This window comes from Heloderma suspectum, chromosome 8 (genome assembly GCF_057233095.1).
Source record: "Heloderma suspectum isolate Gila_16-S chromosome 8, 16-S_ref, whole genome shotgun sequence".
NCBI lineage: Eukaryota > Metazoa > Chordata > Lepidosauria > Squamata > Helodermatidae > Heloderma > Heloderma suspectum.
Genome location: NC_139465.1, coordinates 38016956 through 38088775, shown reverse-complemented (window position 1 = coordinate 38088775; position 71820 = coordinate 38016956). Strand labels below are relative to the sequence as shown.

Below are 71820 nucleotides of genomic sequence, written 5' to 3'. Positions count from 1 at the left end.
ATGGGAGAAGTGCCAGATGACTGGAGGAGGGCTAATGTTGTCCCTATCTTCAAAAAGGGTAAAAAGGAGGAACCTGGGAACTACAGACCAGTCAGTCTGACATCAATCCCTGGGAAAATTCTGGAGCAAATGATAAAGCAATCCATCAGTAAGCACCTTGAAAACAATGCAGTGATTACTCGAAGCCAACATGGATTTGTCAAGAACAAGTCCTGCCAGATGAATCTGATCTCATTTTTTGATCAAGTAACCTCCCTTGTGGACCGTGGGAATGCTGTAGACATCATATACCTCGACTTCAGCAAAGCTTTCAACAAAGTGCCCCATGATCTCCTGATGAGCAAACTAGCTCAAAGTGGGCTAGATGAAACAACGATCCGATGGATCCACAGTTGGCTACAGAATCGGACTCAAAGAGTGCTTATCAATGGGACCTTCTCAAACTGGGGAGAGGTAACGAGTGGGGTACCGCAGGGCTCAGTCCTGGGCCCAGTGCTCTTCAACATTTGTATTAATGACTTGGAGGAGGAGGTGCAGGGAATGCTGATCAAATTTGCAGATGACACCAAATTGGGCGGGATAGCTAATACTTTGGAAGACAGAAACAAAATTCAAAGTGATCTGGATAGACTGGAGCACTGGGCAGAAAACAACAGAATGACATTTCATAGGGATAAATGCCAAGTTCTGCACCTGGGAAAAAGGAACCAAATGCACAGTGACAAGATGGGGGATACATGGCTCAACAACACTACAAGCGAGAAGGATCTTGGAACTGTTGTCGATCACAAGCTGAATATGAGCCAACAATGTGATGTGGCTGCAAAAAAGGCCAATGCTATTTTGGGCTGCATTAATAGAAGCATAACTTCCAAATCCCAGGAAGTACTAGTCCCCCTCTACTCAGCACTGGTTAGGCCTCATCTGCAGTACTGTGTCCGGTTCTGGGCACCACACTTTAAGAAGGATGCAGACAAAGTGGAGAGGGTTCAGAGGAGGGCAACAAAGATGATCAGGAGACTGGAAACAAAGCCAGAGCAATACAGCAATGGAACCAGTTACCTAGGGAGGTGGTGGGCTCTCCCACACTGGTGGCGTTCAAGACGAGGCTGGACAGCCATCTGTCAGGGATGCTCTGACTTGGATTCCTGCATTGAGCAGGGGCTTGGACTCGATGGCCTTGTAGGCCCCTTCCAACCCTACTATTCTATGATTCTATGATTCTAGGCCCCTTCCAAGCCTACTATTCTATGATTCAAAAACACCATAAAAATAAATTCAACAGAAATTATAGACTGTTCTGAGAATGAGGCAGAACAATGGAAGCCCCTTTCATGGGGGAAGAAAACTTTCTGGAAACTGGAGGACAAGATTTTGACAAAGCACTAACTCTACATCATCCCTGGAGCTTGACACAGCTGTGCCCCCACACAAACCCCTGCATTGTGGTGGATGCAAAATGGGGGCCATCCTGCCGACATCATAATCCCACAAAGAAACTGGAAGCAGAGAGCCCCAGTAAGGATGCAGGATTTCAGCCTCGTGTGATGAACCTCTGTATCTTCCTTTTGTTAGGAAAATTGCTGGCTGATTGCTCTCAATAGCTGAATCTTCCTTAGAGCTTCTTATACCTTTCTCCCCTCCCAGCTAAGAAAAATATAATCTACGTCTATATGGGCAGTATTATTTATTTATTTATTGCATTTATATACCGCCTTTTTTCCTCTTGCAAGGAACCCAAGGAACAACAGTATCCAACAGTGCCACTCTGCTTACGCTAGGGATGTACGAAAGTCACTTACCTTTCGCAGATTATGTTGATGGTGGGGGGGAGGCATTCCGTCCCTCCCCCTGGAATCCTCGACGGGGGGGAGGCGCTCCGTTCCTCCCCCCCGGAATCCTCCACAGCCGGCTGTGCTCCACGGCAGCTCCGCGGAGCAGCCGGCCATGCCCAGCCAGGCCAGAGCCGTCCGCAGCCGGATTTCTGGCCGCGGAGGGCTCTGGGGAAAAAAACAAACAAACCATGTACGGAAATGGCAGCGGCTACAGCCGCCGCCATTTGCGTTCCTTATTTTTGCTGTCTTAATCTACGTAAATATTTACGTAGACTAAGACAGCGAAAATAAGGGGAACGCAAATAGTGTAGCGGACACTATTTGCGTTCCCCTTATTTTCGCCGTCTTAGTCTAAGTAAATATTTACGTAGACTAAGATGGCCCAAAATAAGGAATGCAAATGGTGGCGGCCGTAGCCGCCGCCATTTGCGTACACTTTTTTTTTTTTTTTTTACTCAGTCGTTTTAGGCTACGTAAAAACTTATGTAGCCTATCACGTCTGGGTAAAAAAACAACAACTGCAAATGGCGGCGGCGGCAGCCGGTCAGAAGACCAGCCGCTGCAGCTGCCGCCACCGAAGCCACTGCCGGAGCCACCGCCGGAGCCACTGCTGCCCGGAAGATCTGCCCCAGGTAAGTCTCGTCCTGGGGGGGATCCGCAGGGGGGCGGGGGGGTGGCAGGCCATTCTGCCACAGATTTCGGGGGGCCGAATGCACTGGCATTCAGCCTCACTGAGATCCGTGGCAGAATTCTCTGCCATCCCTAGCTTATGCTATTGCCATACCACTAGCATAAGTGACCTCTAGTGGTATGCCAATACTGTAAGCTGGCACAGTGTGTTTTCTTGGGAAACCTGTCATTCCATCTTACGTTATTGGCATACCACTAGAAGTCGTTTACGCTAGCTCTGTGCCAATAGCGTAAGAGGAGCAGCGGTGTTGGATGTTGCCGAATATGTGTCCGTGTAAAAAGGAATGAAGGGAGCAGGCTGCAGCTAGGGTCAAGGAAAGATAGGAAGAGAGCAGGTGCAAGGAGCAGGGCCTGCTCAGTAGCAGCACACATCCCTTGCAACTCCCTCCTTGGAGAAATTCATCAAGCACCATGAACTTCAGAAAGACAATGGAGACTTTGTGACTTCTGGTCGGAGCCATGTCGCCCTGGGAGCGTTCTGCGGAGGCTCCGCGGGACACTATCTCAAACAGTTTTTAAAAGGTTGAAAAACTTTTTCATCTTCCCTTGGAATTAAAAGGGGGAAGCAAGAGCAGCATCTGGATGAAATCTTGGAAGAGCAGCTTATTTTGCGAAGCAGCAGAAGGGCTGGACTCCAAGGTTAGTCTGCCAGAGCTTAGCCACTGCTCAAAGTTGTTTTGAAACTCCGATCTAATTAGGAGAACACAGGGCTGATGAGTTCCAAATGTAGTTATTAGTGTTTATGGACTAAGGAATACCTTAATATTGTTGTATTTTTTTAATCCTTTATAATTCTTCTCTTTTTAATTATTATTATTAATATTATCAATATTATAATAGTAGGATTAGTATATTTCTGGCTGGTTGATTTTAAGATTTATTATTACATAGTAGTTAAAAGGCATTATATGGCCAATGGAAATGAATTGTAAGCTGGCTTCCTTGTTATAAACCTGAAGATATAATATTGAAATTGATTTCTTATGCTGTATTGATTAGTAAGATTGGTAATATTGTGGGTATAATTTCTAAGTAGAGTGATATTTGAAGCTTATGTGTAATGTAGTTTATATTTTGCTTTTTTTTTGCTTTTGTTTTTTTTTCTGTTTCTTTCCCCTTTGTCCTTCTCTCTCCTTTTTATATTTTCTCTTTCCCTTCTCTCTTTTTTCTATTTTATTATTGATGGGTCCTCTTAAGAATACTGTAATGTTGGAAACTAGAAGATGGTTATGTTGTTGGCATTCCTTATTTCATTTATAAAGATAAAAGTAGAATAAAAAGTATTATATAAAAAAAAGGCAATGGAGACTTTATATGTTCTGGAAGGCATTTGGGGGAGGTGGCTGAATTTCTTTTACCAGAGAAATGGTCTACTGATTTTATGCTTTCATATTCTATTCTATTCTATTCTATTCTATTCTATTCTATTACATTACATTACATTACATTACATTACATTACTAGCTGCTCTTCTGATTTATGCTTCTTTAGTTTTGCATGGAGTGGTTGTTATTTATTATTGTTGTTAGACTGTGTGGAGGGGATTGGACAAGAGAGGGTTGATAGAGCCAGAGATACTACTGGAAACTCCCTTAATAGTCCTGACAAAGTTGCCAGGTACATCTTTTGTTAGGGGGATTGCTGGCTGATTGCTCTCAGTGGCCGATCTTTCTTAGGTCTTCTGAATATGGGTGTATGAACCCCACTCACCAGTCTGCCTGGGGGTCCGTGGGGAGGGGAAGCGATCCGTTCCTCCCCCCCGGAATCTTCCCTGGCCAGCTCCGCTCTGCAGCGAGTCCACAGAGCTGCCGGCCGGGTCCGTCCGCAGCTGGACTTCCACCCGCTGCCAGTCTGCAGACACAAATGGCGTCTGATGTAGTGGATGCCATTTGCGTCCCTGCTCTTTTCGTGATAGGCTACGTAAAGATTTATGTAGCCTATCATGAAAAGAGCAGGGACATAAATGAGTCCATAGCCATCTGCTTCCAGTCTGTGTACGCAAATGGCGTCGGGCGTAGCGGACGTTATTTGCATCCCTGCTCTTTGCTGTGATAGGCTACGTAAAGATTTATGTAGCCTATCACGAAAAGAGCAGGGACGCAAATGGGTCCACTACTATCTGCTACGCCAGACGCCATTTGCATCCACAGACTGGCAGCAGATGGCTGTGGACTCAGTGGACGGACCCGGACCCGGCCAGCAGCAGGTAGGGTCCGTCCGGGCGAACTTCGTGGGGTGGTGGATGGGGGTTGGTTCGTTCCGCCACGGACTCCAGGGGGCCGGATTCTAAAGAATCTGGCCTCATTGGAGTCCGTGGCGGAATTCTCCGCCATCCCTACTTCTGAATGACATGGGTTAATAGGGGCCAGAAGGACTGCTTAAAAGTTGGTCAAATGTTTTCATTGCTTTGTAGTTTTCTTGTAAGCCGCCTTGAGTGTAAGCTTTATTAAAAGGCAGTGTGTCAGTTGTAATCAATAATACATCCTTTCCCCAATTACTAAGCAGTGGGGAATGGTAACTGAGTAGTCAAAAGAAAGATTATAAGAGATCCAGTGTGGTTTAGTGGTTAGAGTGTTGGGACTTAGGAGAGCTGGGTTCAAGTCCTCACTCAGCCATGATGCTCACTGGGGAACTTTGGACCAGTCACGGACTCTCAGCCTAACCTACCTCACCAGGTTGTTGTGAGGATAAAATGGAAAGGAGGAGGACCAAATAAGCCACCTTGGGTACCTTGCAAGAGGAAAAAAGGTGGGATATAAATATAACAAATAAATATGCCTTCACTGTCCACTCTTGCTTGTGTACATTGCTGGCACTGTGCAGTGCAGGAAAGCTGGATTGATTTAACTTTCATGGAATGAATTAACTTTCATTAAAGTTCTGCAACAGCAGCTGATTCTGAGCTATTTATTTATGTATGTATTTATTTTCAAAAAGACAATCCAAGCAGATGGGTGTCTGCCTATATCAGCTTTGAGTAGCAGTCTGTCACACACACATTTTTGGTCAGCATAGCTAACAGCAGCATAGCTTCTTCTTTTTCTTGCAGTGAGATTGATGCGCTCCTCGGTCCACAGAATCTGTTTGCTCTGCTATCAAATAACAGATCAGAAAACTACCATGCACTGAGGCCGAAGGGCAACCTCATTAGCATTTTTTTTTCTGCACTGTTTTCTTTTGGGGAAAGGTAAAGGTTTTATTAACAAAGGGTACTATCTTGCACCTTTGACATTTATTACTACTGATAAGTTGCTTTCCCAATTTTCCAGAGCAGTGTACAAAACTTAAAAACAAAATATTAACAAAATTCAAAGTCAATAAAAGAGAATATTAGAAGTTGAACTCTGAACATTTATTTTCAAATTCATGGGTTAAAAAGCCAGCCAAAAAAGATTAAAATCAACAGACAAAAAAACCTTCCTCAGCCAAACACAAATGGAAATAAAAAGGTGTTAAGGGCCCTAGAAATATAGAAAAAGTGACAGTAGCCATGGTAGCTAAAAGAAAATTCCCAGAATCCATATCACCATGATACTTTGAGTAAGGTGATATCGATTTTGGTAAATGTACTTTTAGAAATACGTATGTTCTTTGGATTAAAGATACACGCCTCAAATATGTTTCTGGTGGTTCAAAATGACCCTTGCAAGCCTATGAAATGGCAAGCACTGTGTCAAGAAAGACAACCTGTTTTCCACCATAAGATTAGGCCAGGTGGTCATGTCTGATGGAACCACCTGGGATTGTGTGTTATCTAGAGCAGGGGTCCCCAACCCCCGGGCTGCGGACCGGTACCGGTCTGTGGCCTGTTAGGAACCGGGCCATACAGCAGGAGGTGAGCGGTGGGCGAGCATCCCCGTTCTTCAAGTAATAGGCTATGTAAATCTTTACGTAGCCTATTACTGCAAAGAACAGGGACGCAAATGGCGTAGCGGGCGGCAGCTGTCTCCTCCCGTCCGCAGGAGGGTTTTGCTCCTAGCAAGGGTGGGCAATACAAAGGGAGGCGAGCTTGCAGCAGCGCTTCTGAGAGAACACTTTTAATTAGGAGTGGGGCTCTTTTTTTTTTTTCTTGCCTGCTTTCTTTATACTTGGCCAAGGAGTAGAGCAGGAAACTCCCTTGGCCCAAACCCCACCCCTGCGCTGGGTAGAGCGGAGATGCGCTCCTGGGGATTCTACGCCCTTCCCAGCTGCCTCGCCACGAACGGGGGGGGGGGGCGAGCAAGGTTCACACAGGCAGGGCGAGGGTGGAAGGCACGGCCTTGGCGTAATTGCCTCAGCCTTTCAGGTAAGCCCTGGCTGCTTTCAGCAATGTCCGCCTGGCTCCCCTCCTGCGCCCAAGCAGTTTAGTTTGGAGTTGTTTGTTAAATCACTCCTATATTCCAATGGAGGTCCCTACCTACGTAGCCTAGTTTAAATTTTCCAGACCAAAGTTAAATTGATTAGTTTATCTTGTTCTCTGCGCCTCCAACTGTACCTCTTTTTTATTGGATACACACTTATTGTTAAGTGTGCACTGTATCTAATACAACTGGATTATCCATAATAATAACAATACCTCAGCAGTAACAATTCTAACCTGGATTATCAATGATATTTATAAATCAGCAGTAGCACTAATTCTAAAATGGATTATCAATAATATTTATAACTCATTAGTAACAATAGTTCTAAACTGGATTATCAGTGTTGTTGATAAATAATGAAGAATTTAAAATGTAAATAAGTAAAAGTAGTAGCGGGCACCATTTGCGTCCCTGTTCTTTGCATTAATAGGCTACGTAAAGATTTACGTAGCCTATTACTTGAAGAACAGGGACGCAAATGGCGTCGGCTATGCCGGACGCCATTTGCATCCGCAGTCCGGGCGCAGCGGGTGGACAGCAGCAGATGGACCAGGACCAGCCACCGCCAGGTAGGTTCCGTCTGGGGGGGATTCTGGGGGGTGGCAGGGGTAGTAATAATAATAGAAATAAAGTACAGAATAAATGTAATGCACTTACATTTAACCATCCCCCCCGGTCCATGGAAAAATTGTCTTCCGCAAAACCAGTCCCTGGTGCCAAAAAGGTTGGGGACTGCTGATCTAGAGGCTCCTTGGCCCTTTGCTCAAGGCCAGGCGCAGTCTCTGCGAATTGGGGAGTGACAACAGCTGGGGTTGGTGGGGAGTTCCAGCCTCTTGGAGGCAAGGGTGGCCCACCCAAGGGCTGAGCTGGTGGCTGGCTCAAGGAAATCTTACCCAGGTTGCCAGGGCTGGGCTTTAAAAGAGGGCTGCCCCCAGAATGCACCCTAGAGTCCATTCTCATCATATGCACAGTATGGAGTTTTGGTGATCAAGAAGAGATCCTGGCCTTCCTCTCTGTGACAACCTTTCAAGTACTTGAAGAGCGCTATCCTGTCTCCCCTCAGTTTTCTCTTCTCAAGGCTAAACATACCCAGTTCTTTCAGTCTCTCGTCATAGGGCTTTGTTTCCAGTCCCCTGATCATCTTCGTTGCCCTCCTCTGAACCCTCTACAGTTTGTCTGCATCCTTCTTAAAGTGCGGTGCCCAGAACTGGACATAGTACTCCAGATGAGGCCTAACCTATGCCAAGTAGAGGGGAACTAGTACTTCATGTGATTTGGAAGCTATACTTCTGTTAATGCATCTTGCTTTTCCTTAGATTATCATCCTTACTTCTAAATTTGCCTTTACACATATAAATTAGCATATGCAAATTTTATGCAATCCAGTGCCCACTTTTCTGGTGATGTGTTTCCGCTCTTGGGGGTGGGGATCTATTAGTGAAGCCTTGGTCTGATCCAGCACAGATCTTCTTATCTTCTTATGGTCTTAGATGCATAAATGATCTTAACTGGTAAAAGGCAGCTTCCGATTTACGACTGCGTCAAGGTGGCAGCTGGGGAGGCACAGAGAGGGCCTGTGTACAAATGTTAAATTGGACCATTGTGCAAACAGTAATCCCCCTCTATGCTACCTTCAAATGTTTTGTTGCTGACGAATTCAAGAGCTGAATCATAAAAACGTTGGCCGTCCCCCTGCCCTTGCCTCCAAATTCCCTGTTGTGGAACAAAGCTATTGTTTCTTTGCCAGACTGTGCCACAGCAGACCACTGACAGCCGAAACATAATCCTATTTTGGTCACCTTGTTCTGCCTTAATGACATCTGCAGAGCTGTGTCTCCATGGTGACTCTCCGTGGTGGAGTGGAAGGAGGGGGATCTTTGTTTACCGTGCCACCATTTCATATAGGCTGGCCGTGTGTCCTGCTTTACAGACAACAGCCCTCTATTTGAAGGGATGTCCAGTCCTTTTTAAAGATACAGAACCATCAGAAGGAAGAGCCGTGAAGTTGCCCATTAACACTTAACTCCTGGCACGCAGCTCACCTGGTCACGGTCTTTCCCCGCTATAGTGAGATGCCTCTTGGTTTCCCTTAAATTATCATCATTATTCCTAAATTTTCATCTACGCATGTAAATTAGCATATGCACATTCTTTGCAGTCCAGTGCCCTCTTTTCTGGTAATGTGTTTTGTCTTTTGGGGGTGAGGGATATATAAGTGGCTGTCCTAAATATAGAGGCTGAGACCCTCTGCGTTCTACCTTCTCCACAGGGCCAGATCTACACCTTGTGTCATATCATTATTTTTTATTTATTTATTTATTATTAAATTTATTAATCGCCCATCTGGCTGGTCACCCAGCCATTCTTAACTGGTAAAATTATATGATTTTACCCCATAATCATATGATTATGATCCCATCATGGTAACGCTATCTCCATCTTGCGCATTTATATCTCATAGGACACACAACGACATTTGTTTTGGTATTTTGGATAATGTGGAATAAAAAGCAGGAAATAACACTATAACGGCGGTATTATTATTATTATTTATTTCATTTCTATACCGCCCAATAGCCGAAGCTCTCTGGGCGGTTCACAAAAATTAAAACCAAACAACACACAATAAAACAATTTAAAATATATAGAACATTAAAACCACAATATAACAATACAACCACAATAAAACCTAGCAGCAGTACAGGAGTTTAAAATACAGATTTAAAACAGCAAAGATAAAAATTTAGAAAGCTAAAATGCCTGGGAAAATAAAAAGGTCTTCACCTGGCGCCGAAAGGAGTACAATGTAGGTGCCAGGCGAACCTCACTAGGGAGCTCATTGCAGAGCCGGGGTGCCACAACAGAAAAAGCCCTCCTCCTAGTAGCCACCCGCCTCACTTCCTTTGGCAGGGGCTCACGGAGGAGGGCCGCTGACGATGATCTTAAGGTCCGGGCAGGCACATATGGGAGGAGGCGATCCTTCAGGTAACCTGGCCCCAAGCCGTTAAGGGCTTTGAATGTTAACACCAGCACTTTGAATCGGGCCCGGAAATGGACTGGCAGCCAGTGCAGCTGGAAAAGTACTGGCGTAATATGAGCTCGCAGGCCAGTCCCTGTTAACAATCTTGCTGCCCTATTTTGGACCAGCTGAAGTTTCCGGACCGTTTTCAAAGGCAGCCCCACGTATAACGCATTGCAGTAATCTAGACGAGAGGTTATCAGAGCATGGATAACTGTAGCAAGGCTATCTCTGTCTAGATAAGGGCGTAGTTGGTATACCAGCCTAAGCTGATAAAAAGTGCTCTGTGCCACTGAGTTCACCTGTGCCTCAAGTGACAGTTCTGGATCTAAGAGCACCCCCAAACTACGAACCTGATCCTTTAGGGGGAGTGCAGCCCCCTCCAGAACAGGTTGAATATCACCTAGCCGGGCAGACGAACCACCCACTAACAGTACCTCCGTCTTGTCTGGATTGAGTTTCAGTTTATTAGCCCTCATCCAGTCCATTACCGTGCCCAGGCACTGGTTCAGAACAGCCACTGCCTCACCTGGTTTTGATGAGAAAGAGAGGTAGAGCTGGGTGTCATCCGCATATTGATGGCACCTCAGCCCACACCTCCGGATAACCTCCCCCAGCGGTTTCATGTAGATGTTAAACAGCATGGGGGATAAAATAGAGCCCTGTGGAACCCTATGGCACAATTGCCATGGCACAGAGCAATAATCCCCCAGCACCACCTTCTGGAATCTGCCATCCAAGTAGGAGCGGAACCACTGTAGTGCAGTGCCTCCAACTCCCAACCCAGACAACCTATCCAGAAGGATACCATGGTCGATGGTATCGAAAGCCGCTGAGAGGTCCAGGAGAATCAACAGGGTCGCACTCCCCCTGTCCCTCTCCCGGCAGAGGTCATCCCACAGGGCGACCAAGGCAGTTTCCGTTCCAAAACCAGGCCTGAAGCCCGATTGAAATGGATCTAGATAATCCGTTTCATTCAACAGTGCCTGGAGCTGTCCTACAACCACCCGCTCAAGCACCTTGCACAGGAAGGGGATGTTGGCCACTGGCCTATAGTTGTTAACATCCTCTGGGTCCAGGTTAGGCTTTTTCAGGAGTGGTCTAATTACTGCCTCTTTTAAAGCAGCATATATATACAACATGTCATGTGCCTCAGCAGTTATCAGTGCACTTCAGTACCACTATAAAGCAGTATAAAGCTTCCACCTGATGAAAGTGAGAGCATCTCTGCACCATCCTAAAATCCTGCATTTAAAACGGGGCGTTCTGCTTCCGTTTTAAATGCAGGATCATGACGGACTCCTGTTACATGCACGTCCTCCCCCACTTTCCCCCTCCTTTCCCCCCTTATTTGAGCCTTCCATATGTTTCATTGATCTAGTTCTTCTTCTTGTGGCTTTTCCTTTTTCACAGAGGGAACTCAAGCAGAACACAGGTGGGGTATTTTGATAGCTCATTATCTCCGACCTTTTAAAAAATGGAATAAAGGTCATTTAGGGCGCAGTCCTATTCAGATAGGCAGCCGCTTCCGAACTCGGAGGTGACCACCTATCCAAAGCAGGGCAGGAGAAGCACAGTGGGGATGGTTCCCTCTGCGCTTCTCCTGCCCTGCATTTTCGGCTAGACAGCCAACTGCAGCTTTCTAGCCGCGGGAGGGCTGAGCAGGGGAAGAGGCTACTGTACGACACATTGGATGTGTCGTACAGGCATTTCTGCCCTCCCCGCCCCGGAACGCCCCTTGGAATGCTCCTTTTCAGCCATTCCATGCTCCTCTTGCGAGCGCGGAGGATGGGAGTGTTCCGCGATGCCTCCGAGGCAGCATGGAAGTGTGGGGAGGTCGGTTCCCAGAAAACCAGATATCCTATGGCTGTCTAGCCACTGTCTAGCAGTCATAGGACTGCTCCCTTAATGTGGAAGATGCCCTGGAGGTTGACGACATCATCTAAAGGACCCTCAAACTTCCGTGAGTAACCAATCTCAACAGCAGGATAAAAGTGCCATGCGGAGAAGCCCTGAGTGGGTCCGTTGTCCTCGCTGACACACACAGCTTCAAGCCCTGTTACTGTCTGGGCTCATTATGCCTAATTGGTTCCCTCTACCCAGTACAGGAGAAGGAACAAGGAAATATGTTTTACTAATGGTAGTGCAAAAAGGCAAAACAACAGGTGGGATTTTATAGTTAAAAACAAACAAATAAAAATTTATGTAATACAAGAAGAATTATTTATTACTGTAACCAATCTATGTTTGGTCCTAACCTACCTACTTACTCTACCCCTTCTAATTCCTATTCCGCAACCCCCACTCCCCAAATGTAGCTTCCTCAGTCCCTAAGGCTCTACCTTACCTGAGTCACACTTAATAATGCAAACGCACACCTTACTATAACAGGCATATGTACAGGGCCTTCTTCCACTCCCTGCCTGACCTTTTGACAGGCATTTTGCTAACAATTATAAGAATTTGTTTCCCGTTCTGTGTTTTCTTTCCATTGCGTTTTCTCCCATTCGCATGGGAGTTGTTCAGGGAGTTAGGGGATAAGGAAAGAGTGGAAAGGCAAGGAAAGAGAGGGAGGGGAGAGAGAGCAGCAGTGGTATAGTAGAGCCAGGGCTCACAGGAATGCTCACAAGAATGCAGGACTAGCACTTTTTTATTAGTGGGGATGCTGATGTCCCCTGCCCCCAAGCTCAGTATTTCCTCTTCCCTCTGAGCTTAACTATAACCCTCACAGTAGCTGGGTGGGAAAGAATTTTCCCAGCTACAATATATTGTTCCTTGTTGTAATGCGAGGTATTTTGGGGTGTCTTGGTCTTGCATGGTAATTGCAAGACCCACTAGCTTCACCAAAGACCTGTGCACCAAAGACCTAGGAGATGAAAACTCCTGGAAGGAGTTGGCTTTCGAGAGTGCCTGCACTCCAAAATTTACCACTACATCACTGGAGAGCGGTGAGGGAAGGGCTATCAGGGATTATATATTTTGATGGAGAAGCATGTTAATAAACAATAAACAAAAATCATGAGTTAATCAAGATGAATCAAGATTAAAATGTATTCGGGTAAATTCTCCGCAAAAGAATTGACTTGCTAGCAGAAAGCAAGCATTGTTTACCACTAGAGATGGCTGCGTCATGAACAGACTCAAAAAAGACTCAATATTACCAATCTTACTAATCAATACAGCATAAGAAATCAATTTCAATATTATATCTTCAGGTTTATAACAAGGAAGCCAGCTTACAATTCATTTCCATTGGCCATATAATGCCTTTTAACTACTATATAATAATAAAGCTTAAAATCAACCAGCCAGAAATATACTAATCCTAGTATCATAATATTGATAATATTAATAATAATAATTAAAAAGAGAAGAATTATAAAGGATAAAAAACACAACAATCACTAATGTATTTTGTACTATCTATATTTTAGATAGTATCATTTCCAAATATATAAATGAGTGTGCACATTTCTATACACCCTCACACAGTAGATTTAGGTACAGCATATCATACCAGTTTTTTTTAAAAGAGAGAGAAAGAGAAAAAAGATGGATATATATAAACAGTTATCTCTGGCCTAGCCTGGATCTTACAGACTAAACATAGCCAATTGACAAAACATGTTTATAAATTCCAGTTCATGGGGCTGGAACAGAAGTCTTGCGTGTCTTTCCGATTAGCTATGCCTCCGCCATTTTGTGATTTAGAAACTTCTTCATCTGACCTTCAGAAGAAATGCAAAATGTAGCAGGATATTTTAAATGATATTGTAAGTTCATTTGTCTTGCCAGGTTTCTCGCCTTGGTAAATTTCCTTCTTTTATCAGCAACTTCTTTGGTGTAAGAAAAATCCGGAAATAACATAACTCTACCACTTTGATGGCTGAAAGCAAGGAGGAGCTGAGAAACCTCATGATGAAGGTGAAAGAAGAAAATGCAAAAGCTGGGTTGCAGTTAAACCTCAAAAAAACCAAGATTATGGCAACCAGCTTGATCGATAACTGGCAAATAGAGGGAGAAAACGTGGAGGCAGTGACAGACTTTGTCTTTCTAGGCGCAAAGATTACTGCAGACGCTGACTGCAGCCAGGAAATCAGAAGACGTTTACTTCTTGGGAGGACAGCAATGACAAATCTTGATAAAATAGTTAAGAGCAGAGACATCACACTGACAACAAAGGTCCGCATAGTTCAAGCAATGGTATTCCCCGTAGTAACCTATGGCTGCGAGAGCTGGACTATGAGGAAGGCTGAGCGAAGGAAGATCCATGCTTTTGAACTGTGGTGCTGGAGGAAAATTCTGAGAGCGCCTTGGACTGCAAGAAGATCAAACCAGCCCATACTCCAGGAAATAAAGCCAGACTGCTCACTTGAGGGAATGATATTAAAGGCAAAACTGAAGTACTTTGGCCACATCATGAGAAGACAGGATACCCTGGAGAAGCTGCTGATGCTAGGGAAAGTGAAAGGCAAAAGGAAGAGGGGCCGACCAAGGGCAAGATGGATGGATGATATTCTGGAGGTGACGGACTCGACCTTGGGGGAGCTGGGGGTGGCGACGGCCAACAGGAAGCTCTGGCGTGGGCTGGTCCATGAAGTCATGAAGAGTCGGAAGCGACTGACCGAATAAACAACAACAATCTTGTTTTGGTCCCCAAAAAAGATTCCCCCTGCCCCATCTTGCCAAACGCAGGATATAATTTTTTGTGGAGATTCTTGCAAATTGAACTATAATCGTACAATCAGTCCCTTTGGCATTTGGCACACGGAATGTATGCTTAATGTCAAGTAAATAATCAGATGGCACAGAGAGTATCTCATGCAGAAACTTATCTACAAAAGTAAACAAATTTATATCAGTAGGTAGATCTTTGATACCAATAATATGCACATTTGCCCTGCTCATGAAAGCCTCAAGTTGGGAGATTCTGGCAGACAAATTGTTGTAAAAAGCTTGTGATGCAATCTCCTGCGCTGCCACCCGATCTTGCAGCTCGTTAACCTTCACCTCCATCTTTTGCCAAGAAGTGTTAATTAAGTCCACCGCCCCTTGCAGGGTGGGGATGGAATTTTGAGTTGTATCCAGCCTCTTAGCCTGTTCAGCAAATTGTGAAGACAAAGTTTTTATCAGAGCAAGTAACTCCTCTATATTTCCATCGCTTCTCGAAGCCTTTAACACGGGAGGTGTGTGTGTGTGTGTGTGGGGGTAATGTATGTGTGTGTGTGTGGGGGGGGTCTTCTCACATAATGAGAAGACAGGATACCCTGGAGAAGATGCTGATGCTAGGGAAAGTGGAAGGCAAAAGGAAGAGGGGCCGACCAAGGGCAAGGTGAATGGATGATATTCTGGAGGTGATGGACTCGACCTTGGGGGAGCTGCAGGTGGCGACAGCTGACAGGAAGCTCTGGCGTGGGCTGGTCTATGAAGTCACGAAGAGTCGGAAGCAACTGACCGAATAAACAATAACAACAGGCAATGTGATTTATTGGGGTCTATAAACACTGCAAGCTGAGCCACAAGCTCTGGAAAGCTGATCTGTATAACCTGATCTGTTGCAATAAAGGGTTTCGTTGTATCTTGTGTTCTGTGTCAGGTTGCCAGCATGTGTCAGAAAGTCGGCCTGACATCTGATTGACACCTAATTCACACGTAGAGCGAATCTACGTATCCTTGATATTAAAGATGTGGCTACTGATATAGGTTTGGTTGAATTTATGGATAAACTTTTGCATGAGCTATTTGCTTTACCATCTGATTTGTTACTTGATATTGAGCATGCATATCGTGTTCCTGGTTCAATACGTGGCACTAAAGGGACTTTGGGGAGTGTTATTGTTCAATTTTCACTAGTCTCTACAAAAAATTATTTTATGCGTCTGGCAAGAGAATCAGGTGAGCTTCAGTGGGGACCAGCAAATGACAAAATTATGCTCTTTCCTGATTATACTAAAGAAGTTGCTGACAGAAGAAGGCAATTCACCAAGGCGAGAAGTTTGACAAAGCAAATTAACCTGCAATATCATATTAAATATCCGGCTACATTTTGCATTCTTTTTGAAGGCCAGATGAAAAGATTTTTGGATCCTGATGCTGCAGAATCATTTTTAATTGGTATTAAAATTAAAACAAGGGAACCAACTGTCTCAGCCTCCGGAGTTGGAACTTAGCCATTCTTACTGTTCTTTTGAAGTGCTGTTTGGGCTATAGCTGATAAGATGTCTAGGCAGTTTGCCAGAGTAAATGTTTGCATATTTCTGTTTTTTTCCTCCTTTTTTTGTGTTATATTGTAAAATGCCTATTTGTGTGTGTATGTGTGTGTACACATATAAATATATTTTTAGATATGATTTGCTTTTGTTTTTTTGTTTTTTATCTTTTTCTTAAACTTTTTCTTCTCTTTTTATTATTATTACTATTATTATTATTATGGGATTATTATTGTTAATATTTCTTGTTGGCTAACCCTTTAATGTTTATTAATACGCGTTAACTGAATGGTATGGATTGCTTGCTCCCTTTCCTTTGCTATAAGACTGAGGTTATGATACTGAAAGATAAGGTTTACCATTTGTGGTATAGTGGATTGAAGATTTAATAATAGTTGCAATGTTTGGAAGAATGCTGTATAGGTATAATCTGCCACTGGATTTATATTTGGATATTTGGTTTGTTCTTATTGAAGTTTAATATAATCCCTTTCCCCACTTCTTTTGCTATCCTCCCTTTTGTGTGTGTTTTTCTTCAGAATACTGTAATGTTGGAAACTGAAGATTCTGATTATGTTGTTGGTAGTGTTTATTTCATTTATAAAAATAAAATAAAAATAGATTAAAAAAACACAGCCATTAAGACAACAGGTGGCTCGCAGATTACCTGGTCACAGTCTTCCCCGCTGGTGCTAGAGTGAGATATATTGTATTTCTATTTAAATTATAGCTGCTATTTCTAAACTTGCATCTATACGTTCTGAATTAGCATGCGGGGAGTGGGGGTTTTGGTCCTCTCTTGGTGATGTGTTTCCTCTGTTTTGGCAATGCATAAGTGGTCACCTTAGTTGAAAGTAGGTTGAGAGAGGCTTTACTTCTAACCAATGACGCACACTTGAGATACGTCGCTTGGGAGTGGAATCCCTGATGTACATTCATGATATATTTCCTGCAGCCTTTTGTCTTCCTGCTCAACGATAATCAGATTGCCAGAAACAAATTAGTTTATTGCTGGTGTAAAATCCTACAGTAAATTTCCCTGGGCAAGCCACCATTGGAAACACTTTGTTTTACTGTAATAATCAGCCTTTCCTAACCTTGGCTCTCCAAATGGGATTGGACTACAATTCCCATCAAAACCAGCCAATGTGGTCAATGATCAGGGATGATGGGAATTATAGTCCAACAACATCTGGGGACCGACCGTTTGGAAAGGCTGAACTAGATGGGCGTGTAGTGTTGTAAGATGCTGGGGGTATTGAGAAACTCACAGGGGAGCCCTGGCATTTGATTCTGTGTTTCAACCTTCCCCAATCTGGTGCCCTCCAGATGGTCAAGCCCCAGCCAGCATGGCCAGCAGTCAGGAATGATGGGAGTTGTAGTCTAAAACATCTGGAAAATAGTAAGTTGGGGAAAGCTGCCCTGTGCCATAGAGGCAGGTTGCAAACAGAGAGAAATGATGGCTGGATCTCTCCTGCACTGCAGCGCCACCATTTCAGATGACCAGAGTGTGTACTGCAGCATTGAGCTCAGCAAGATCAGGATGCCTGAGGAACGAAGAGGGTCTCATCCGGGCTTCTATAACTGTTAAGTGGTTCCTAGTTCCTTAATCTAAGAGCCCATCTACAGGTTTCTTTTAATAAAAAGGTAAAGGTGTCCCCAACCATTCGTGTCCGACTCTAGGGTGCGGTGCTCATCCCCGTTTCTAAGCCGAAGAGCCAGCGCTGTCCGAAGACACTTCCGTGGTCATGTGGCCGGCATGACTGAACACCGAGGTGCACGGAACGCTGTTCCCTTTCCCGCTGAAGCGGTACCTATTTATCTACTTGCAATTTCTTGCTTTCGAACTGCTAGGTTGGCAGGAGCTGGGACCGAAGACGGGAGCTCACTCCGTCACGCAGCACTCGGGTCTCGAACTGCTGACCTGCCGACCTTCCGGTCTGCAGTTCAGCGTCTTAACCACTAAGCCACCGCGGCCCTTTTCTTTTAATATGTAGCATTAAATACCTATGTCTATTCTTTTTTCATACTCAGAAGTAAGTGTAGGGGAACTGATCCAGATTGGGCCCTTGGGGGGGGGTTTACCCCTTCATGGTCCCAATCCAGACTGTGTGGCTCATCTGCAAAGTGCATAGGTAAAAAAGTTCCCATTGAATGGGGTTATTATCCTTTGCAAATTGCAGACACAGTTGGGAGAGGCGGTCTAGATGAAGACCACAATGAGGCGGCAAAGGAGAAAGCAGCTAGAGGCCCACCCAAGTGTGTGTGTATGCGTGTGCGTGTGTAACCCCAGAGACAGAGAGACAGAAATGAAAATTATTTATCTATCAGACTGCTGTCACTGAGGTTTGGGTGAATACAGCGCCAGACTTGTACACGAAGCTCTTATCATCACCTTTAAATTGCTGATAACCAGTGTTTTATGTGTGAATCCAGTTTGTCATGGCATGTTTCCTAAGCCGCATTTTGTGACACACCCTGCAAACAACACACCTTTGGGGCAAATTCTACACTTCTGGGTAAGTAATGATATGGGGCTAGGAAATCAACCAAAAGAGAAATCAACCAAAAGAGCAGCAAGGTGGTTAGATAACAGAAGCAAACTTGGGGAAGAAAAGAGATGGGAGTTTTATGCTTTCCCAGGAGGAGGAACCTTGTGTCTGGTGGCTCCATTGCAGGTGTGAAAAGCACCAGTGAAAGCACCACTTCCATCTCTCCTGCAGTCCTTAACTCGCCACCCCCAGCGGCCTCCTGAGTGCTGGGAAGCGGAGTAAGGATCATGTTGGAAAGGTTGTAGTGTCTACTGCCCACACTTGCGAGTGGTTTTCTCCCCAACAGCAATAAACCGATCGTATTTGAAGAAAGTTACTATAACCTGTCTCTTAATTTGGTTAGGGTTCCAGTTCACATGCTGTGGGAACATGACAGGTATGTAATGGAAAGCAAATAACCCAATGTTCTGAAAACTGTGTATACTAATAGCAAATTCATCCTCTGAGTGCTAATCCTTATGTAGTCAAAACAGTACCACCTATGCACAAGAACGAAGGTATCAGTAGACTTGGGGAAACCCCAAAGTTTGCAGAAGTTCAAAATATCTTTACAGGAGGGGAGAAACTTAAAGGGGGAGGAATCAAAACAGCCCAGGGAGAACTGAGAATGCTCAGTGGCTACAAAATTGAGGGTGGACAGAAAACTTGGGGTTTGGGGAGGTGAATGAAATGTGAGCTATCCAAGCATACATAGCAGTGACTCTTCCTGTTGCTTCCTCCTTTGCTGCCTATGAGCTCCATCACTGAAATAATGGCCTGGGCACCATTTCTTCTGGTCCAGCTTTAGAAAGCTGCCTTCTACCAAGTCAGACCCTTGGTCCATCTCATCATCATCATCATGGCGATCACTCGTGACCAAGTAAGATTGTCTTCCAAGGGTAGAGTCTTAGCAGTGGGTCTGCAGGTGGCTGTGAAGGCCAATTCTGGCTCCACACAGCCTCCCACAGTGAGGACATAAGTTTCCAGGTGGAAGGCGATCACAGTGAAGGTTTGCTTGATGTGCCTTCCGCTGAGCTCATTTCTCCCTTTCTCCCTTTCTCCCTGTACTCGTGCTTCTTCAAAGTCCATAGCGCCTTTAATATAGGCTGACCTCCAGTCCAGTTGGAACGCTCATGGGTTAGAGCTTCCCAGTTCTCAATGCTTATTATGTTACATTTTTTTAGATTAGCTTTGAGAACATCTTTAAATCTCTTTTGCTGTCCACCAATATTCCGTTTTCCATTCATAGGTTGGGAATAAAGTAGCTGCTTTGGGAGACGATGATCAGGCATTCAAACAACATGGCTGGTCCAGCGAAGTTGATGTTGGAGAATCATTGTTTCAACGCTGGTGATCTTTGCTTCTTCCAGTATGCTGACATTAGTCCATCTGTCTTCCCAAGTAATTTGCAGAATTTTTCGGAGGCAGCGTTGATGGAATCTTTCGAGAAGCTGAAAGTGGCGTTTATAGATGGTCCATGTTTCACAGGTGTACAGCAAGGTTGGTAGTACAATGGCTTTGTAAACAAGCATTTTAGTCTCCCTGCAAATGTCCTGATCCTCGAACACTCTACGCTTCATTCGGGAGAATGCTACACTCGCAGAGCTCAGGCAACGCTGAATTTCAGCGTCGGTGTCAGCTTTTGTGGAGAGATGGCTGCCAAGATAAGAAAAGTGATCAACATTTTCCAGCATCACACCGTTAAGCTGGATTGATGGCGTTATAGAGGGCTTGGTTTGTGCTTGTTGGTAAAGCACTTTGGGTTTTTTGATGTTAAGCGAGAGGCCGAGCTTTTCATATGCTTCTGCGAAGATGTTTAGGATAGTTTGAAGAACTTCCTCTGAATGTGTGCAGATTACGTTATCATCAGCATATTGAAGTTCTATGACAGAGGTTGTAATTACCTGAATTTTTGCTTTCAGCCTACTGAGATTAAAAAGTTTTCCTTGGTCTATCTAGCCCAGTATTGTCAACACTGACGGGCAGCAGCTCTCCAGAGTTTCAGACAGGAGTTTTTCCCAGCCCTATCTGGATATGCCAGGGTTTGAACCTGGGACCTTTCACATGCCAAGCAGCTGCTCTACCACTTGGCCATGGCCCTTCCCTGAAGAGATGTGAACATAGGACATTGCCTTTACACTGCGTCTGACCACTGGGCCACCTCACTCAGCCTTGTCTACACTGACTAGCATCAACTCTCCAGGGCTTCAGAGGGACATTCCTAGCCTGGAGTTGCCAGGGATCAGAGCTGGTCCAATACATTTTGCTGCCTGAAGTGGAATGGCAAATAGCTCCCCGCTCCCCCAAACAAGTGCGAAGAGAAAAGTCCCTGGAAAAGACCCTGATGCTGGGAAAGACTGAAGGCAAAAGGAGAAGGGGACGGCAGAGGATGAGATGGCTAGATAGCATCACGGATGCAATGAATATGGACTTGAGCACGCTCCGGGAGAGAGCGCAGGACGGGAAGGCCTGGCGTGCTATGGTCCATGGGGTCACGAAGAGTCGGACACGACTGAACGACTGAACAACAACAACAACCCCCAAACAAGGTGCATAGTCCCCATGGGTGGCCAAGTTAATTTGGCAGCTGAGGCAGAAAATCCCACAAGCACCCCTTCCCCTCTCTGGCAGTTAAAATAAATAAATAAATAAATAAATAACAATTAGCCACACTTTCATCCTCCCACCCTCCAAATCTGTTGCCTGAGGCAGTTGCCTCACAGTGCCTAATGGTAGGGCTGGCCCTGCCGGGGCATTGAACCTGGGACCTTCTGCATGGAAGGAATGAGCTCTACCACTGAGCTACGCCACTTCAGTCACTTTCAGTTAGGCATTGTCTATGCAATGCCTGGAGAAGTCAGCTGCCCTTCACCAGGGCCAGCTCCAAATCTGAGGCACGTGTCTTGGTGGAGTGCCTTTTGGTGGACCTCCTCCTATGTTCATGGGCTTATTTGACAGCTTTATCTGGCAGCAGCCATTCAGTGAGTGCCGGGCAGCTTGGAGCTGCCATTTTCATTTCCCAGAATGTCCATGATTTAGCATCACTCTGGGACATTGTGGGAAATTTAAATGGCAGCTCCAAGCTTCCCAGCACTTCTTGAGCACCTTAAAAGGGCAGGGGGCAGGGCAGGCAATGCTGAGTCCAGGTTTGTGAGGGCCCTTGGGCAAGACACCCTCAACGGGCCTCCTCCCTTAGTGAGTCTACCTACTCATCACCTCTGTCGCTAATTGCTGTTGCTCCTCATCCTCTTTCTTATCATTGCAACCACTTGCTTGCTTGACAGGTAGGGAAACAGTGAGCAAGGAGGCCGTGGCATCTACTGCTCCTCCTTCTCACCGCCAGAGCAAGATGCAGGTGAACAAGGAGGTTGCAGTGGTGAAGAGGAGGAGTAAGTCCAGGGGGCTCTTGGCAATGGGCCCCCGTTGGGGTTTGGGCCCTTGGCAGGTGCCCAATTGTGCCTATTCTTGGCGCCGCCCCTGAAGGCAGATGTCAGCGGTTGGCCCTGACACATGCCCTAGGATGTCAGCTGACGCCAGCGCGGCCCTTCAAACTGCCTGGGTTCCCCAAACGTTTTGGCCCCATGGGCACATTTGGGAACGTGAAAAACTGTTGCGGGCACCACCACAAAATGCTTAATCACCACTTTGGCATCTACCGTTTACATCTATGGATCTTAGGCTGCGCTATTCAGAAAAAAACTTGGGTTTCGTGTCTCTTGGACACTGCAACGACTCTTTAATAAGGGACTGTCTAATTCAGCTAATTGCTGTCAGTGCAATACAGCTAATACTTCTTTTAAGCATATGCTTTGGCAATGCCCAGTAGTTGCTTCTTTTGAGGAGGAGGTTATTATACAGTTAAATTTTGTAATGGAAAAGTCTTCAATACTCACTGGTGTACGCAGTCTTTGAAATTATTTACCTGCTTCATGGAAATTAACAAATGGTCAGCATAAATGGATTCTCTGCGCTCTTTTGACAGCTGAAAGGCTGATATTGCAACACTGGAAGGATAAATGCTCCCCTCCTATAATGCAATGGATTGAGGACCTTACAACACTTTCAGCATTTGGATGGGTGGTATATAGACATCACCTTCAAATGGATACTTATTTGGATTATTTGCTCCACTTTTGTTTTGTCTATGTATAATTGCAAGAATGTTGTATGCATTTCATACAAATCCATGTACATTTTTTTTTTAAAAAAAAGACAGAGACAACAACAAAAATTAAACAGTTTTGTGGGTGCCATGTCGGAGACCCCTAGCCTAGGTCACTGAGCTGTTTGTGCAAAGGATTTTTATGTTGCTCAAGAGTTCCGCAGGGAAACATCATGTTGAATGCAATGGTACACACAGGCTGATGGGGCTGCCCAAGTGATGGCTCCCTTCTGAGCCATTCATAATACTAGATGTAGCAACAAGATAATAGGACTTTTGGAGGTGCAATAGCACCATTTAGTCTCCTCCAACCCTGCATTCATTTTTCTTCAAAACTCAATTTGCAGCAAGAGCACAAGGAAACACTTTGAACAAGGCCACCTTCTGCAAGGATGTGGGCCTCAAGGTTTTGCTTTAATGCAAACTGTGTAAGCAGGGCCGTCCCAAGATGTTTTCCTGCCTGAGGCAAAGGACAAAGTGGTGCCCCCTTCCAGTCCCATTCCATGTACAGAAGCAGAGCAGATGGGCAGATGAATCTTACCTCAACACTGTCAGCCTCTACTGCACTTGAGGGCAGGAGACTTCCTTAGGGGGCACAGGTCAGGCTGCGTGGTGTGCACATATAGTTCCACCCTCCAAAAGCTTTCTGCCACTCTGTCCCCCCACCCCCCAGATCTGCCGCCTGAGGCAGCTGCTTCACTCTGCCTAATGGCAGGGCCGGCATTGAGTGTAAGTGTTGGGCTAAGTATTCTGATGGGGAGCTCCACAGTTGTCTTGCCACAGCAGGTGATGGAGGTGGCCTGGTTTGCTGGACTGGCCATGCTTGGCATGAAGGGCCCATCATCTTGCCCCTGCCCCCTTCCCATACTGCTGCCCCACATTGGCACCGTGCATGCAAATAAGTAATGTGCTTAAGCTTAACATGCCAGTGTGTGCCAATGAACAGAGAGTGATGGACCTGATCCTAAGGTCAAAGCCTTCCTCAGTCACGAAGCTCTCTGAGTGTCTTTGGCCTAGCCTTGACCTGGATGGACCTTCCCCAACCTGGTGCTCTCCTGACATGTTGGACTGCAATTTCCATCATTCTCCACCAATGATGGGAGTTACAGTTGAACACACCTGGAGGGCACCAGATTGAGAAAGACTATCTAACTTACCTGCAGTGGAGGCTGGTGGCTTCCATTTCGGTGGAGATGTGATTCCATTCTGGGTTCTATTCAGAACCAGCCAGTACTCTAATGTAGCTATCCAAGGCGCTGTACCCTATCGCCAAAATAGGTTCAGCACTTTGGACAGCTCCTTTAGAGTTCTGCCTGGTTCTTCTGGCTAAAACCCAGAATGGATTCACAGCCCCACTAGAACTGACGCCACCAGCCTTCACTACTTCCCCGAGAGATTTTTTTGCAAGGATCCCTTCGCTCCTTGGAGAAATAGTGGGAGACAAGTAGGATAAGTGCCTCCAGTTTGAATAAGGACTCTTGATTTCCCCCCATGTTACTATTTCTCAAAGATTTGCTTTGAAGGGTTTCATTAATCATTTGCAAACAGTAACATGAACATTCCGAATTCTAGAGGGCCCTTGCATTAAAAGCCAGAGGAGTTATTGTTCTGGCTCCTTGCCCAGTTTTGGAAAGTGTTTCTTAACATAACAAATGATTAATTTATAGAATTCCCAGCCACAGAAAGATGTGGCGATAGCTGTATGCTTAGATTACTTTGGGCGACATGATGTTAAATGTGTCTTTGCCTTTAGTGTGCAGTGGTTTTTAAAAATGCGAATAGCATCAGCTGTGCGGCGGGGTGGGCGGGCTGATATCCAGATACAGCAGGTAAGAAGGAGAAATGTAACCCTTTCTTCCCCTGCTACAGCCTTGATGAAAATCTGTCTTCTGAAGCTGTTCATACAAATGCTCCCCATGCAAAGACTAGCTTCAAAAGAAGGAGTGGAGCCCTGGGAATTCCTATGGAGTGGTGGGGGAAGGTATCTGTCTATGATGGTGAATTTAAATTGGAGTTTTGCAACCCAGCAGAAATTGTTTTGAAATGCCAATAGAGCTACTTGTCTAAAGCCCCATCCATTCCTTTCATTCCCCTCTTCTTAACAAACATACTTATGCTTATTACAGTTTGAGGTACAAAAGCCATGAACAATAAGGGAAATTCAAATGCGTATTACTCAATGGAGCTGGAAGAGGGCACTCTCTCCCCATATTTAGCACAGCTGATGCTATTTGCATATTTAGCATTAATCACAAAACCAGCATCTCAAACAATGAATGTCTATGTCTGACATCTCCAGGACATCATCAAGGTCCTTTTAGATAGAAGCGGTGGTAAAGACAAATGTAGTACAATTGTGGACTTTCAGCAAGTTCTTCCAATCCAGGGCAAACTTGGCTTCCTCATGATTTCACAGTTTGCATGACGGGTGTAAATGCTGATGAATCAAACACTGATTCAGGCTTGCATTTGCCCCCATGTTTCAGTGGGACTATCAGGGTGGAAACTGAGCCCAGAGAGCCTCAGAGCAGTTCGGATTCTGAGGAGGAACAGCAATCCGTGGGAGAGGAGCCAGCTCATCCCTCACAGGCACAGCAGCTGGCAGAGATTCCTCCTGCTGGCATTCCTGAGATAGATAGTTACCCTGGCAGTGAGGGAGTGCAGGAGGGGGGCTTCTTAGATACTCGACGCAGACGCAAAGAGCGACGAGTGATGGAGGGCGTGGAAAGGAGGCGTAGTGCTCGTTTGGCGCACAAGCAACAGCCGCCTCCCTTGGACCCAAGGGAAAGAGGGAGGATCTCTCCCTAGCCCATAAGTTCTGGGTCTTCAAGTGACTCTCTTTCAAATGGGGATCAAGTGCCTAATTGAAGCTTAGGCCAGTCTGCTGTTCCTTGCTTTAGTCGCTGGTGATTAGCATCTGAGTCATTAAGTTGTAAAAGGATTAAAGCTTTGAAAAGAAATCCTTTCGTCTGTGTCTTGAGTTGGCTATTTGAATCTACTGAGAGAGGCCGCCAAGGCGCTCCTGACATGGACTGCCTGTCTTGGTTTTTTTTTAAGCACCACATGAATGAGCACCCCTAGGACTGCGGGGAAATGCACTCTGGTCTCTGCCATCAGCCAGAGAGCTAAGGGCTACAGACAGGGAGGTTGCACCTCCTGTGTCAAGACCCCTGGCCCTGGGATGTTTCAGTGTGAAGCAGAGGACTCTGAAGAGGATAAGGCTCAGGCTGTTTCTTCAGGGGATGTACAGAAAGTACTTTGTTCAGGGGCCCCCAGGCAGAGGACTCAACCCTACCCCCATCCTCTGACTTGGAGGATGAGTCCTCAGCAGAACCTTCATCTCCCCAGCTTTACACAAGTCTAAGACTGCAGAATCAGGCAAGGGCCATTTACGAATCTAGTCTGCTGCTCTAGGAGGTGCAGAGCTGACCATACTATAGGTCTTATCAGCCTACATAAGGCTTCCTTTGGCTTTAGCTTCCTGCTGAAACCACGTCCTCCTGTTGTCCTAATAGGAGAGAGCTTCAGCTAGCAGGACTCACTCAGAGCTATCCTTGGTCCTATATTCATCTGCCCTCTGCATAAGAGAACGTCTGCCTTGACTTTGCCTGCCATGCCTTGACTTATCTACCTTGACTGGACTTTACCTATTTGATCTCATTTTGCCTGCCTTGACTGGACTTTACCCACTTGACAGGTAACTGCAACTTGACCTGCCTGTTTGACTGGTTTTCACCTACCATTAGATGCTACTAGCTTTCCCCTGTCTCCTCAAGTAACTGCAGAATGGGACACCCTGTCTCCTCAGGAGGAACATTATGGCAAGGGGGAGACCAGCCTGGCCTCATCCATCAGCCAAAGAAAGTGCAGCTGCAGGACGCTTGCTTCCCCCTCCCTGCCAGAAAAAACACTCAGCTCCAAATGCCAGCCGCTCTGGGAAAACAGAGTTGAAGGCAGGCTCTGGTATAAAATAAATAAAACTCCTATGGAGATTTTGCAGCTCGACTGACTGCCTGGTTGGTACCTACTTGTTTCTTGACATCCAAGGAACTCTGGGAACTGCCATTCTATATGAGAGGCTATGGATCTCGGTCTTAACAGAGAATGTTCACCCTTCTCACCGAAGGGCAACCCTGAGGATTCTCTGGCAGAAGCTATACCAGTTAAACTGGTATGGAGCAGTTGTACGGTCTCAGGGCTCCACTGCCATGTTTTGTTTTGGCATCAAAGCTCTTGCAAAATTAAGGAACTATGCTTTCCCTGCTCAGTATATTCCTTGCAAGTCCAGCCTTTTGTAAGTGCCCTGCATTCCTGCTCACTACTGTCAGCACCAGTGCTGCATATCTTTCTGTATCGTGTATGACGGCTACCTCTGTTGTTGGTGACGGGCAAAGGGCAGCAAAGGTTAGTACCAGCTTGCTTCCAGACACCCAAGGAACTCTGGGAACTGTTGCTCTGTAAGAGAGGCTATGGATCCCGGTCTTAACTTGAATGCTCAGCCTCCTCACAGAATGCTGGAACCAGGATCGAAGGTGCCACCAGCCTCTGCTAGGGATGGGTGGGAAATTGGTTTGCTTTGCATTTCAGTGAAAGCAAATAATTGTGTATCCCATGCTGCCCCAAATCCTAGGCCTCACCTGACCCTCTCATCCCAAAATCCTACCCATATATCCCAACCTTGTACCTGATCACCTCAAAAGATCCCCATATGCCAGTAGATTTATTTTATTCTCTTTGCTCAGCATAGTTTCCCTGAGGACACAGCAGTAAATGAAACCTTCATCTGTTTGTTTCAACAGTAATGCAACCTTCTTTTGTTTGGTTGTCATCAATTTGCTTTGAATTGACTTGAAGAAGTCAATTCAAAATGGCGGCTCCTGGAGGAGGCTTCAATTCGAAGCGGCAGGCATGTTTGACATCTTCTGGGGAAATTTCCATTTCATTTGCTGTCATGGAAATACTCTCATCCCGCACCTAAAAGAAGTAAAATTCAGATATAACTAGAAGGTAAGACCTACTGGTATGCTGAGATAAGCATGTTTGTGCTAGATGTCATTTTCCGCAGTTCAGAGCTCCTGTGAAACATTCATGTAGCGTATCCTATAGTGGGCATCTACATCTCCCTGTTTTAAAAAGCGGCTATTTTGATGGAAATCCTGCACAAAAGGACATCAGGACCATTTTCCTGGTTCTGTCCTACCAAGAAAAACTTTTGCATATTATCTCCCACTTTTGAAAGTTTAAGAATATAGAAGCAGCGGCAACAATAGAAGTGTTTGCTTGCATTATCCCTTATCATCTATCTATCTATCTATCTATCTATCTATCTAGATTAAGGGTGCCCAACTTTTTCAGCCCTGAGGGTCACATCAGTTGTCTGCGAGGGTGGCAGGGGTCACATATGTGTGTATGCATGCGCGCGCATACATGCATACGCATTCACACATGCACATCAACACACAACTCATATACAACATACAACACATGTAACACACACACACACACACACTGAAATCCAACTCCTGCTGCCCAACGGCGTTTCAGAGGCTGAGCACCTGCTTTGATAAAACCAACACTCCTTCCAGAAACCGTAAACCACCCAGCCATCCAGGGATCCTGGCTCGAAGCCTTCTCCCTCCTCTAATCCACTCTTTTGCTGAAAGATCCTGACATCTGTTACCTGGAACCTTTTCAGAAAAAAAGCCCAGAAAAAAAGAGAGATGAAATGTTCTAGGAACTGGCTCTATGGTTCCTGGCATAGAAGCCCTGTTCCTTGAGTGTCCTTGAAAGCAGGCAGAAGCCTTTGAGCACCGCTTCCTAGGACACTCCAAGGACACTCTAGGAACAAAGCTTCTATGGTAGGAACCAAAAAGCTCATCCCTAGAGCAGTTTTCCTTTTTTTTTCTCTCCTGTTTCTTTCTGGGGGCTGCCCGACAGGGCTTGAAGGGCCAGTTGTGGCTCATGGCCACACATTTTGCATCCCTGATCTATTTTATTTATTTATTTATTTATTTATACATTTATATCCCGCCTTTTTCCTCTTTCAAGGAACCCAAGGCAGCTTACATTATTCTCCTCCTCTCCATTTTATCCTCACAACAACAACCCTTTGAGGTAGGTTGGGCTGAGAGTCTGTGACTGGCCCAAAGTCACCCAGTGAGCTTCCATGGCTGAATGGGGACTAGAACCCAGATCTCCCAGCTCCCAGTCCGACACTCTCACCACTATACCACACTGGCTCTATATAATGTCAAGAGTAAGCTAATGACTTTTTGATGTTTTTAATATTTTTGTATGAAGGAATAGAGAAATAGAAAAAAGAAGAAACCAGGAGAGTACTATTGCACTCATGTCCTGCTCATGGCTTCCCATGAGCATCTGGTTGGCCGCTGTGAGGACAGAATGCTGGACTAGATCAGTCCTTGGTCTTATCCAGCCTGGCTCTTCTTACGTTATTATTCCCCTCTAGCTTATCCCTGTTTCAGGAGATAATATAAGACTGGTTTGTGGTGGGTTTTATAAAAAAAATGAATTAGTGGAATGGATTTTCCCTTCCCATAAGATAAGTTGACTTAATCCATTGTGATTGTATGCAAAACTTTCCTTAATCTTTCAACTATTTTTCCCAGTAGTTTACTACGCAAAACTATCACAGAAAGCAATGCATTCTGAACCAATTCCCTTTGTCTCCTGGTCACACAACACTTTAGATATCCCAACATGATTAAAAATGGTATATCATACCCTATGATTTATTTAATAGTATTCAAAATAAGCTGCCATTACCGTTTTACAACTTCCATCAAATTTGCAAAATGGTAGCCCAGGCTATATTTACATAACATTTCTTTTTTCTAGATTTGTGGCTTGAGAAGTGTCAGCAGTCAGATCTCTGCTGGAGAGGGTCTCTCTCTCCAAGCAGTTGCTTTGCTTCCTCCCTCAACACCTTGAGATATCTTGTGATTGAAGAGGTTCCTTTCACCCTGCTTTCCCTTTATCAAGACAAATTTTATGTAATGTTGAGGGCATGCTTGTGCTACTTTTTGCCATAGCATAGCTTAGAGTTTTCCCTATCTCCTGCACGGCAGCAATTAATAGCGCTGCAGTTTTCTCTCTTGAACTCAGTCAACATACAAAGACTGGGCAAATCAGTTTCTCGGGGCTTCTCCACATGGAGCGTTTATCTTGCTATTGGGATTGGTTACTCACAGAAGTTTGCAGGTCATTTACATGATGTCGTCAACCTCCGGGGTGTCTCCCGTGCTAAATTACCTTTTAATCCCATTTTTTAAAAGATTGAAGATAATGAGCTATCAAATTACAGCGCCTTGAATTCCCTCCTGAAAAGAGGAAATCTAGCAATAAGAAGAGCTACACCACACCACCATCTAGTGGCTGTATAATGAAACACATAGAACAATGCAGATAAGGGGGGAAAGGGGGGAAGGAAAGCACATGTCAAGGGTGCCCGTCATGATCCTGCATTTAAAATGGAAGCACAAAGCCCCAGTAAAGTTGCGGAACTTTAGCCCGGTGTAGAAATGCTCTTAGACTTCTCTCTCACCTTGCAAGTGGGATGTAAGCTGACCATCCAAATGGCCAAAATGATCTGATACACCAATTGTACATGAACCAGCATTGTTAGCAACCAAACCATACTAAAGTTGAAGAGCAGCTCTGCAAAAGAGAACCAGCACGGCTACATTTTTTAAAAAAACACCTTACCTTTTCAACTTCCCGGAAAACACGAAGGAAGTTCTCTCTCAGAATGCCCTTCAGTTCTGCCTCACTCCAGCCTCTATTCAGCAACTCCTCAATCAAGGCCGGATATTTGGAAACATCCTCCAGTCCTTTGGGATGTCTGTTAGCAAAGAAAACAAAGAATGACTTAACAGAAAACACACACCCTCCTTTATCCAGGAATTGCTCCTCACAGCAAGCCAAGGGCTGAATTCACTGAATTCATACTGTTCTTGGAGATTTACAACATATTTCTAGAAGCCAACTGGGGTGGTCATGCTGACCTCTGATAGCTTCTTATACTCTACACTGTTCGGTATGTCCTGTTGTTATTATTTTTCAGAGAAAATTAAAAAGGGGGCACCAAAAGTGAGCTTAGCAGTATCTCCAACAATACAGGCCTGACAAAACATCATCATCATCACCCAAAGAAAACCAAGGCAATTAATAAAATAAAACCACAATGCCAAAAAACAATAAAACCAATTAGAACCTAGCAGAGAACAATAAAACAACCAGAAGAGCAGAAAAAAAGCAGCAGTAAGGCCCAGAAGCCAGCTTATCAAATCCTGAAAACAAAAAGCCAGGCAGGCCTCCCTACGAAAGGCATAATTTTACGACACTGGTGCCACCACTGAGGAGTCCACCCAGAGTAGAGTCTTCATTTTTGTGAATCCCTTTCTGTGGAGCTCTGTGCCTCTGGAGGTCAGGCAGGCACCAACATTGTGTCACTTCTGGCTCCTGCTGAAGACATCTTTATTTGAAGAAGCCTTCCTTGATTGACCAACCATGGTTTTTATTGATATTGGGGTTTTTTTAATCTTCTAATGTGTTGTTTTGTTTGTATATGTTTTAATATGGTGTTTTTATTCTTTTTATCTGTTATTGTTCACCTACTGAAATCTGGAGTGGTATATAAATGTTGCAAATAATTAAAAACAAACAAACAAACAAATAAATAAAATCTTCCGTCCATCCAACCAGGCGGTGGCATTTTGAACCAACAGAAGTTTCCAAATGCTTTTCAAATCCTTAAAAGCTGCATAAGGCTCACATGTTTCTTGGTTATGGATATTCAGCGCTGGGGAGAGGCTCACTTGCTGCTTTCTGCCTGTTATGCAGCCATTAAAAGGCATGCATGTTTTGCGAGAGGGGGGGCAGGGGAGACGTTGGCAACCGTGATTGAGGACGACACACATTACGTGCCGTAAAGGGCAACTGAAATGATCAAGGATCTGGAGCACCTCCCCTGTGGGCGAAGATTGCAACAGCTGAGATTGTTTAGCTTGGAGAAAAGGTGCGTAAAGGCAGACATGACAGAGGTGTACAAAATTATGCATGGTGTGGAGAATGTGGATAGGGAGACATATTTCTCCCTCTCTCATAATACTAGAACCCAATGGGGTCATCCCATGAAGCTGATTGGTGGGAGATTCAAGACAGATAAAAGGAAAGACTTCTTCACCCAGCGCATAGTTAAACTGTGGAATTCACTACCTCAAGACGTAGTGATGGCCACCAATTTGGATGGCTTTAAAAGGGGGTTGGACAAATTACTGGAGGAGAAGGCTATCAGTGGCTTCTAGTCCTAATGGCTATATGCTACCTCCAGTTTCAGAGGCATTATACCCATGCCAGTTGCTGAGGAACATGGGTAGAAGGGTGCTGTGCACTCCTGCTTGTAGGTTTCCCATGGGCAGTTGATTAGACACTGTGGGGACAGAATAATGGACTAGATGGACCTTTGGTATGAGCCAGTATGGTTCTTCTTATGTCCTTGTGGATTTAAATGGGCATGTTTTGCTGCCAAGTACACAGAACTAGCAATCAGTCTTCCTGATTTATTTATTTGTCAAGAAGAGCAACAGTTTATACAAGGAAGGGAGGACCTAATACTTTACCTGTCACATTTTGGTTTTGTTTTTTTCTGAGAAAAACATAGCCCCATGCACAACTGACGTGAGGCATGTATGTTTTGCGCTGAGGTACTTGTTGCCAAACTCCCAAGAGGAATGGCATCCAAAGATGGTATAGAAAGATGCCTTTGATGTAATGCGCAGATCACATGCATCAGTTGTGTAAATCTGATGGGCAACCAATTCCAGGACTTGCACAAGCCCAGTCTAGCATTAAACCCTTGTGCGGGTAGCCAAAGTAGTGGGGTCTCAGAGCTTGTGTGACGCATCATGCTATATTTGCCCCAGTCAGTCAATATGAAACAATGCATGCTCAATCACAGTGGGGACTGGTGGCTTGTATGTCAGTGGGGCGGTGAATCTGCTCCGGGTTTCAGTCAGAACCAGTCAGAACTCTAAAAGAGCTCTCCAAGGGGGCTCCAATGTCAGTGGGGTGGTGAGTCCGCTCCAGGTTTCAGTCAGAATCAGAACCCTAAAGGAGCTCTCCAAGGGGGCTCTAATGTCAGTGGGGTGGTGAATCCACTCTGGGTTTCAGTCAGAACCAGTCAGCACTCTAAAGGAGCTCTCCAACCCCTTTAGAGTTCTGACTGGTTCTGACTGAAATGGAGAGCAGATTCATCTGACATCAGAGCCACCAGCCTCCACTGCTCAGTCATCTCCAACTACACAGATATGGAAATGCTCCTTTCACAGGGTAAGCTTTCTTGGAACTTCCATGGCAATTGCACAACTTTCCCAAGATAATTTAAATCATTATTAAATCATAAAGATAAGACCAGTTTAGTCATAGATTCACAGACACTTGGTGTTGGAAGATCATCTGGTCCAACCCACTGTTCAATGGAGGATCTACAATGCAGGGGGCAGCTACAGCATCCCTGACAGATGGCCCCCCAGCCCCTGCTGTAATACCTCCAGTGGAGGAGAGCCCACCACCTCCTCGGGCAATTAGGGAAGTCGGAGGAATCTGCAACAGTTTCAAATGAGTTTGGATTTCTATGAATCCAACCTACGGGTTCCTCAGTGGACCAGTTTTTTCCAACTTGCAAACTGCTTTTTTACTTTTAGAGGGAAGGGAGATTTACACAAAGTCGCACTTCTGCTGATGCACATTAGCGCAGCTGCGTATTGGCACAAACGCGCACTTGCACAAGTGAGACAAAATTCTTGTACATCCCGAAAACAAATCTGATTCTGTCAATGAGTGGACGATGGCATGAAAGAAATCCATACATCCCTAGTTCCAACAATGAACAAATCTTACCATTAGGGATTTTCTCCTAATGTTTAGCTGAAACCTGCTTCCCTGCAATTTCCACCCGTTGGTTCTAGTCCTGCCCTCTGGAGCAACAAGTCTGGTCCATCTTCTGCATGGCAGCCCCTCAGATATTTGAAGACTGTAGTCATATCTCCCCTTCACCTTCTTCAGGCAAAACATACCCAGCTCTTTCAATCATTCTCATGGGACTTGGATCAACACAGCTGCCTTTGGGGGATAGTTATACCGCGGCCTCAAACTCTTCTCCAGCTTGCTTCAATATCTGATCCAGAGAAGAGCCCACACCTTATCCTTCAAGTACCCTCCACTTTTACTTATCTTTAATTCAGGATGGCACGTGGCAGGGACAGAGGGTGGAGGAGGGAGGGCTTCAGCAGCAGTGTTCCTTGCGGGGCGGGATGTCCTTTGGAATGACACAGTGCTCAAGGGACGCTGTTATGGAAGCCTTGATGCACTCTGCAGCACATCAGTGCAATGTAGAAAGCCGGGGAAGGAGAGAGAAAACCCTCCTTTCTCCCCTGTGCTGCTGCCACCACACCAGCCGGAATAAAAGAGAAGTAAAAGGGGAGGATGGGAAGGTTGCTTTGTGGATTGCAGGGAGGGGAGGGACCTTCGTTTCCCAGAACACCCCCTCCTCTTGGATGGGATTGGAAAATGAGCTGATTTCTCTCTAACTTTCTTTGGAGAGAAATCAGCTCATTTTGAAATGAATCCTAGGGGAGACTGCTCAATCTTGCCCACCACAAATCATTTTTTACTAACTTGTTCACTCCATCATAGTCTCCTCCAATTCCTATATATTCTGCACCTATAGTTGTCTTGATGTGGTCAAAATGATCTAAGGAAAGAGACAAGAGAGAGCATGAGTAAGGAACATGACTTGGAGAGATGGGCAGATATGCGATAGGCTAGCGTGATATGGAGTGAGTATGGGGAAGAATCTCTCAGGGTGTTTACACTCCCGTTGATTCTTCCTGCCTTGCTGATTCCCTTCTGCAAGTGGTGGGTCCCACAACTCCATTGCGCAAGCGGGACCCATTGCTTACCTAAGGATATTGAGCACATCCTAGGGGGTCCCAAAACAAGTGGAAATGTTGGTTTCTGAAAGGAGGCAGGTTGGCAGAGCTCCCTTACCCGAGCTCTGCCGACCTGCCTCCTTCTAGGAATGAGCGTTTCTGCTCATTCCAGGTGGGAGCTGCTTGTGCAATGCAATCGGTGGGGTGGAAGAGAACCGGGGGGGGGGGAGTATAAGTGACCTGTTGGATTCTGCCCATTGATTTGATCTGGAAAGAACAGAGCTCAAAACTCTACTTTCAGGATGCTCTCTGGGTTGCCTTGGGCTGGTTGCTCCGCTTTGCCCTAATCTATCGCAAATGGGTTTTGAGAGGATAATCGTGCATGTCATCTTGACAGTGGAGGCTGGTGGCTCCGATGTCAACGGGACAGGGAATCTGCTCTGGGTTTCAGTCAGAACCAGTCAGAACTCTAAAGCAGTGGTCTCCAAGCTTTTTTGATCATGCACCCCATCAGTGAAAAAAAATTGAGCACTCACCCCCAACGTATGTACATTTATTTATAAATTATATACATGTACTGCTGTACTAATATATTATGTACATTACAAAACATACACAAAAAATAAAAATTAAACAGGATGAGATAAAGATGAAATAAACAATATTTTTAAAATATTTTTTCATTTATTAGTGCTACAAAAAACCCTTTTTGCTCTCACTTAAAAAAAATTATTACTATAATCTGTAAATCCACTTAACTCTGCACGTGTCATTGCTATACACTGACGATCAAGTGAGGGCACCACTGTGAACTTGCAAAGAGGGGAAAGGCGTGATGGGCCGGGCTCCTGCCTGCACCCTGTGCAGAGTGCCTGCTTCCTGGGCTGGATGATCAAGCAAAGGGCTGGATGCGCCTGATCTCGGAAGTGAAGCAGGGCCAGCCCTGGTTAGCACTTGGATGGGAGACTGCCTGGGAATCAGGCTTCCTGCATTGAGCAGGGGTTGGACCCAATGGTCTTGTAGGCCCCTTCCCACCCTGTGATTCTATGTCTATGTCTTCTCGGCCTCGAAAGGAGAGTGGGAAGGGTTAAACTCCTTCCTGCTCTCCTTCCGCTTCCTCTCAGCTTCGAAAGGAGAGTGGGAAAGGCTAATCTGCCACTGCCGCTGCCGCCACCCTCCTTGCACACAACGACAGCTCGTAGGAGCAGCGGCAGGCAGCTCGCGCACCCCTGTGGGCCGTCTTGCGCACTCCCTGGGGTGTGCGCACTCCACTGTGGAGACCACCGCTCTAAAGGAGCTCTCCTGTTGAGGGCTGCTTCGCCCCTTGGAGGGCTCCTTTAGAGTTCTGATGGAAACCCGCAGCCGAGGCACCAGCCCCCACTGCATCTCGAGCAGGTCGGAAGAAGAGCAGAAGGCAAACGGGTGGGTTCTTCAGCAAATTCCCCCAATGGCAGGCACCCAGTGCTACAGGCCAGTCACTCTCTGTGATTGGGTAGCAAGCAATGCTCAAAGGGGCCAGAGCAACTCAGCGCAATGGGATGGAGAACCTTATACATAGCATGCGGTGGTGGGCCTGCGGGTCAGGGGTCAGGATTCCAGAAGGACGTTTATGCCACGGCCACAAAAGTGGTCTTGTCTGGGCTTCAATGACTTGTCCCAGTCCTGTACTCTCAGGTCCAGTATGTACCTTTCCAGCAACATTGTGGCTGCCCCTCCCATGCGGTTGCTTCCATCCCATGCCTGGAAACATCTGAAGGAGATGATCATGCGAACGGTGCCACAACGTTATTTCCTGTGCCGGGCAATGCTGGTGTGAGCAGTAACCACAAGGTTGGCCTCATCCACACAACCACCTTCCTTCAAATGTTATTCAGGCGCTGTCCTCTGTGCTAGAGAGTCCTCTGAGAGTGAGCCACGTCGAGCAGTGGGTGGCCTGATTCAGACTCCAAAGGTCTAAGCTGCTCCTCCTGGGTGCGGAGGAAGACAACTTGTCATAGAGATTTTTGAGGAGTGCCACCTCTACCAGCCACTCCAGGTCTAGTGTATGAGTCCTCCTGGGCAAATATTCCTGGCTTAGGGTCAAATCTGAGGAGTCTCATTAAAAGCAACTCGTGTTATAACAAATGCTGGACCACAGAAATTGTCCAAGTGCTTATCCTGCTCTCCAGCTCTAGAAGAATTTACAGAATAGCCACAAACCTGCTACAGTCGAAATATCAACAATATCCTTGCCACAGGCCAGAACATTGGGATAGAAGGTCACCATTATGAGTCCTTTGTTTAGTCTCTGCAAGAAGGAGGACAAAATCAAGAACTCTTTGTGCCAAAGAGAAACTCCAAAGGTCTAATTACAAATGTCCCTTGACAGCAAGGTGTGGAAGTATCCCATTTATTCAAATTTTACAGAGCCGACTTTGGGTGTCTCTACATGAGTGATTTATTGCACGCTTGTGACTGGTCACTCAAGGAAGTTTGCAGGTCCTTTACATGATGACATCAACCTCCAGGACATCTCCCGCACACTTCCCCCTTTATCCCGCTGTAAGAAAGATTGGAGATAAGCTAGTAATAAAAGTTAATGGTGCCATATCAGCAGTGTGTAATGCAGGTGTAGCACTATGAATTTGCTGAGGAACGATTTTCTTCAGTTCAGACCATGTGTCTGCCATGTAAATGCTTGAGCACATTTCTCAATCGGAGGGAGAAGAGGGTAAAATACATCCCTGCAACTAAGGGAGACAGATCTGATCCCTCACCCCACCAAGCTCAGAATCAAGATTCTCTGTTGATTTGGAGCACCCCCATTACATTCAGTGGGGCTTACTCCCAAGTAAGTGTGCCGAGGGTTGCAGACTTACAGCACAACATTACATCTACTCAGAAGTAAGTTGTAGCTTTCCTGGGGGCTGCAAAGAAACAGTACAGCACAAGTTAAGTGATGCTAATAAGACTCCCCCGCCCCCGCTCCTTTGCACACATGCCAGGGAGGGAGGGAGGGGCTCCCTCGATTCAAACCACATGTCTGCCTGTAAAGGAGCCCATCCTAATCCTGCTAAGAAACCAAAAGCAGAAAGCCTTGGTATGGATGTAGGGGTTTTGCTTAATGTAAAAACACCCTTTGTTCTTTTTACAGCAATATACTAACACAGCGACTCCTTTGGAAACTATCAGCTGTGAAATACCATTGTGTGGCACCTGTCAAAATATTAGAAACCATGATATATAATTATCAAATACTCCAGTAGCAAATATTGGGGGGCAGGGGTGATGACTCATCAGATACAACATAAAATATTCAGCAAACATTTGAATTTTTGAAGTTTATCCAGCACCAGAATTCACAGAGGATGCTGTTTGGGATCAAATTAGTTTCACCCCTATTCTACAGCAACATTGGCTCAGATTTTGAGTCACTGTTCTTGTTTGGACCTGGAACTCTTCAATTGCTCATTTGAGGAGTCATTTCCCTTACTGATTTTGTAGTTGAGAGGAACATCGTATCTACTAGTCCTCTGCTATGATCATCCCCTTTGCATGAATCTTTCACAGGGGCAAGTGATAAACATTACCCACCAGACGCTGCAAAATATGATCAGGAACGTTCCTTGGGTTGCTGCAAACTGAAAAGGCTGATGAATGGCTGAAAATGACCGGTGCTGTGGAGATGCCGAGAGCAGCCAATGCAGTTGTGACAGAGGTGTGAGATAAGTCTATTATCATACCCAGTCGATTCATCTCCCTCACCACTTCCTAACACAACACAGACAGAGGACAATATCAGTTTTGTTACACTGGCCAAAAATAAAGCACAACATGTGTTCCACTAAGGCAATGACACATCCTATTTTTCTACTTTGAAAGTGAATGTGTGGAAAAAGCCAGAAAACTGGCATGCATCTCTAGAAATGTCAGAAACAGGAGCAAAAGTTACAGAATTGTGTCTATCTTCCAGGCGTCTCTAGAGGAAAACAAGCATAGACTTATTTAAATAACCACAAAAGGTTCTTGATCTGTGACCTGAGCCAACATTGCAACTGTATTACAGACTTAAAAAGGTAAAGGTAAAGGTGTCCCCAACCAGTTGTGTCCGACTCTAGGGTGTGGTGCTCATCTCCATTTCTAAGCCGAAGAGCCAGTGCTGTCCAAAGACGCTTCCGTGGTCATGTGGCCGGCATGACTGAACACCGAGGTGCACGGAACGCTGTTACCTTTCCCGCCGAAGCAGTACCTATTTAACTACTTGCAATTTCTTGCTTTCGTTCGAACTGCTAGGTTGGCAGAAGCTGGGACTGAAGACGGGAGCTCACTCCGTCACACAGCACTCGGGTCTCAAACTGCTGTCCTGCCGACCTTCCGGTCTGCAGTTCAGCGTCTGAACCACTAAGCCACCACAGCCCCATATTACAGACTTACCTACCAACAAGTTGAATGCTGGAAGAGTTGTCTAGCTTACCTCTCCCCTAATGCACCAGGCAGGCTTTTCGCATTTTATTTTTAAATTTAAGTAGAACAACTATGGCTGACATATATAGCTATAGCTATAGCTATTGCTATAGGTATAGCTATATAGATATACCAGAAATAAATTCAACAAGAGTTTAAAAGTATGCAAAAATGCTCTGGAAATTTGAGAGTGTTGGTGATGTCACAGCCAATAACCAAAAGACATCCTCCACCACTAACTTTTCCACATACAAGCTGAACTAAACTAGCAGAACCGTTCCTTATGGAGCCTACCCCAGGATATAAAAATGTATGTTTGTTTGCAAAGCAGCAGAGGCACTCTCAAGCGGCCTCTTCTGCTGTTAAAATGTCACTTTTACCTTCATTCTCACTCCTACATTTAAGAAATCCCACCCTGTAAAGATGTGAGTTGGTGACCTTATTCTGGCCAATTCTTGCACTTCAAAAGAAAAAAAAAATGTGCCCAGAAAACACTGATTCTGCAGCAACAAAAGCTTGATTCTGCCACCTTTATAAATTATGGAGATAAACATCATTTATTTATTTATTTCTGTATTAATTAATTACATTTATAGCCCGTCTTTTTTCCTCTTTAAGGAACTCAAGGCGGGGCACATAATTCTCCTCCTCTCCATTTTGTCCTCACAACAACAACCCTGTGAGCTAGGTTGGGCTGAGAGTCTGTGACTGGCCCAAAGTCACCCAGTGAGCTTCCATGGCCGAGTGGGGACTAGAACCTGGATCTCCCGACTCCCAGTCCAACACTCTCGCCACTACACCACACTGGCTCTCGGTGCAGAATAAGTGATGCCAAATACATTTTTTTTGGTATTTGGCATCACTTATTCTGCACTTCTTGCATCTTTTTTTAGAGATGTGTGCAGATGGCCTCTCAAAACTCTCCAGAGCATTTGTGGGCAGAGGAATTGGGGGGACAATTTCACTGAATTTCTCCAAGGGGAGGAGAAATTCTCCAACAGTTTCTCATAGATAGGATTCACAATTGGCAGGGTTTGTAGCACAGCTTCTTTCTTTCTTTCTTTCTTTCTTTCTTTCTTCCAAAGGGTTTTTTGTTTTTTTCTGTGGCCACTATAAATATTGAAGCTTTCACTTTTCTGCATCATTCTCAGGACATTCTATAATTTATTTTGGTAGTGTTTTTGAGCTTACCTAATCACTGCGATGTGGCGAAGGGTGCTCTCTGTGCGCGTTTTCTTCCTATTACACATCTCCCAATTGCTCTGCAGCCTCCCAGGCTGCCTGTGCTTCCTGATCTGAAAAAGCCCATGGGAGGAATGATTTTATTATGTCTTCCCTTGGGCTTTAATTGACATGTGGGGAGCTGAGGAGGCTACAGGCTGCCACAGAGATGATTGTGCAATGAAAGACAGGACACTTGCTGTGCACACTCCTTGGCCACCTCCCAAGTAAGGTAAACACAAGAACTCTGAACCCAACCTGTGAGAATTTCTCCAGAATTCCTTCTCCTTTGAATTTCTTTTCAAAAGCAATTTCTTTTCTATTAAATTGAACGAGAGTAGTCAAAAAAAATACTGGATAAATGTTCGGCACAGCACTAGTTTATTTATTCTGCTTTTGGTTGGCACGGGGTAGGGAACTATGAAGACCACTGAACCCTTGACCGCTAACCACAGCAGAACTAATCACCATTCCCTCTGGCTTCTGTGGGAAATCTATTCAGCTCTCCTTCTGGTGTTAGACATTGGACGCACATTTGCACACATGTCTTTCCAACCACACAGCATCAGCTTGAGCTGCTCAGGAATATTTGCACTGAACATCTACGTTTGGTGAAATCACAGCATATTTCTCGCTCTTATTCCTTGCTTTCTTTATGGGAGTCTGTAGGTAAGAGCATTATGGCAACTCATTATGGGGACAGACCATAGCGTAGTGGTAGAGCACATGCTTTGCATGCAGAAGTTCCCAGGTTCAATCCTTGGCATCTCCAGTTTTGTTTTGTTTTTAAATAACCAGGTAACAGGTCTACCTGAGATGCTGGACAGCCACTACCAGTCAGAGCAAACTCTATTGGGCTAGTCTGACTAAGAGTCTGGCCTGGTATAAGGAACATAAGAGTTTCATATGTTCCTCACCCCATGCATAATAATATCCATTTAATATCTATGGGCATGTCTACACTGTACAGTATATTGGGGACCCTGGGAAATGTTAATAGTGGGATCCCTGGGAAATGTTAATTGTGGGAACCTTGGGAAATGTAATTCTGTATGGAAGTGGGGACCTCTAACAGAGACTTCTCAGCTCCCTCAGCAAACTACAACTCACAGAATTCTTTGGGGAAGCCATGATAGTGAAACTGGTTAAAAAACAAAACAAAAACCAGAATAGGTTTGTGGTGCAGATATAAGGCATTCATGGGTACAGGAGGCTAGATGGCTCCTTCAGAAGAGAGATGGAGGCAAATATTGCAAATGAGTTTCCTTACTTGACCAAAAACACTCAAGCCATTCATGTTGGAATAAAGGCTCTGTGCTTTCTGTGGCGTCGATGTCTGTGCCCTGAAAAATAATCCAAAATGCAGACATAATTAATTATTCAAGTGGGGAACCCACAGCATCCAAATCCAGCTGAGAGAGAATCTGAGGAGAAATCCTCTGAGGCCTCTCTGAAGAGGATGACAGGTTGTCAGCTGCTGAATCTTGGACTGGTGGTTCAAATCTTTCAAGCAAGAGGTTGGGAGAAACTTTAGCATCACCTCTCCCACCCCTAAGACTGCCTGTTCCACTTGAGGTTCTCAGTTGAAGAAGCAACAGGCATGGCTGGAGGCCATCTGGCAGCACCACAGTGTATGGCTGTAGGCCAGAGCTCCATCCCTTTAAAGTCCTTGGCATCTTCAGTTTAGGATGCAGAGCTTAAGATGAAGAGTCCTTGGTTCTGCTCATTAAAGGGCTGAGATCTCTCCTTTAATGAAGCAACAGAACTGCATTTGGAGGTTTTCCCAGTGCTGCAGCCATTGGCAAAACTCTTTTCTGGTTCCCTGATTTGGATATCTGGTTACCTTGCAGTGTTTCCTCTTGCATAAAGAAAAGGAAACAAATGGTACTCAAAAAGGTAACCAGAAGAAGAAAACCCCAAAAGATCACCAGAAGAAGCTACCTTCTATACAGTGAACAAAGAGATGATTAACACACAGTCACTGGCATAAATAAACTTGTATTTTATTGGGCCACATCTATCAGTAATACCATTCAACTGACTCACATCAGCACAATCAGATGTGCCAGACTACTAGCCAATACATATAGATGGAGACAGAAATGGATATTACAGCAGAAATGACTATGATGCTAAGTTCATACCTAATGATACCGGAGGCTAAAATACATCCACATGGCATTCCATGGAGTTCTACGACTTGTGCTGTGTTGAGCACATTCTACAGATCCACTGTTGTTTCTGGCAACAACATGAATCCATTTGAGAAACTTCGCTTGGCTCGCCTGGCTAGGCCCTGGCCTGGACTCAAGTCAAATGCGCACATCAGTGTTTGCCAGTGGTGTAGTAGCACCAGGGCTCCCAGGCACCCAGTGCTGGCATATATTTTTTTATTAGCAGGTATGCTGATGTCACCTGCCACCCCACTCAGACTTCCCTGTTCCCTCTGAGTTTAGCTGCAATCCTCGCAGTAGCTGGGGGGAAATGGATTTTCCCAGCAACTTTGCTATCTTCCTATTGCCTCTTTCCTCTGGTTGACCGATTTGTGTGAGTTCCTACCATTTGAGGCCCTCCACCCATGGGCTGTGGGCCCTACCATTGGGCAGAGTGACACAGTGGCCTCAGGCAGCAAATTTTGGGTGCCACGGAAGGGCAGCAAATTGTTTGTCATTTCATTTTTGTTATTATTGTATTTTTACTGCTAGGTAGGAGAGAGCTTTTTCCGGGATTTTCTGTCTCAGGTGCCAAAATAATTTGGCCGGCTTTGGAGACTATTGTCATCGATCAGGACCCCAAACCCTCATCCCAGAGGATTCCAACCTCTTGTCCTCAGCAGAAGAGGCTCCAGAGAGGGTCAGGGAGAGGACTTGTCTACAGAAAGGCATCATGAAGATTCCATCTCCCTGGAACCCAGTTCCCCAGTAAGACTCCAGGGGCCAGCTCCCCTGCATCCAGAAGAGAGTGCATGACTATCCTCTCTCTCTGAGGACTTGGGTCATGACAAAACTAGCATACCACAGCCACTCCCCCATTGTCGCAGCTTGAGATTGCTAAAATAGGCCAGGAGCCTTTAGGAGACAAAGCCCCAGAATGGAGGTGTGGCCAACCAGCCTAAAGTTAGCCACACTTCTATTTAAGGCTCAGTCTTGCTCAGCTCCCTGTTGGAGCAACATACAGACAACCCTGTCTGACTTCCAACCTCAGCACCATTTGGAGCTTTCCTTGGTGCTGAACTATTCCTGTCTGGCTTCTTTGTGAAGCTTGACCTATTTGAACCTCTATTCAAGATTGGACCATAGCAGAACCCTGCATCCCAGGATACATGCAAGCCTCATGGCCTGAAATGGTACAACCATGCACCTTGACTTGCATAGGTGGAGCGGGGCACCACTGCCTGCTCTGCCCCAGGCAGCAAAATGTCTTGGGTTGGTCCTGGAGCTATGTGACATCACTCCAACAGTTCCTTTAGTGTTTATTTTTTTAACCAATATTATCTGATCCCAGAACCCCACCTTTTTGAAAGGGGAAAAGGATTGAAGGAACACTTTCTTTGTTGCTTACCAGGGGGTGTTGCAGTTGTGCGTCAACGTCATGTACCGAACGCCCAGGTCATAAAACATCCTCAGAGCCGCTAGGCTGCTGTCAATAGAGTGTCCGCCTTCGATGCCGATCAAGCAGGCTATCTTGTTGCTGCCAACATCAGCAATCCCTGGATAGAATAGATAGATCTAAAAGGGCAGATTAACGGAGCACCCCAAATAGAGCAATATAGAGAGCTAGTTACTATATGGTGAAGCAACATAGAGAGCTAATAACTACATAGAGAGCTAACTACGTAGAGAGCTGCATAGACAGCTACACAGACAGCTACATAGACAGCTACATAAAGAGCTACATAATAACTACATAGAAAGCTAATAACTACATGGTGAAGCAACATAGAGAGCTAATAAATACGTGGACTGGACACGTCCACAGGACAGATTTAGGGTGCCTCTAGACAGAGGGCTGACAATCTAGAAGGCATTGTGCAGTAACTCTGTCTTTTTTTCCACCTTAATGGATTTTCCGCAGTAAGGAAAGAGACAGAAGAAGCAATGTGGAAAATACGAGAGGGCTACAAGTGGAAGAAGTCATTGGCCCCATCTACATGGAGATGCTTTATGATGCGATTCTGTTTAAAGCCAGATGTTCATACATTCGAATTTGCTCCTACTGTGGTACATGTAGCCAATGAAGCGGTGTATACATTTTTTAAAAAAAACCGCTTTCACGGGGCAAACGGCACCTGGAACCACATTAGTTCGGGGTTGTGAGGGTGGAGTCTGATGAGTAGAATGCAACGTCATCAACTGTGCAGGTCCAGTGCAGCAAATGAGCAGAGGCTTGCTCCCCAACCCTCTCTTTGCCCCCGTGCTCAGTGAAGTGCAATTGTAGGCAATGTGTCCTCCCTTTCTCAATGGGAGTAAGGGTTATTTGGGGGCAATCAGCTTTTAAACTCATTAAATGTCTGCGCACCTCCACTGGTCCAGATGAGCAGAGATTTAAAACTACAGGCAAAGGAATTCTCCTGACCCCTCCCTCCCCTCTTGTATGTGGTAAAGTGCAATTGAAGACAATAGGTTACTTCCAAGTAGACATGTTTAGCCTTCTGTGTCCTCTCCTTGTGTCCACCCTTTCATGACGTAACTTTCTCTTCCGCCAGTCAGCACTGTTTCCCACAGCATGCACCAAAGCCAGTTGAGGTCATATACTCCCAAAGTGCACTGAAGCCACAACAACAGGAAAATCCATCACAAAACCACTTTGCAAAACCCCACGTTTTACGACATGAAAACCCATGCTTGCTGCAGAGAGAGGTGTGCGTCATCTGCCATGATCATATGTGAGGTGCAGTAGAACCCGAGTAAATCTCCTGTGTAGATGGGGCCATCATCTGGATCTCCCATAAAATTCCATAAATGAGGCAGGGCAATGGTGCCATAAAAGTCTCATCTAGACACACCCTTAAACTAGTTTAATAGTAATTCCAGTGTGGTGTAGTGGTTAGAATGTCAGATTAGCACTGAGAAGTCTTCGATCCAAATCCCCTTGAAGTTCACAGGGTGAGCATTTGGAATGATCATGAGATTTGCTCCAAATCCTACTTCAGCTCTGGAGGCTGAAGTGGGTCAGGGGGACCCCGAAGCAGCCCAAAGTGAAGCAGGCCTGCCTTAGAGGCCCCAAAATGGCTTCCAAGGCAGATTGGGGGTCCCTGCATGGCCCTAGTAAATACAAAAGTGTAACTCTGTGTAGGTTAGAGGTTAGAGGCTGTAAGTTGTTGGAGACAGCCAGAGAGGTGTAGTGCTGCAGCTGCTCTCAACCTGGTGCCCCCCAGATGTGTTGGACTGCAACTCCTATCATCCCCAGCCACCATGGGCCATGCCGGTTGGGAATGATGGTAGTTGAAATCCAACACATCTGGAGGACACCCATGCTGGCTGGGATGATGGGGGTTGTAGTCCAATGGCACCAGTTTGAGGAAGACTAGATTGGAATGTTGGTATAGGACCAGGGAGATCCTAGGACCAGGTTCAAATCACTTCTTAGCCACAGAGATAATGGATAGACCTTGGGCGGGTCGCTATCTTTTCGCCTCACCTACTTCACACAGTGGAGGCTGGTGGTGCCAATGTCAGTGGGGCGGTGAAGCCCCTCCGGTTTCAGGCAGAATCAACCAGAACTCCAAAGGAGCTATCCAAGGTGCAGAGTTCTGACTGGTTCTGACTCAAACCCAGAGCAGATTCACTGCCCAAGTGACATTGGAGCCACCAGCCTCCACTGACTTCACAGCATCGTTGAGTGGATAAAATGTGCCTTCAGCTCTTAGGGGGAAAGGTGGGATATAACTAATAAGGAATTCCCTCCTCACACCATCAGCTGGTGACTGCTGCTGTGTAAAAGAGATAAGGATTTTAATAAAGAATTCTTAGCAAACCTCACCAAACTACATATCCTAGGATCCTATGGGAAAAGCCATTGTGGTTAAAGTGGAATAAATCCAATGTCTATTTATAGTGTAAATATGTCATTTATCTCCTGTTTTTATTTTCAGCACACTCTGCCATGATGCCATAACCCAAACTTTCAATTGAACAGTAACTAGTGATGGGCAAACTCACCCTGTCTTAATTAGTAATTTGCTCACCAAAATACAAACGTAGTGTCTTAAGTATGGACAAAAGTCCTCTGGTATTACAAGATTTTGAAATAAGGCCAGAATAGGAACAAGCCTAGGAGACGTTAATCCTTGTCTTCAACCTTGTTGGACTCGATGGCCTCGTAGGCCCCTTCCAACCCTGCTATTCTATGATTCTTTTCAGAACTGGGACCAAACATATTAAGATGTGGACTACTTTACGGACGAATCTGAATCCCAAACTGAATTGGGAACCCAAAGCACACATGCACACAAACACACACACACATGCATGCTCGCGCATACACAGAAGCATTCATGCAACTATTGCAGCTAGATAAAATAGATTAATACTTAGAGCTGCGCACCGCTTCAGTCCGAATCCCAAATCCTAAAGTGAATTGGGGTGTGTATGGGGGGGGGGGGTTGAGCTCTGAAGCAGGTCAGAATAGCACCGAGGCATAGGGTTGGTGGAGAATTTCTCCCCGAAACTTCAGGGGGCTGAGCGCCAACGTGTTCGGCCCCCCGAACAAGTTTCGGGGAGAAATTCTCCGCCCCCCCGCCCCCCGCCCCCCCCCCTGGGATGGGACTTACCTTTGCCGAATGTCCCTCCCGGCGGCGGGTCCCGGCGGCGGTTCGTCGGGTCTTTGTCAGGGGCGGGGACGGCAGCCGATCTTTCGACCGGCCGCCGCCACCGCCATTCCAATAAAACTAAAAAAAAAAAACGCCCCCGTGATAGGCTACGTGACGATTAACGTAGCCTATCACGGCTAGATTTGCAAAGTCAGCCGTGATAGGCTACGTAAATCGTCACGTAGCCTATCATGGGTGACTTAAAAAAAAAAAGCGCGTACGGATAATGGCGGCCCCCATAGGGAGCCGCCATTCCCGTTCCTTATTTGGTCGCTGTAGTCTACGTAAAGATTACGTAGACTACGGCGAAAATAAGGGCAACCCTATTTGCGTTGCCCTTATTTTCGCCGTAGTCTACGTAAAGATTTACGTAGACTACAGCGACCAAATAAGGAACGCGAATGGCGGCTCCCTATGGGGGCCGCCATTTGCGTACGCGCTTTTTTTTTTTTTTAAAGTCACCCGTGATAGGCGACGTGACGATTTACGTAGCCTATCATGGCTGACTTTGCAGATCTAGCCGTGATAGGCTACGTTAATCGTCACGTAGCCTATCACGGGGGCGTTTTTTTTTTTAACTTTTAATTTCGCGGCCGGGCGAGGCGAGGCGCCTCCTCCCCGGCCTGAATTTCGGCCGGGCGAGGCGGGAAGCCTCCCCCCGGCCTGAATTTCGGCCAGGCGAGGCGGGAAGCCTCCCCCCCCCAGCCTGAACTTCGGGGGGAGAGCAGCGAAGCGCCTCCCCCCCACCGCGAAAGGCTGCGAGACCAGGTAAGTGGGTTTCGTGCACCCCTACCGAGGCAGTCCAAAGCAAAGCAGGTCACCCCTGAAGCACCTCGGTGTGCCTCGGAGAGTCAGAGCTATTCTGAAGCCATTCTGAAGCCCAGACAGCCCATCTCTAAAATCTATCACCTAAGATCAGGGAGGGGATGAGAAGGAGGACGGAGGGGGGAAGGGGAGGAGCTGGGAAATGGTGAGCCTTGGTGAATGGCAACTCTAGGTGCCAGATTAGGGCTGAACTTAACCCAGCACTCTCCAATCAGTGACGGGGGGGCAGGAGGGAATGCTATATATAACAAATCTGTCTGCTTTCGTTTCACTGTGAGAGAGAGTTGGTTAGAGAGAGAGAGCTGGCTAGAGAGAGAGAGCTGGCTAGAGAGCTGGCTGGCTAGCTCTGTGTGGTGTGTGTGTTCTGCTGCAGCTTCACTTTCCTTGCCACCCAGCCCTTCTCAATTCAACTATTCCTTTCAGTCTTCCCTTTCTTTTCTAGGTTCTTTATTTTAAAAAGAAAAAAACAAGTACTTTCCTTGTCTTGTTCTTTGGCTCCCCCTTTCTCAATTCCTGTATTCCTTCCCTTCCCATTTCAACTCTTATCTTTCTAACACCCACACACCCACACACACCCTTTTCTCTTCTGTTAGGCTTTATCTCCCTCCCCACCCCCTCCATCTCCACCTTAGCTTGTAGGTAGTTTTATTTCCATATCTCCTTTTCTTTTGCGTGTGTGTGTGTGTGTGTGTGTGTGCGCAAAGCACTACACACGAGTCCATACAATATTGTGCGCAAAGTACTACACAATTTGTTTGTTTACAGCAAGCCCAATATGAGGCAACTAAAGTGGTCTTGGCAGGGGCAGAGGTGGGCAAGATGCTGGTGGGACCAGCAGCACCAGTAGCCAGGCTGGCTCACCCCCAATCCAGATAGTGGGTCCTGGTCTAGGGCAGACCTGTTTTCCCAGGTAATGTGTATTCCATGGTTTCTTGTTGGGTTGTGAACTCTGATTTGTTTGTGGTAAACAACACATAGTTAACTCAGAGTTCACAACCCCAAAACAAGCAATGGGTTCTCTTCCTGGGTTGTTCATCATTAACAACCCATATTTAAGTCATAGTGTGGGGTTTATACGTAAAAACAACCCATGATTCAACAACTACCCATACTCAACCCATACTTTTGGTTGTCGCTACGTGCGAAACAGGTCAAAAAGTCCTCAGCTCACCTTGTGAAGATGTCACCAGTTCTAGTTCTGTGTAGGTTTCGCACATCCGTTTGACAACATCAATCTGTTCCAGGGTGAGACGCACTGCGTCTTTGTTCTGAGCACTGCAGAGAACATACACTGACCAAAACTGAAAGAAACATTAACAGCATATGTATATTTCATCCTGTCTCAAGGGTTTGTAGGCTAAACTGCCCCCCTATGCTAGGGTGTGTGTGTTTTAAATTCTTTATATTCAATGCCTTGTCTCCTAAAGAATCTTGATGTGTCTCCCACCAAACCCTTTTGTATTACAGAGGTTTCTGGGAAATATTTTAGATCATACACTCAGGGGTGTAGTGGATCCAGGGCTTGCAGGATGGAAGCACCAAGATATTCTGATTAACAGGGACACTTACATCATCTGCCACCCTCTCAGACTTCCCTGTTCCCTCTGAGGTTAGATGGACCAACAGGCTGACTCAGTATAACTCAGCTTCCTCTGTTCCTAAAGCACCTACCTGAGCACCAACATGACCAGCTTGGAGCTTCTGAATATTTGTGTCTGTGGTGCTGAGGGTCTTTAAGTCAATTGTACTCAGCTTGTTTTGGTAAAACCATCTCAGCTTCTGTGGCAGATCATTGTGTCTGAGTGATAAAAAGAAACAGGAGAAGAATTACAAGACTCCTCTTGGGGGCAGGTTGCAGCAGGGGGTGGGGGTGGGGGAACAATCCATTCAAGGTAGAAGAGATCCTAGGTCAGATGTATGCTGAATATGACATTGCTAAAACTCTGTTTGCAGACAGTGCTGACAGCATATGCAGATTGTAACTATAAGAATACACCATTACTACATTTTGGTATCTGAAATCACAATACAGTAGAAAATCTCTCTTGTTATGTTTTGAACTGTTGATTATACAAGGTTCGGAGGAAAAGACTCTTGAAAAGTGTGCCTACTAGTAGCAAAGTTTGATTTTGCTGACTACGGTATACGTATTTGCAGTGTCTGCTCAAACAATCCAAAATACTTATGTAATATCTAATGCTGTACTGGGTTGGGGTAATCAACTTATGTAACTGTAGATGTCTTGACAAGTTTCTTGCTAATGCTTCTGGTAAAAGGATGCTTTACAATGTTGTGCTCTTTTGATTAGGGATGTTGGAGAATTCCGCCACAGACTCCAGCAGCCCCCCAGAGTCCATGGCGGAACAGACCACCCCCCCTCCACCCCCTGAAATCCCCCCCAGAACGGACCTACCTGGCGGCGGCGGCTCCGGGTCATCTTCCGGCTGCTGCCGGGCTGCTGCGGCTGCAAATGGCGGCTGCCATAGCAGCCGCCATTTGCATCCGTGCCTTAGGCCCTGATAGGCTACATAGTCTATCACGGCCCAAGGCACAAACGCAAATGGCAGCCGGCGTTGCGGCCGCCATTTGTGTTCACAGTGCGGCAGCAGCGGCCGGAAGTCCGGCTGCAGCCGGGGAGGATTCCGGGGGGAGGATGCCCCAGAACAGAACCGGGTAAATGATCCGCTCACCCCTACTTTTGATTTTAAAGAAATAACAATGCAATCCTATGTATTCTAATTCTCAGAAGTAAGTCCCATGAAGTCAGGTGGTTGAACTTGTTAGGGTCCAGATTATCTCCCCCCCGCCATTCCCGGAGCTTCCCACAGTCCAGATGACATCAGGGGTAGGACTCTGCCCCCATATCCCTGCTCCTTCCCTGGTCCCATGGTTCTGCCTCCATCCATTTTGTTTTTCACCAGCTGAGTTGCTCAGGGATGACAAGCAGCATACAAAGCTGAATCCCCACTGCTATGTCCAATCACTGATCTGAGATAAGAGCAGGGATTCCCTGCTCTTATCTCAGGGATTCCCTGCTGCTTGCCTCCTGTCAGGAATGAATGCAAGTGTGTGGAGATATCTGTCAGCTCAGATTCAGAATCAGAATGGGAAGAGCTAGAACAGAGGGAGGCACCCTCCCTAGTGAGCCCAGATATGGTAAGACTTTCTTCCCAAGACCTTGACTCACAGATGGCCCAGCCTGAACGGCTCCCCCTTTCCTCCACCATGAGACCCCAGGGTTCGGAGGAGGAGGAGGAGGAGAATCATAGAATCATAGAATCATAGAATAGTAGGGTTGGAAGGGGCCTACAAGGCCATCGAGTCCAACCCCCTGCTCAATGCAGGAATCCAAGTCAGAGCATCCCTGACAAATGGCTGTCCAGCCTCATCTTGAAGGCCTCCAGTGTGGGAGAGCCCACCAACTCCCCAGGTAATTGGTTCCATTGTCGTATTGCTCTTACAGTCAGGAAGTTTTTCCTGATGTTCAGCCGGAATCTGGCTTCCTGTAACTTGAGCCCATTATTCTGTGTCCTGCACTCTGGGATGATCAAGAAGAGATCCTGGCCTTCTTCTCTGTGACAACCTTTCAAGTATTTGAAGAGTGCTATCATATCTCCCCTCAGTCTTCTCTTCTCAAGGCTAAACATGTCCAGTTCTTTCAGTCTCTCTTCATAGGGCTTTGTTTCCAGTCCCCTGATCATCTTTGTTGCCCTCCTCTGAACCCTCTCCAGTTTGTCTGCATCCTTCTTAAAGTGTGGTGCCCAGAACTGGACACAGTACTCCAGATGAGGCCTAACCAGTGCTGAGTAGAGGGGAACTAGTACTTCCCGGGATTTGGAAGCGATGCTTCTATGAATGCAGCCCAAAATAGCATTTGCCTTTTTTGCAGCCACATCACATTGTTGGCTCATATTCAGCTTGTGATCGACAACAATTCCAAGATCCTTCTTGCTTGTAGTGTGGTTGAGCCACGTATCCCCCATCTTGTAACTGTGCATTTGGTTTCTTTTTCCTAGGTGCAGAACTTGGCATTTGTCCCTATTAAATGTCATTCAGTTGTTTTCTGCCCAGTGCTCCAGTCTATCCAGATCACTTTGAATTTTGTTTCTGTCTTCCAAAGTATTAGCTATCCCTCCCAATTTTGTGTCATCTACAAATTTGATCAGCATTCCCTGCACCTCCTCCTCCAAGTCATTAATACAAATATTGAAGAGCACTGGGCCCAGGACTGAGCCCTGCGGTACCCCACTCGTTACCTCTCCCCAGTTTGAGAAGGTCCCATTGATAAGCACTCTTTGAGTCCAATTCTGTAGCCAACTGTGGATCCACCGGATCGTTGTTTCATCTAGCCCACTTTGAGCTAGTTTGCTCATCAGGAGATCATGGGGCACTTTGTCGAAAGCTTTGCTGAAGTCGAGGTATATGATGTCTACAGCATTCCCACGGTCTACAAGGAAGGTGACTTGATCCAAAAATGAGATCAGATTCGTCTGGCAGGACTTGTTTTTGACAAATCCATGTTGGCTTCGAGTAATCACTGCATTGTTGTCAAGGTGCTTCCAGATGGATTGCTTTATGATCTGCTCCAGAATTTTCCCAGGGATTGATGTCAGACTGACTGGTCTGTAGTTCCCAGGTTCCTCCTTTTTACCGTTTTTGAAGATAGGGACAACGTTAGCCCTCCTCCAGTCATCTGGCACTTCCCCCGTCCTCCATGATTTCTCAAAGGGAATAGACAGCAGTTCTGAGAGTTCTTCTGCCAGTTCCTTTATGACTCTAGGATGCAGTTCACCTGGCCCTGGAGATTTGAACTCATTCATAGTAATGAGGTGTTCCTTGACCATATGCCTGTCGATCTCAAGCTGCAATCCTGCCCCTTCAGCCTGTACTTCGCCTTTGCCAGGGGGGTCATAGACCCTCTTTTGGGAGAAGACTGAGCCAAAGTAGGAATTGAGCACCTCTGCCTTTTCTTTGTTATCTGTTATCATTTTGCCATCCTTATTTAATAGCTGAACCACCATTTCTTTCCTCTGCCTTTTACTATGCACGTAGCTGAAGAAAGTCTTTTTGTTGTTTTTAACATCCCTTGCTAACCTCAGCTCATCCTCAGCTTTAGCCTTCCTGACGCCATCCCTGCAATTCTGTGCTATCTGCCTGTACTCTTCCTTTGTTACTTGGCCTTCTTTCCACTTCCTATATGTGTCCTTTTTTGTTTTCAGGTCATCCCTAAGCTTTTTGTGAAGCCACATTGGCTTCTTCTGTTGTCTTCCACCTTTTCTTCTTGTTGGAATTGCTTGTGATTGTGCCTTGAGAATTTCCTTTTTTTAAAAGCTCCCACCCATCTTGGACTCCTTTTCTCGCTAGCATCGCTTGCCATGGGACCTTGCTGATCATTGTTCTGAGTTTATGAAAATCAGCTTTCCTAAAATACAGGGTACGCGTTTCACTACACTCGGCTTTTGCTTCCCTTAGAACCAAGAACTCAAGTACAACGTGGTCGCTTTCCCCCAGAGTTCCTGTAACTGCTACTTTATCCACTAAGTCATCTCTGTTGGTTAGGATCAAGTCAAGGATAGCCGATCCTCTAGTTCCTTCCTCTACTTTCTGTAGGAGGAAGTTATCCGCCACACAAGTCAGGAATTTCCTGGAGGGGCCATGTTTCGCAGAATTTGTCTCCCAACAAATATCGGGGAAATTGAAGTCCCCCATTACTACTACATCATGCTTCCTTAAAACATTGGCTATTTGCTTTTCAAAAGTTTCATCCTCGTCTTCTCCTTGATTGGGTGGCCGGTAGTAGACTCCGACCACCAGGTTCCTTTTATTCTTTGCTCCATTTATTTCAACCCAGATGCTCTCGATGGGGCTACCAAGCTCCTCCTCCTGTATTTCTGTGCAGAGATATGTATTTTTCACATACAGTGCAACCCCACCTCCCTTTCTGTTCCTCCTGTTCTTTTTGAACAAGTTATATCCTTCAATTGCTGTATTCCAGTCATGAGAGTCATCCCACCAAGTCTCAGTTATACCTATCAGGTCATAATTTCCCTCTTGTATTAAGAGTTCAAGTTCGCTCTGTTTGTTTCCCATACTCTGGGCATTAGTATATAGACATCGAAGACCATGTGCTTCATAGTCTGGCTTTCTTCCTACATGTGTCTGAAGACTATTATTGGGCGCTATCAGAGCTGTTCTCTCCATTGCAGTGCATGTGCCTATGTCCATTGTTACCCCCAACATTACATCTCCCTTCCCCATAGGATTCAGTTTAAAAACCCTCCTGATGAAGTTCTTCATGCTGTGGCCAAACACATTCTTCCCAGCCTTTGTGAGGTGCAACCCATCCCTAGCCAACAGCCCATCTTCCAGGAAGTATAGCCTGTGGTCCCAGAATCCAAATCTCTCTTGTCGGCTCCACCTTCGTAGCCAGTCATTCACCCGGAGTATTTTTCATTCCCTTTCTATCCCTCTTCTAACTACTGGAAGGATGGATGAGAAAACTATTCAAAAAAACTACCCCAAAGTTCTTGAGTTTCCTTCCCAAAGCTTCAAAGTCTGACGTGATCTCTTTGTAGCTCCGCTTGGCGGTATCATTTGTTCCCACATGGATGAGAAGAAAGGGATACCTGTCAGTGGGCTTTATGAGTGCAGGCAACCTTTCAGTCACGTCTCTAATCTGTCCTCCCGGGAGACAACATACCTGGCGAGTCCATGGGTCTTCGCGACATACTTGGGTCTCGATCCCACGCAGCAAGGAGTCTCCCACTACTACCACTCTTCTCTTCTTCTTCTTGTAGGCCTGGGTTTCATCGCCTCTGTTTGACTGACCTTTAGCCTCTTGCTCACTCTCATGCAGGTTCCCCTGTGATTCTTCCTCTGCAGGCTGTCCTCCAGTCTCATCCGCAAGTACCTGGAATCGGTTCCACAGCTCCACTGGTGCAGAGTGGTGTCTAGTTCTTCTTCTCCTAACTGTCACCCTTTTCCAAGGAGTATCCTCTATTCCATTTTTCTTCACCTCAGCATTTCCCACTGCCTCATCTTGCTGTTGCTCTTCAAGCTTCTGGTCTGCCCTTTGCTGCTGTAGTTCCCCCATTCTGTCCAAGAACTCTTTGTGTTCTCTTATTCCCCGGAGGGTCGACAGTCGCCGCTCCAGTCCACTTACTTTTTCCTCCAGCAGCGTGATGAACTTGCACTTGTTGCAGCTGTAGGCCATGTTGTTCTCAGGCAAGAAAACAAACATTGCACACACCTTGCAGGTCACCACCACTGGAGAGTCTTGTCCTTCCATAGCCTCTTTTCCCTTTTTGTGTCTGGCTTTGTGATTGTTCTAGACTAGCCTGTGCCTGCTCCTCTACTCAGCAGAGGTTAAAAGCAGAGTCCCACTGGTGTGAAAGTGTGTGTTAGAAGACAAATAAATGGAAAAAAGTTAGTTAAAAAAATAAAAAATTAAAAAAATTAAAAAAAAATGTTAGGGGCCTCCCCCTTGACCTCCCCTGCCGAACTCCCCTGGCCAACTCCTGTTTGCTCCCCCTGGTCACTCGCTCCGGTCGCTCGCTCTCTGGGAGCTTGCCTGCTTCTGTAGTCCCTGGACCAGCTGGAGCAGCTTGCTCCGCTCTGCTCTGCTCAGCTGGGAGGCGGGAAACAGACTGAAGCTTCCCGCCCAGTCAAGAGCGACTTGAGAGCGAGGGGTGTGACTTGAGGGACACTAGAGTCCATTGCAGAGTGAAGTGGGAAAAGTTAGGGACAGGGCTCAGGTGCTCCACCAGGTTGGCCCCTTGTGGAAGCCAACATAGGAGGGAGCCACCCTAAGAGAGGGGCATTCCTGTGAAGCTAGTCTGGCCAAAAAGTTCTTGCCCAGACTGCTGGCAACTTCTCTAACTTCCACTTCATCTCCGCTATTGATATTCATAGCTGTGTGGATTAGCTAGTTCTATGCAGTCTGAGAGTTTCCTAGACTCTGCATTTGTAAAGAAGCTATCATTAACTAATAAAGTAGAGTTAGCCTGAAGCCTTGTTTCCTGGAGAGGGTTGATTGCGAAGGGGGAGGACGTAGGAATGTGACACCTCCCAAATGGGAGAGAGAGTGGCGTGTAGGAGAATCCTTGCTATTATGTCTGATCAATGATCCAAGATAAGAGCAGGGATTGTCCAGGTGGTGGGACTTGTAGGCCACTCCAAGGACGATCTGTGGCCAGATTAAGCCCACGGCTGCAGGTTCCCCATCCCTGCAATGGGACTTACTCCTGGGTAAGTGTCCATAGGATTGCAGCCTAAATGACAGGCTGGTTCCATATTAGCCCTTTCCTTTGGCATTGGCATCTTTTTCTCTTTTTTTGCTCACCTTCAGTAAGGAATCCATATGGTGCCACTGTCAAAGAGTTACATTCCAGTGTTTCCTTGTGTTGACCTCCTGAGTTTCCCCCCGCACACACCCTGATTTATGGTGACTTTTAAAAAATGTAATTGTAGCATCAGCCTGGCAGGCAAAGCAGTCTTAAGGCTCTTTAGGCTAAGTGTTTATTTAAACTGAAACCTTCCTGGTTACAAGTTCAGACCATTTTATTGCTTTCCTGTTCAGTATAGCTGGAGGATGAGTAATTTATTGCCTCTCATTTCATCATCTTTTGTTTCCCTTTGGTAGCAGGATGGGGGGGAGATGTTAAATTGAAGTCTTCTTTCTATTATTTACCCCTTTTGAAAATAGGCCAAGGGCTGCATGAAATTAGGATGGGAGTCACAGACTGCCTACACCTGTTATGGCAGGATCTTCTCGATGGGGAAGGCCACCGCTAGATGGTATAACACTATATGAAGCTTCTTTGAAACCACCCTTTTAATTCCACTTCCAGCTGACTGGGGAAGTGCAATGCTTCAGTAACAATAAAGGGATCTTGTGAAGAAATAATCAGATTGACATGCATGCATACATACATACATATAATTACATTTATATCCTGCCTTATTTCCTCCTGCAAGTAACCCAAAGTGGCTTACCTGGTCCTCCTCCTCTCCATTTGATCCTCACAACAACCTGTGAGGTAAGTTAAGCTGAGAGTCAGTGACGGGCCCAAAGTTACCCAGTGTGAGCTTCATGGCCAAGGTGGAGACCAGAACCCAGATCTCCTGAGTAGGGATGTCCATTGTTTGGAAAGCCAGCCCTTTTTGGGTACTACAAATTTCCGCTGCCTGCTCAACTCAGCTTGCATTTGCGAGCCAAGCTACAGATTTCCCACAAACTCCAGGGACTTTTTGCGGGATTTCTTTGGTTGGGGCCACAGTCTGCGCAAATAGAGATTTGCACAAAGGTTGGTCGAAATTTGTGCAATTTGCACAAATTACACAAGCTTGCACAAATTACAGATGCAATTTGCGCAACTTGAAAAATACAGAAAATCTGCTAACTGAAGAATGAGCCAGGCCAGTTAGCAGAAAATGGAATGAAGTCCAAGGGAGGCGAGCGAGCGAAAGCTCCCCAAAAGGACTCCTCCAACATCCCCAGTCCCAGTCCAACAGTCTAACCACTACAACACACTGGCTTTCATACACACACACACACACACACACACACACGACACTATTGTAATATGGACAAGCAACTGCTGGTCCTTTGAAAAAGCTGCATTTCCCCCAATGGAAGAGCTTTCTCAATATTGCACTGTGCAAAAATGTATTCTTCATAGTGGAGAGTATCTTACAGAAGGAGAAGGAATCCTTTCTTTAAAGAACCTCAGAACAAGTCTTTCTTCTTGTACCTTCTCTGGCCATCTTTTGCAGCTTCAGCACCCCCAACCCCCCAAAGCCCAAACTTTGCTCTTTGGATGCTTTTTTATCATTAAAAAAGATAATGAAGCTAGAGAAGGTTTTTATAAAACGAGCAAACACATTTAATGGCATAATCATCTGAGTGCAGAAATGGGTTCTTTTAACTGCAAAATATAATCAGGCAGGCTTGGACACAGAATCAACAACAATAATGTGGCAAATTGCCCTAAGGGGGTTGAGAGAAGGGAGAGAAAGAACATCAACGTACCCATCAATTAAAGGGGCTTCAGTCATGAGATCAAGAGCCCTCTGATTTAACGAGTCATCAGCTCTCGAATCCCAAGCACCACAAAGCAGCAGCAACATCGGCAGAACCCTCTTCAGGTCTACAAGAATGTTCATTGGACGAAGATGCATACGTGACAGAGACAATAGTTTAGATGCAGCTGGCAGGCTTATCTCTTACTAGTTTGAGTCTGAAAGGGAAAAGGGCAGCAGAACCCTAACCCCAAGTGGGCCGCCTTGTCACCCCACAGTCTTCTCTGCAGTCCAAAGTATTATACAGACTCCAAAAGCACCAGGACATAGAACACTCCCACCTGGAATGGGATCCTGTGTCCTCATCCATCACTATGATGTTCTTTTTTTTTTAGAACATCTTTTCCTTTTCATAGAAGGGATCCTGTGTCCTCATCCATCACTGTGATGTTCTTTTTTTTTTAGAACATCTTTTCCTTTTCATAGATGCACTTCGAGATCCTGTTTTTAGCAAGTTCAGAAAGTCTCTTCTGGAATGGCTTCCCCCACCACCCCAACTCTGCTCTTATCATTCACAACTGCCATACACCAGTGGAGGCTGGTGGCTCCGATGTCAGTGGGGCAGTGAATCCTTTCTGGGTTTCAGTCAGAGCCAGTCAGAACTCTAAAGGAGCTATCCATGCTTCCCCAGTGAGCAGTTTTGTGGTTCCTGCTGTTTCCTGTGGGGCTGTTTGTCTTAGGCCAATTCATTCCTATGGTCATTCAGAAAGACATCTGAACATCAGGGCCATGCCCAAAGAGGGGTCATAGCTATGAAGGGGGAGTGGCATCAGAACTCCCAGGGCCTTTGGGGGTACTAACTCTGTCATCCATGAGGGATGCTAGGAGTACTAACTCTGTCACCCATTTGCATTTTTGCAGCTTCTGCTCTTTTCTGGGGTTTCCTGTATTAGTCCAAGGCATTCTTGTTGCCATTTGGAAGGGCATATTACGGTCATGTGCAAAGAGGGGGAATTCCTGGGAAGCATGCATCAAATTGGGACTCTTGGGGGTACCACCTCTATCAACTGTGAGCAGTTTGGGGGCTCCTGCTGTTTCCTGTGGGGCTGCTTCTCTTAACAATGCTTTCCTATCGCCTTTTGGAACGACATCAGAATATTATGCCCATGCGCAACAAGCGGCCATTCCTATGGAGCATGCATCACATCTGGGGTCTTGGGATGTTTGGGGGTACTAACTCTATCACCTGTGAGCATTTTGGGGGCTCCTGCTTCTCAGCCCAATGCATTCCTATAGCTATTCCAAAGGACACCTGAATATTATGGCCATCTGCAAGAAGGGGCCATTGCTGTGGAAAGGGAACGGCCCTAGGTTTCTTGTGACCGCTTTGGCTACTGCCACTGTCACCTGCTGTGAGCAGTATTGGGGCTTCTGCTCTTTTCTGTGGGGTGGCTCATCTCAGCCCAATGCCTTCCTATGACCATTCAGAAGGACATCTGAATATATGGCCATGTGCAAGGAGGGAGTCATTCCTGTGGAGCATGCATCACACTGAAACTCCTGGCGTGTTAGATGGTACTAAGTCTGTCACCAGTGAGCAATTTTAGGGCTCCTGCTCCTTTCTGTGGGACTGCTTGTCTTCTTAATCCAATGCATTCCTATGGCCATTAAGAACATTTGAATATTATGGTCATGCAGAAAGAGGGGGGCATTCCACTGGAGCATGCATCAAACAGAGACTCTTACGATGCTTGGGATGCTAACCCTATCACCCATGAGCAATTTGGGGTCTCCTGCTCTTTTCCGTGGGGCTGCTTTTCTCAGTCCAATGCATTTCTATGGCCATTCGGAAAGACACCTGATTATTATGGCCATGCGCAAGGCGGGGCCATTCCTATGGAGCATGCCTCACACTGGAACTCCTGGCGTGTTAGGGGGTACTAACTGTGTCACCTATGAGTAGTTTGAGGGCTTCTTCTCCTTTCTGTGGGGCTTCTTCTTTCAGCCCAATGCATTCCTATGGCCATTCAGAAGGTCATCTGAATATTATGGCCATGCGCAAGGAGGGGCCATTGTTATGGCGCAGGAATGGAATCATGACTCTTGAGGCCTTTGGGGGTACTCCCTCTGGCACCTGTGAGCAGTATTGAGGCTCTGAGGCTGTTTGTCTCCGTCCAATGCATTCCTATGGCCATTCTGAAGGACACCGTAATATTACAGCCATGCCAAGGGAGCGCCCATTCCTATGGAGCATGCATCACATCAGGACTATTAGGATGTTTGGGGATAGTACCTCTGTCATCCATGCACAGTTTGGGCGCTCCCTCTGTTTCTTGTGGCGTTGTGGTATCATTCTAATATATTCCTATGGCCATTTGGAAATACAGGCCTGTTGTAAGAGGAGGTTGCTGGAGGGGGGAGGAGGGGGAGGGGTGGCAGGGAGCATATGTAATCATGGAAATAATATTTGGCAGTTTGGGGGGAAAAAAACCCTCCCACACGTTTAGGCCATTTGAAACTGGTGCTTATCTATCATTACGTAAGAGTTCAGTCCCCTTCTGTTTATTGTATCCAATTTCTGTTTTATTAGGAGATGATCTCTAGAAACTTCTGTCTTGAGATCACAGGATTTGTTCCCTGATATCACTCTGTTAGGAAATATTTTGATTCTGAGTTGTTTTCTATGAAAAATAAATGTTTATCTATTTTAGCTTTTTGGATTTGAAGATGATCCCTTAAAACTTCCAGTGATTTCGGACGGCCATTTGGAATGAGCCAATGCATTTCAATGGCCATTCAGTGTCCTTCTTTTTAGTATGTCCAGGATCAGAGGCTTCCTTCTGCAAAACATTGCAAAACTGGACCTGGCCAATTAGCACCACCTTCAGCCAGTTTTAACTGGAAACGTTCAAAAAATTTTTCATTCATTCCCTCTTTTTTCATAATTCAAAAATACACTTGAATTGAACATGGTGGGAATGCTTCACAACCAGGCCCATTGTTCTATGAACACTCCCTCTGTCTTCAACATCCATCTCCAGCTAGGGAGAGCATGGGGTGGGAGGGGGAGGGTATAAGAAATTTGGACAAATTCATGGTGGAGAAGGCTATTGATGGCATGGCTATGTGCTACCTCCAGTACCAGAGGCAGTGAGCCTATGTACACCAGTTGCTGGGGAACATGGGTGGGAGGGTGCTGTTGCGCTCATGCCCTGCTTGTGGGTTCCTGGTTGACAGCTGGTTGGCCACTGTGTGAACAGAATGCTGGACTAGATGGACCCTTGGTCTGATCTAGCAGGGCTCTTTTTATGTTCTTATGTTCTTAAATACTCTCCTTCTTGGTAAAGAATACACTCTAGAAGAAAACCACCTGGTTTTTAATAGGCCTCACAGGAGTAATCTAAACCTCTTACGTTCATGTGAATTGTAGTCACTGTGTGCATCATTCCAGATGTTTTGAACTACAACTCCCATCACACCCAGATAGCATGGGTGGGGATGATAGCAGTTTTAGTCCAAAATGTCTGGAAGGCACTAGGTTGGGGAAGACTGTGCTAGATAATGTGAAAACTGAAAGACATTTTGTGATGAAACATGACTTCTCTTAAACTGCAGAAAGCACCCCCAGAGCTGCTGGCGGCGGGGGCAAGATAGGTGCTTGGAAACGGAAGAAACTGTATTGTTCACATTGTGAATCCACACTTTTGAAGGTGTTTGGGAAAATGTAATGGAGATTTGCCCCTCCACCGCTTTGTTCCCTTGTCTCTTCTCTATTTCTGCCCAAGTGTATCTTTTTTTCCCTACAAGTGGCATTGTCTGAGGCAGGCTTTCCCTTTCTCTTTCAGGAACAGGACATAAAAGCACCCCCTCCCCCAAAGATGAATCATTTCTTTCTCTCATTATTTCAGGAAATGAAAGAGAATACTTTACAAAGTCACTCAGTAACAGGTGCGCGCCTCCTCCTGTTCCATCCCCTTTCAGATATCTTAGTGCAAGTTCAGTCTGAGCTACGTTATCTTATCTCAAGCACAGGTCCTTGAGTCACACTATGTTTTGAAGTGATATGAGAAAACATCTGCAGCTGGTAGGAGCCCAGGTGTGTGTGTGCGTGTATTTTTAAAGTTCCAAAGAACATAGTTTCTGTTTAAGGAACTAGGAAGTCCTGAAAGCCCTTTTCAAACTGTTCATGATCACGCATAATAGACTTTTTGGACCTGAGCTAGGTTCCTTCCTTCCTTCCTTCCATCTGTCTTTTTCTTTTATATTTTCAGTTTTGTCCATTTCTTTATGTTTAAATATACACTAGCTGCATTATTTATCATACAAAGTAAGACATCTCAGTAAGCAGGGACGGACTATGATTCTTTGTTAGGTCTGAATGCAGTAACATATATGTTTTTGTTGTTGTTGTTGTTCAGTCATTCAGTTGTGTCTGACTCTTCGTGACCCCATGGACCGTAGCACGCCAGGCCTTCCTGTCCTGCTCTCTCTCCTGGAGCGTGCTCAAGTTCATGTTCATTGCATCGGTGATGCTATCTAGCCATCTCATCCTCTGCCGTCCCCTTCTCCTTTTGCCTTCAGTCAACATATATGTTTACCACCTTATAATATATGAAGCAGCTCATGGAACCATGGGAGTAGGATGGAAGAAGGCCATTATTCTCTAGAACCCCACCATTTAAACCTTTCTGAAGATCTGGTCACTTCTCTCTTGCCTCAGCAACTGAAATCTCTCTCCCACCCCCCATTCCAATGAAACCTGAAATGGTTCCCTTGATGCAAGAACAGAGCTTTTGGAGAGATATACAGCCTGGCTAGCAGTAATTAATGGATCAACTGAAAGCTGTTCCATTTCTTCTACAAAGATGGCCTGAAGCCTGTCACTATGGTTGGGAATCTATGTTACATGTCATTTTAGCTTTTGCCTCCTTTTGTCAAGCCCTGAAGACAAGAAATTAGATGGCTTGACTGCACACACGTTCCTACCCTACGTCTGCCTTGTACCAGTTTTGATTCTGGGATTTTGCTTCTCATTTATCATTGGTGGGTGGGTGGGGCATGTTGTTGTTAGAACCCTCTTTATGTGGATGGTGTTGGACTCTTAACATGGGGAAGGGTCTACGTCTCAGTGGTAGAGAATATATGTTGCATGCAGAAGGTCTCAGGTTCAATCTCTGACATCTGCAGGTAGGGCTGGAATAACTCCTGTCTGTAAAACCCTGGAGAAACACCAGCAGCAGCACAAGCTCTCCTGCCGCCAGAGGTAGAAGAGCACACATGCGCCAGTGTGACCCCATTGCCATCATGTCTTCTCCCCCCACCCCCGTCCACCCACCTCATCACTACCACATCTCCCACCTCCTACTGTTGCTCACTCCAACAGGATCCTCTCAAGGCAAGCCAAGACAACTCTCTGAATATCGTGGACCATCTCCACGGACACCCCTCCCCCAATGCCTGGCTCTGAAGAAGGCCCCCTCAGAGGCCTTCTAATCAGAGCAGGGCATTGGTCAGAGCAATTCTTCAGATTCTTCAGAGCAGGGCATTTGGGCCTGACTGCCCTGTGAAGAGCTGCGATGGCTGCTTTGGCTCTTCAGAGAGCCTGCTCGCTGGCTCACTCTGAGAGGATCTGCAGAGTGAGCCAGAGGGCATGTGGCTGCTCCAGAGAGGCCCACTGACTACTCTCTGGCTGTGATATTTTCCACAGCTGGAGAGCGGGCTGATGGGGCGCTCTGGAGCACCCACTATAGTACCACCTCACTGGAGTGAGGTGGTGGCTGGACCTCCTGGTGGGGGTGAGGGGGAGTGCCCAATTTACTGCTGCTCCCACTCTCCCACCTCATGGGAGGGCCGGCCCTGTGAGCCACTGCCAGTCAGTGTTGAAAATACTGGTCTAGTGGACCAATGGTCAGAGTCAGTATACAGAAACTGCCCATGTTCCTGTGTAACACACAACTGAGGATTAAGTAAACAAGACAGTTTTCTTTGCTTTGAAAGAAGAGATCAAAGGCTGGGTAAGCAAACATAGATAGCAACTTCCTCCAACCTGGTGCTTTCCAGATGTGTTGGACAACTCCCAGAATTCCCAGACAGCACATCTGGAGGACACCAGGTTGGGGAAGGATGGATTAATGGATTCAGTTATCAGAGTATACTTGACTTATACAAATAAACATTAATAAATATTAATACTTCCCAATAGGTTGCTGGTTCGTATAATCAAAGCTATAGTTTTCCCAGTAGTAATGTATGGCTGTGAGAGCTGGACTATAAGGAAGGATGAGCGCCGAAGAATTGATGCTTTCGAACTGTGGTGCTGGAGAAGACTCTTACGAGTCCCCTGGACTGCAAGGAGGTCAAATCAGTCCATCCTAAAGGAAATCAACCCTGAGTGCTCATTGGAAGGACAAGTACTGAAGCTGAAGCTCAAATATTTTGGCCACCTAATGTGGAGAGAAAAGTCACTGGAAAAGACCCTGATGTTGGGAAAGATTGAAGGCAAAGGGAGAAGGGAACGGCAGAGGATGAGATGGCTGGATAGCATCACCGATGCAATGAACATGAACTTGAGCACACTCCGGGAGAGAGCGGAGGACAGGAAGGCCTGGCGTGCCATGGTCCATGGGGTCACAAAGAGTCAGACACGACTGAACGACTGAACAACAACAACAACAAATATGTTGCAGTGAATCACTCAGTGAATCACTTAAGGAAACTAATCTATGTAATCCTGATTTATTCCAGGATTAGGGATCTTGAAGAATTCAATCCGCCTGAATTCTGATGCAAACTGATCTGATCCACATCTCCCATGTGCCAATTGGAATGTAATTAGTCTTTGGATTTTGCATTCCTCTAAATTTTGCAATGCAAAAATGCTCTGGCTGCTCTCCCAGAAATGGGTTCTCTGTTTTATGTCACAATAATGATAAATATATTTTCACATTACATAGCACAAACAGCCTCCTCTTGTTATGGGTGTGATCAAGGGGCTGTAGCATCTCCCCTATGAGGGAAAGTTACAACAGCTGGGATTGTTCAGCTTGGAAAAATGGAGGGTGAGGGGAGACATGATCGAGGTGTACAAAATTATGCATGGTGTGGAGAATGTGGATAGGGAGACTTTTTTCTCCCTCTCTCATAATACTAGAACCCAATGGGGTCATCCCATGAAGCTGAAGGGTGGGAGATTCAGGACGGATAAAAGGAAGGACACAGTGTATAGTTAAACTATGGAATTCACTTCCACAAGATGTAGAGATGGCCACCAATTTGCATGGCTTTAAAAAAGGGATTGGACAAATTCCTGTAGGAGAAGGCTATCAATGGCTACTAGTCCTGATGGCTATATGCTGCCTCCAGTATCAGAGGCATTATGCCTATGTACACCAGTTTCTGGGGAACATGGCTATTGCACTTATCACCTGCTTGTGGGTTTCCATGGGCAGCTGGTTGGCCACTGCATGAACAGAATGCTGGACTAGATGGACCCTTGCTCTGATCCAGCAGGGCTCTTTTTATGTTCCCATGTGACCTATTCCAGCCTGCAGGGGGGAATGGAGTGGCTTTGGATCCCAAGCTGCCTCTGGAATGCTGCATTTCAGACCAGGGTATTTGAGAGAGTGCCTTTTCCCTTACCAGCCTGCCCGGTTACTGAGCTTATCAGATGAGGCCCTCCCGGTGGTTCCACATGGACCTGCAGTCTGTTTGGTGCCCACTTGGTGTACAGTCTTTCATGTGATGGCTCCCTGTCTGTGGAACTCCCTGCCCCTTGATGTCAGACACCAACCAACATTGTTTTGCTTGCAGCACCTGCTGGAGGCATTTTTTATTTAAACAAGCCTTCCCTGACTAACCAGCCATGGTTTTATTGGCACAATCTTATTTTAACAGTTTTAACTCTGTTTTTCTATTATTATTATTCTCTTTTTATTGTTCACCACTTGGATATTTTATCAGGAAAGTGGATAGGGAGATGTTTTTCTCCCTCTCTCATTACACTAGAACCCAGTGCTTTCATCCAATGAAGCTGAGTGGTGGGAAATTCATTCACGAGAGACAAAAGGAAGGACTTCACACAGACAAAAGGAAAGAGTTCTTCACACAACACACAGTGAAACAATGGGGTTTGCTAGCACTGGATGCAATAATGGCTGCCAACATTGATGGCTCTGAAACAGGCTTGGACAAATTCCTGGAGGAGAAGGCTATCAATGGCTAGTAGTCATGATGGGTGTACATTACCTCCAGTATCAGAGGCAGTCTGCCTCCAAATACTAGTGGCTGCAGAAAACAATTCGACACGTGCTATTGCCTTCATGTCCTGCTTGTGATCTTCCAGCTGGGGCATCTGGTTATCAGCTGTGCGAACAGGATGCTGGACTAGATAGGCCTTTGATCTGATCCAGAATGGAACTTCTTGTGTTAGCCCTTTTCAAGTACCTAAAGGGTTGTCAGACAGAAGAGGACAACAAGCTATTCTCTATCATCCAAGACTGTAGGACATGAAATAACAGGCTTAAATTACAGTAAGCCTGATTTTGGTTGAACATCAGGAAAAATTTCCCAACAGTCAGAGCAGCCAGACAATGGAACCAACTGCTGGATGAGGTGATGGGCTCTCAGTCGCTGGAGGTATTCAAGCAAAGACTGGACAGAAATCTGCACTGAGTGTGTCCTGCACTGAGCAGAGGGTTGGACTCAGTAGCCTAAATGCCCCCTTCCAACTCTATGATTCTAGGTTTGTATTAATTGCGCTGTTATCCTGTCTTTCCTCCAGGGTGGTGTACATATTTTGTCTTCCCGCCCACCCACACCACCTCCTTTCATCTTCATAACAGCCCTGTGAGGTGTGTCAGGTTGGGAATGATTGCCTCAAGGATATCCAGTAAATTTCAAGGCTGTGTGGAGTTAGAGCCTATGTCTCCCCACTCAAGGTTGTCCAACACTGTACTCACACCACTGCAAGGAGCTTCTTATCAGTGCCAGCTTCAAGGGTAGGCATGGTTGGGCATCTGCTGAGGGCCCACACCCTAGGAGGGCCCCACTGACAAAAGCCCCCTGGAGTTGCTCCTCCTCTTCACCATTGCAACCTGCTTGTTCGCCTGGCCCAGGCAATGGTGATGGTGAGAATGAGGAACAGCTGAGGCTACTGCCTACTTGTTCACTGGCTCTATACCTGTCCAGCCAGCAAGTGGGGGCAATGGTGAAGAAGATAAGGAGCTGGTGAGAATGGTGGTGAGAAGGCCAACTCACTTAGAGGAGGCCCCATGGAGAGAACCTTGCCCAAGGCCCTCAAAAACCTGGAGCTGGCACTACCCACAGATTATGGGATGTGCGGCATTTGTGGTAAGACCAGGGTGGGGGTGGAGGAGGGAGTCATTCCAGAAGGGACTTGCTGAACTTGCTAAACACAGGATCTTACAGTGCTTTCCTTCTGTGTGGGAAGAAAAGAGGACCATCACAGTGATGGATGAGATCAGAAAGATCCCATTCCAGGTGGGAGTGATCTATGTCCTGGTGCTTTAGAAACCAGCGTAATACTTCAGACTGCAAACAAGGCTGTGGAATTACGAAGCTGCCCACTTGGGGTTAGGGTTCTTCCCCCCTTTTCCTTTCAGACTGAAGCAAGTGATATGCCTGCCAGTTGTGTCTAAACTATTGTCTCTATTGTGTATGAGCATCTTTATCCCCTGAATATGCTGATGGACTCGAAGAGGATTCTGTTGAAGTTGTTTCCGGTGTGGCTGCTGCTGCTGCTGCTGCTGCTTTGTGGTGTTTCGGATTCCAGAGCTGAGAAGTCGTTAAGTCAGAGGGCTCTTGATCTCATGGCAGAAGCCCCTTTAATTGATGGGTATGTCAAATGTCTTTGGAAATGTATCTTATAGAGACCCTGGAGAGGGAGCCTGAAAACCACCAGCAGCTCTTATAAGTCTTATTAAACATTAAACATTAGAAGAACATCCTCTTGCTTCTCATAGGCCCCACCCATGTGCCTCCATGTTCTACATGAACATCAACTCAAAGAAACTTTATTAACAGCAAAACCAGCCAAGAGTCCTATGACACCTCAAAGACTAACAAATTTATTCTGGTATACGTTTTTGTGGACTAGTGCCCTTTTCATCGAATGTATGGAGTATTATGGGGAGCTTCAGGTTTATATACAGTGCATATGGCTGGGGTGGTGGGGAGAATTGTAAACAGTGAGTTGCCACAAGATTCTGAGCCTTTCTACACAAGGCATTTATTGTGAGCTCGTGATTCCTCACTCACGGTAGTTTGCAGGTGCTTTAGATGACGTCATCATCCTCCAGAGCCTCTCCCATGTTTTCCAAGCATTTTTGTGGGAGGGGGTGTGTGTGACCAGAAAAGTCCAGTATTCTGGGGAATGGCAGAATAAAATGCTAGTGTAGTTGTGCAATTCTGCTATACCACATCGCCACCTAGAGGTTATGTAGCAGAACATAGAGAAAGGCAGAGAAGGAAAAACCCCAGAAAAAAAATGTGTAGAGGATCCGATCTTAATTCCACAAAGAATTTGGAAGCAGAAGTTACAGTAAAGTGGTGGGTTAAAAGCTTCATCTAGAAAAGCCCACAATCTCCTTTCGGACATTCCTGGTCAATGCAGAGAGGTCAGGGGTGGAGGTTACAGGGCTGGTGTGTGTAGCCTCACCATATTTACAGTTTTGAACACCTCCTGGTATGATACTCCCCTCCATACAAAGAAGTAAGTATGTGAAATACAGTACTGGGAAGGAGCTTCCATTTGGTGAGAAGCAACTTTTGCTGGGGAAAGACAGGCCACATGTCTATACTGCTATAACGTCATTTCTTTTTCCCAGACACAATGACATGCCACTGAAGCTGACATGGTTCTACAAAAACAAGCTGAGTAAAGTTGACTTAAGGACCATTGACTCCACACTCACAAACATTCAGAAGCTCCAGGCTGGCCATGTTGGTGTTCAGGTAGGTGGTATGGATTTTGAAACTAGGGGCTTTTCTACATGAGGCTTTTAACCCGCCACTTTACCAAGGCTTCTGCTTCTGGATTCTTTGTGGGATTAAGGCGGGTAACATTACATGTGTGTCTTTTTCCCAGGGGTTTTCTTTATTTGCCTTTCTATATGTTCCATTACACAAACACTAGGTGGTGCTGTGGCAGAGCGGAATTGTGCAAATACACCAAGGTTTCATGCTGCCATTCAGAGAAATACCAGACTTCCCTTGTTGGAAAAAACAGCAACTCTGTAATGGTTGCAAAGCACAGGAGAGGCCCTGGAGGATGACAATGTCATGTAAACCACCCACAAACTACCATGAATGAGGAATCACAAGCACACAATAAATGCCTTGTGTAAAAAGGCTCAAGGAGTCAAACTACGTGTTACATTAAGCACTGTGGACAGTACGCACTATAGTGTGCACTGTGAGAGGAAGGTCAGACAGCTAGCTAGCTAACGTAGCCCCAATTAGCCATTCTCCTCCTGGGGTCTTCACCCCTGCCATCAAGTGGTTGTCTTTCTTTTTTTCTGGCTGCCTCTACAAAAAACAGTCCTGTGTTGATCTGGGGTCTTGATTCTGTCAGGGCCCAGCCCAAATAGGTTGTTTTAGATTACCGAGATGAAGCAAAGCCACTTGCGCAAACAGACGACAGTTTATTGATGCAGAATAAATATGCAAAGGAAGCTCACATCTCTCATCAGTAGGGATGTATGGACTGTGTAAAATCCTCTCCGTCTGTGTTTCACGGATTGTCAGGTGCCTTTTGTTCTGTCATCTGCCCATACACAGATGTGATTTTTTTTTCATCATGCAAAAAAATACATAAATAATTACATATTTATTTAAGTATTTACATAATTTACCTTAGTACGTAACATTTAGTGTATTGTTCCCCATTCCCATTCCATTCAACATTTCCTCAGCAGAACCTTACATATTTTCCTATGAATTTATATGCGTACATTTCAGGAAAGTAAAAAAAAATCATCCAAAAGTCCATGGACTCAGCGTGGCCTGAGGGGGTCGCTGTGCAGTGGATTCCACAGGTCGGATTCTTAGAAATCCGAGCTCATTTTAGTCCGTCTCAAATTTCTCCAGCATCCCTACTCATCAATTGACAAAGCAGGCACCTTTGTCACAAGATGGGTGTCTTTCTGGGACCCCAAAATAGATGAGAAGTCATTCCTAGAGCCACAAGCATCTCCAGGCTGGTAGCGTGCTTTCCCCCATGGAGGAAGACCAAAGGGTAAAGCCTGTGGGCTGGATTTTATGTTTCTCTCACCTTAATTCAAGAGCTGACAGGCAACACCTCTCCCTCTTCTCAGAAGGAGCAGCAGGGATTCCACTTCTCCTGGGAAGCAAAGAACAACATTCTTATCTCAGAAGGATGAGGTAACCGGGCAAAGGTTTAGCAGATGAACAACTGTTGACGCATGAAGCTGTACTCGCCTGATACCAATTAGCTTAGTGAGAGGCCCACTTTGGGTAGTTAAGCCTGCTTAAATCTACACACTATGTTACGCTACCCAAGTCTCTGTGTAGCTACCAGCAGCATATAGGAATGCCATGCAGTCCACTCATTGCTCACCAACAAACTCACTACAGACCCCTTATCTTCTGTGGTAGTGTTGTCTCCTATGGACTTCCTTACTGGCCCAGCTAATTCTCTATACTTGGTAGAGTGGTAAGGTGATCAGGCAGGGGGTGAAAATCAAGGGTTTCACAGCCATCGTGAGATTCCTGGTTCCTTTGTGCATTGAGATGTGGCTGCAGCCAGGCCCAATACAGATTGGCTTAGTGTGGCTATCTCCCTCACAGCAACCTCTCCACTCCACTAATAATGGGGAGGGGGGCTTCTGTTAAATGCCACCCATCCCTTTTAAACCCTAAATGTATTTATTTATTACATTTGTATACATTTCTAAAGCTGAAGTTCTCTGGGCAGTTCACAAAAACTAAAACCACAGAATACAGCATAAAATACAATATAAAATATAATAGCTTAAAACTACAGTATAACAGATCAGCCAGAGTAAAACCTGGCAGCAATGCAGAGATTTAAAGTGCAATAGCAGATTTAAAACAACAGAGCTAAAGGACTGGAATGCTAAAATGCCTAGGACATTTTAAAAAAGGCCTTCACCTGGCGCCAGAAAGAGCACAACGCAGGCACCGGGCAAACCACTTTGGGAAGCTCATTCCACAACCAGGGTGACACAGCAGAAAAGGCCCTCCTCCTGGTACTGCTCTATTTCTAAATGAAATAGATTGTTTGTTTGAATTTGCATAGATTAGACTCGCCCACTCTGTTGTTCCTTATAGCAGTTTACTGTGATCCCCCTATTTGAAAGCAATGTGCCTTGTGTCAAAGGGCTTTTTTATTTTTAAATTGACATGCATGGATTTTTGGTTTTTGTAAGTGTTGTTATACTCAGTTCCCCAAATGGAGAAAACGGGAAGTGGGATGGTTAGGCCGGGCTTTTTAATTATGAACGTACGTGGAGTTCTTATAGATCTGACTAAAAAGTTGCAGGATGAAATCCTAACCCCACATAGAGCACTGATGAAAGAGAGTGCTCACACATTAAGAGATATTTTTAAAAAACCAAAAAAAAACACAGACCTCAAAGACTTTACTAAAGGAATATTGTCTTTTCCATGGTGATGGCTGCACTTGAAGTCAGCTCATCACTTGGCTTCGAAGTATTGACACCAGAGTGAGATGCAGGTGAATGAACACATTTCAGTGGTGA

General features: G+C 45.8%; 2 protein-coding genes across 2 annotated transcripts in view; one reads left to right on the top strand and one right to left on the bottom strand.

The window, feature by feature from the left end:
- Window positions 1-27491: 27491 nt before the first annotated feature.
- Window positions 27492-58146, bottom strand: LOC146339033 (dipeptidase 2-like). The gene is made up of 10 exons (XM_084812445.1): window positions 58071-58146; window positions 49712-49838; window positions 49212-49341; window positions 43966-44113; window positions 41675-41747; window positions 38314-38490; window positions 36940-37027; window positions 34487-34562; window positions 30515-30650; window positions 27492-27763 (listed from the first exon to the last, which is right to left on the bottom strand). Exons 1-10 carry the CDS (start codon window positions 58094-58096, stop codon window positions 27647-27649), a joined length of 1098 nt encoding a protein of 365 aa, XP_084668571.1. The 5' UTR covers window positions 58097-58146; the 3' UTR covers window positions 27492-27646.
- Window positions 58147-67758: 9612 nt separating this feature from the next.
- The window catches only part of LOC146339032 (dipeptidase 3-like), a 26211-nt gene continuing 22149 nt past the window's right edge, over window positions 67759-71820 (top strand). Inside the window, exons 1-2 of the mRNA XM_084812892.1 lie at window positions 67759-67913; window positions 68905-69031. Of these exons, the coding sequence (XP_084669018.1) occupies window positions 67759-67913; window positions 68905-69031 (282 nt within the window). The remainder of the gene's footprint in view (window positions 67914-68904; window positions 69032-71820) is intronic.

Excerpts from the sequence above, each read along its gene's own strand:
- LOC146339033 (XM_084812445.1), bottom strand. The coding sequence starts at position 58,096 with ATGACTGAAGCCCCTTTAATTGATGG. Across the intron at positions 49,839-58,070 it reads GAAGCCCCTTTAATTGATGG|ACACAATGATCTGCCACAGA; the intron begins GTACGTTGATGT and ends TTTATCACTCAG. Across the intron at positions 41,748-43,965 it reads CACAACTGCAACACCCCCTG|GGCACAGACATCGACGCCAC; the intron begins GTAAGCAACAAA and ends ATTATTTTTCAG.